Raw genomic sequence first — 72,089 nt, forward strand, 5'->3', positions numbered from 1 at the left:
CACATTTCGACATTCCAAGTTTGAGCTTATGGTGTTCGATATTTTGGGATTTCGATTATGTGATATACACCCAATTTCTTAGGTGGCCACAAATTTACACCAGGATTGACCAGTATGGCTGTCCTGTAGAAAGGAGGTGTTGCTTGAGGGATGTTACTAGTAAAGCATAAAAGGTCATGAAACTCAATGGTCTTGGAATATTTATGACTCGATCTGTGAATGAATGTCACCTAACAGAATGAAATAACATTTTCAGGGGTTGTAATGGATTCAGCATTTGAGACACTGGAAGCCTGACTATTTTTTTTATTATTGCCCAGACTTTTTACATTCCATGAATTACATATCAAATTTAGATTTTTTTTTTAAAATGTATTTTTGTTTGCTAGGTAAGTGAACTGTCCTTCTTGGACCTTTTTCAGTCATGACTCACAGCAAAAATGCATATACATGGACAACTTAGTGCGGCCAGCCAATCATATTTTCTTGTAAGATGGAAGTAAGCCAAAGTTCTGGGGAAAAAACTCACAGAGGTATAGTAATAATATGCAAAACATGACAAATGACCCAAGAGCAGGATTGAACCCTGGACCCTAGAGGTGGGAGCCAGAGTTCTTACCAGTGAATTAAACTACACTGAGTGTATGCTAACCTCCTATGCGACTATTTTGACTCTGCCATAATTTATTTTATTTTACATACACTTCTGAGGAACCCATTCACTTTTTAAACTTTATTAATGTGGCATTAACCGAGTGCAATATATAGTGTGTATCCACTTTAGGAGATGTCCAGCTTCTGTATTTTGTCATAATACTTGAGCAGCTATTTAGGATTTAATGCTGTCAATGTGTAAAAAGCATTTGAAGTACATGGATTTAGAGGGCTGAAGATTTACTTTTATGAAACAGGCAGCTTAGTGATGGTTGTGCTAACAGAATTTATACTGTGTTTTGTATTTGAAGAGGGTAAAGGTAGTTGATATTCACAAATGAGATGAGAATGACTACAAAATGAAAAGTATAGTTGTAAAAAGCCAAAGCCATCTGAAATCAATGGGGAAAATGTAGAAAAAATGCTGGTGAATGGAATATGTGAGATCCGTTGTTAGAAATTTAAAATGCCTTGCACTGTACAATTAGAGAATGCATTTTATAAGCTATAGTCTTCCCAAAATAACTTGTCTTAAAAAAGTACATATATAGAGAGATGTTCATATATATATATATATATATATATATATATATATATATATATATATATATATATATATATATATATATATATATATATATATATATATATATATATACATGTATATATATATATGTGTGTGTGTGTGTATGTGTATGTGTGAGTGTGGGTATATGAAATACATATACACATTCACACTCATACCTAACTACTTATACAATGGGCCAGATTCATGAAGGCTTGCATGGAGTCTAAGAGTAGAGTAAGACTCCATGCAGCCAACATGTCTGCTGAGCGATCCAGGAACAGCTGGCAGGGGCGTGCAAGAGAGCTCCTAAAATGACTCTTACACAGACAGGGTTAATTTATGCAAATTACCTCATTTGCTGCTGAAAGCTATGCAAATGAGGTAAATTTGCGATCCAGGAAACCCTAACCTGTCCGAGTAAGAGTAGTGTTATTTGCAGAAATGTACTCCATTGTCAACTGAGTACCGTTCTGCAAATAGCAAAATGGAGCCGTGACAGCTCCAAATAAAGGATGTAGACAGTTGAGGAAGCATGCCAATGGCCAAATATACGGCCATTGGCAATTTTTCCCATTGCAAAATAAAAAAAAATAATAATTTTTTTTACCTCTATCTCAGACGTTTAAGCGTAGTGCAGAGCCGCGCAAAAGTGCTGCACTCTAAAAACCATGAAAAAAAAAAAAGCCACAAATAGGGATTTTATTCAAAATATTCAACTGCCATGCAAGTGAATGGCAGGCTGAAGACAACATGGCTACTGAGTAGAGGTTGCTAAGGGGGTAAGCTCAGTCTAAGAGATGTAACCAAGCATTAGTAGGCAATCCTATGCAGATGAGGGTATGGATAGTGAATCCCAATTTTATATGGCATATGAGTAAAGTCTGTGGAGTGTAAGAGTAGGATAACTGGAGTATCAGAGTAGAAGATAGGTGACATGATGAGGGGGGTATGTATGAAAGAATGCAAGCTCATTGGAGCAGAGTGGCATGTGTTTGCTGTCAGTTACTCATCACTGGAAGAGGCGTGTCAACAGGTATCCTAGCTAAAGCCAAGAAATTGAAGGTGTATGCCGTGGATAAAACTAAAATTTCTTGTTGAAGTGCCTGCAACGTGTTTGCGAGCAGGTGCGTGCCTGTAAATCCGAGTAAGACTGTGTGTGCGCCTGTGTGCAAGCATTTAAGCCGGAGTAAGCATGTGTAAGGTTGTTGAAATCTGTGTAAGCTCATTTGCGCCTGTGTGCGTGCGTTCAAGCAGGAGTCAGCAAGTGTTAGGCCATGTAAACATGTGTGCGTGCGTGTGAGCTGGTGTGCGCGTGTTTGCGCTTGTTTGTGCGGTGCTGCCCCCTGTGGAAACAGAAAGGGAAAAGGAAGCACAACAAATAGTAGGAAGTTAACCAAGGAGAACTAGCAGAGCTAGCAGGTGAAAACAATCAGAATCAGGCAATTACACAGGCAGTACACTAGCCCAGCCCAGCCCAGCACTTAAAACTCTGCAAACAACTTTCCACCATGTTTTCCTCAGAGACACTGCAACACTGCAGTAAACTAAGAGAAGTGAAAACTTAAAAAGCTTTACTGAGACAAAGAAATGTTAGGGGCTGCCATTGCTGTTATAAGGCGACATATGCAACATGCTGAGGGTGGTGACAATGCAAATGCTGCTGAGCAACCCACAGTGAGGAGATGGAGAAGAGTGTACAGGCCCAGGATAACCTAGCAGGGGCTACATGAGCTGGATATAGTGGAGCGCTATAGAGTGGACAGAGACCTCATGCAGCAAATTGTTGAGCTGTGCGGGCCACTCCTCACACACAGAACCAACAGAAGGGGAACCCATCCCAGTGGAAACCAAGGTATGTGTTGGCCTAAGAATACTAGCAACAGATACCTTCCAGAAACCAACTGGTAATATGATGGGGATTTCACAGGCATCAGCATCCAGGGTACTGCACCAGCTCCTGAATGCCATGTCAGCACATGTCGGTGATCATGTATATTTCCCCAATTCCAATGAGGTATTGGCCAACAGTATGCGTCTTTTCCAGCAAATAGCGGAATACCCTGAGGTAGTGGGTGCAATAGACTGCAATCACATATGCATCAAAACACCAGCTGGTGAGCGGGGTAGAGTCTACTTTAACCGCAAGGGCTTCCCCTCCATCAACTGCCAGATCATGTGTGATGCCCAGGGCATAATACTGAATGTGTGTACTGGCTGCCCTGGAAGCTACCATGATTCCCATACCTGGCATCTGACACAGCTGTACCAGACATTTGCCAATGGGGACATCCCTCATGCTCACCTAGTGGGGGATGCTGGATATGCACTGGAGCTGTGGCTGATGACACCCATCACAAATGCACACACACCTAAACAGGAACGCCATAATGAGGCACACGCACAAACACAAAATGTAATCGACCGTGTGTTTGGGCTGCTCAAGTCATGTTTCCGGTGCCTGGACACATCTGGTGGAGCCTTGCAGTACTCACCAGCTACATGTACCCAAATTGCCATGATATGTGCTATGCTACATAATATGATCCTGCGAAAACAGCTGCAGCAGGAGCAGCATAGGGCCGGGCCAAACAGCCCCCACCATTGCCAAGGCCCTCACAGGCAGAGCGTGACTCAGAGGAGGAACAACCTGAGCCTGCCCCAGTAGGCAGAACGAGGTGTGCCCAGTGTGATTTGGCCTTGGCAAAGAGGCAACGCATAGCACATACACTGGCTCAGTAGGAACCCTGGAAATGATACCTCTCTCTGACTCGCACATATAGTAAATGGGATGCCCAACTTGACACTACCTGTTTTCAAACATGTATAGGGAGTGTACTATGTGCATCCGGCATAGGCAGCCCTGCAGCACCACCTGAGGCATGATTGCCATGTTTTAAGCAATATAAAGCAGTGCTAAACAGCTTTTACCACTATTTAGTATATGTAAACAAAATTGCACACACTAACTAGCACAACTTTGGGCAATGTTGAGCAATATTGGGCAACGTTCAGCAATGTTGGTTAACATTGAACAATGTTGGGTAAGTTCGGTCAAAGTTGGGCAAAAGCAGGTAAACATGCTCATATTTGCTTTATTGGTCCTTAAGCAGTCTGGTCTGCCCAGTATGAAAATATAAAGCAATGACAGTCCTCGAATCCAGGACACTGTGCACTATAGTCACAGTACTGAACCACTAAACCATGCCAGTATTTCACTGGTCAGCCTGTATGAAGAAATGTTGATAAGTCTATGCAAAGTGTCTCATGGAAACCCTGCAGGCACAGCATAATCCCTGTAGAGTTGTGACACAAAGGTGAGCCCTGCAGTAAAAATACAACTTGATTTTCAACACACATATAGTATAAATGTTAATATTGGGCATGTTCACACATGTCAACAAATGTAGTGGACTTCAGACAGCAACATACTGAAAGGTCACACTGGGCATGCTCACACACTTGAATAAATGAGGCAAATGTCAGACAACAACATACTGAAAGGCCAAACTAGGCATGCTCACACACGTAGGCCATGTCTGAGTACAGCAGTGGGCCACACATATCTGGTAGTTGCATGTGTTAACCCAGGAACCTCTCACTATTCACCAATCCTGCCTTGTGCACACAGTTATATGACAACAGACACATATATAATGTATTGGAACCCTGTCATAATCAAATATGTACTACAGATACTTAGGTTGTTCATAGAAAGTGGAAAAGCAAAGAAGATATAAAAACCTGCAATCAGTATCATCAATAAACAATGTGCACTCCAAACATTATCCAATCCAAGTTATGGAAAGATTATCTGTGAAGTAGTCCAGACAGAACCATGACATTTCTTTCAGCTATGTCATAATTAGCAATGTACACTCATATATGTCCTGAGTCAGGGCCAACTGTAAATGACTGACAAAGCCAACATCATGTCAGATAGGCCCATACACACATACCCACCTCCCACTGACAAAAGGCCCTATCATCATACCAGGAGATATCACATGTAGAATGGGTAAACAGCTCCTTCCAAAGCTGAAAACATGGCATCAGTTGGATTACATTATTTCCCTATATGTGTCATAAGTGAACTGCAGAAAAAACAGACCCTGCACCTGAACAGTCTGTTGAGCCTCACCCTCTCTACAGAATATGAAACTGTTGAATGGGTTACAGCAACATATGGCACACTCCACAAGTGTTGGTGCACAACAAACCATGGGAACTATAGTCGTATAAGCCTATGAAGTCTGATCTGCAAGGCCATGGAGTCCATCATGATTGAAGTCATAAACAGAGCTATTGGAAGCCTACAAACACACAACCCTACCCACTTTGGTTTGGTCATGGGAAGATCATGGTTCCCAAACCTGCTAGACTGTTTGCAAGGCAGCCACCCAGGACATACATCACTGAAATGAGCTACACACGTCCCGCATAGACTTTGAATAGGCCTTTTCCAACATCCCAGACACATGTCATATCCACAAAATCAACAACCTGTGCATAAATATGTATTGCCATCTGATAGATTGGCAACTGGGCCACAGATAGATCACACAAGGTAAGAATTGTGGAGTCCTGTTCAAGCTGGTAACACCTGCTGTCCCCCATGGCTCAGTCCTGGGATTGCATAAAACAAAGTGCACACACATTACCATGTCTAGTCTGATGATGTCAGCATCCTACAAATATAGCAGGAGAAATTAAAACACCGAGTAAAGCATACAGCGCATCATGTTGATGCGTATTTTTCTAGTATCATAACATAGTTAGGTAGGGGTTTGAATCCTGCAATTGCTGTGTGTGTGGAGGGGGGTGCATGTTTGTGTGTGATTTCCTTTGAGAGGAGTGCCCTTTTTGGAGACTAGGAAAACACCTTAAAAGTGGTATATTCCTCTTTGGCAAGTCTGATGATGTCAGCATCCCACAAATATAGCAGTGGAAGTGAAAACTCCCAGTAAAGCATATAGCACTTCGTGTTTATACATATCTCTCAAGTAACATAATATAGTTAAGTAGGGGGTTTGAATCCCGCAATCGATGAGTGTGTGTGTGATACTGTTGGTCAATGTGTTGTGGGTTTTGCTTTTACTACTGTATGACATATCAGTAAAACAACAGCATGTGCATTGCACACTTCAGGTATCTGTGTGGCAAATACATATATGTACATGTGACCTCAATTAGTTCATAGGTGTGAAGCCTGCTTTCTACATGAATAAATCTGTTACCTTTGTCAGATTGTGCTGCTACTTCTCAGACCTTAGGTCACATATGTATGTTTGTGACAAGGACAGCCACTGTAGTGATCTGTGGCCTAGGTCATCTGTGTCATACACACCCATGACAGTTTCTATAGAATAGTCTGAGTGAGGGTTCATGCCTGGGGTATATTTCAGACATGTTCAAACACAACAAAGTCTGTCAATAATGGACATTCATTATAGGTGTACAACAACTTTGTGGATATTCATAAAGACCCCTTATTGCTTCTGAGATACACCGAGGGACTTCAGAATACCTTTGGAAATGTGAATACTAAAGGACAGATGACATAACACTTGGCTGTATGTACACATCGGTACCCGTTCTACATGTTGGGGGCTACTACCTATGTGGTACTGTCTGGATACTATGTTTAGTAAATGTGGATGACTATGCTATAGTTGGCTTATAGTTTTACAGCATGGGTTGGACAAGAGGTATCTGTCTGTATGATACCCTTGGGGAGGATAAGTGTCTCATCCGGAGAATGCATTGCAGGCAACTGTATGCATTTCCAGATGTGGATGGACATATCCCTAGTGTGTTTGCTTGTACCTAAGAGGGCTACATGCCAAACAGGAGTGGTCCCAGGAATGGGTGGCGGTCAATACCAGTGGTTACTGGTATAGTACAGTACCAAAGGATCCGAATGCTACTGAGTTTCCTACATCTGTGTGTCAGTTGTCAAGACATCATCTAACGATTGGTTATAGTCAGGCTGTTGAGGTTGTGTATACTACCAGAATGCAAACCAATGACAGATAGTAACAGTATCACCCACAGCATAGTGTCAAACCATGTCATACACACATGTGTATCCAAGTTAAAACATATGTGTAGTAAAATGCATACTGGCCACCAATAGAAACTATGAGGTGTTAACACTGTGTAATACAGGGAATGTCACCCTTCCCATGTGTCCACTATGCACGTACATGCAGACAGTGCACCTCCACCATGTTCACAAATGTACACCTGCAAATCTGTACTGCACACATCACACACGTACTGTCCACTCACCAACACATGCTGCCAGAACTACACACATCAGCCAAGTGGCACATGGGCAGACAATACATTTTTGGAATTAACACTGGTGTAAACAATACTACATTGATAATCGTAGCTTTAATGCATCATGCCTGCTCAGATAAACCTACATGCACACATGCACACATAAACACATGCACACATGCACACATGAACACATGCGCACATGCACACATGAACACATGCACACATGCACACATGAACACATGCACACATGAACACATGCACATATGCACACATGCATACATGAACACAAATACACTACTCACTAAGGTAGACACACACACACACACACACACACACACATGCACACAAACACACCAACAGCAATACAGAACATACTCATTAGTAGTTGATGGTGGAGTACTGTATCACAAGCCAAAGAGTCCTATCACACATGTCAGCATGCAGGATGTGTGTTGCTCAACAGCATGCAGTGCGAGTGTAGAGAGGCCTTTTTAATAACAGTATACATGTCTTTGATGCATGTGTGTTGTTCAATGATTGGCCTCACCCTGGAACACAATGTGTACATGGACACAACATTGCTGTGCAAGTATTAAATGTTTTTCAATGTCTTGTGCACCATCACTCACAGGTATACATACCATGGCTGGATGCACACAACTATCAGGTGTATAGCAATGAATGCTATGTGTAGTACTGTAGTTACTGTAACTGGATGTAGTGTAGTACCATAAGCCATCATCAGGCAGCATCATGTGGTCACTCAAGGCCACTAATGTGTGCCACACTGGCAACTATCTTGGTGTACCTGAACTGCAGCACTGTGGCTACATTAACCATTTCATAGGCAGTTGTTACATGGGTATGTAAGGCGTTCAACAGGGAGCATTGCCTAACATGAATGTGTTGTGTGTTGAGGAGTTTTGCACCACCCCATGATAGGCCTCTACCCATCAGGTATAGTATGTGTGCTGTGTGGATGACATTTGGGATACTGGAGTCTGACCTTACAGCAGGTGTCTAAATATGCCATGTGTATCATATTAACACGTATTGCATATGACAAAGTGGTGTATGTTGTGTGCATGTGTATTGACTCTGCCTATACAATGTCCACTACAGTGTACCAGAATTGTTTGGGATGCTCTGTGTATGGCATGTGTTTGAGGCAGCTACTTGTGTTACTAGGATGTGCATAGTCCCACAGAAAACATGCAGAGCATGCATTATGTGTAGGTGTTTTACACATATATATGGCCTAAAACTCACCTATGACATGCACATGTTATTTGCTATATTAAATGTAGAACACTCACCAGCATGGGTCTGCTGTCTTGCTGTCACACCAGAGGGACCTACAAGGATATGAGACAGTTTGTCTGTGTCAACAACTATGGCATTGCTGCTGTGAGTTTGCAATTTTACAGTAGTACAACGGTTGACAGTCACAGGCATACAGATTATGTTTCAAATTATCAGTATTGCACAACACCAGGCTCCACATCTTCTAAATACACAGTACACATCTGACATATGCATGTTCTCACAATCGAGCTAACAGTAGTCTACAGATATGCCATGTTACCCGCATGCTCCGAGTCAACTTGCTGGCCTCCATGATGACACATGTCTGTTGTAGTGGTTGGCCAGGAGCCACCACACTGAGGAGCAGCTCTTCCACTCTAGTGAGGAGTGGATGTAATGCTGCACCACCTCCTGTGGCAAGCTGTTGTCTGCGGACATCGGAGGCATGCTGCCGGACATGCCTAATTAAATCACTGCAGTGATGATGTACCTGCTCATAAGTCCGGTCATGCATGCCTATGTTATTAACCCGATGGACAACATCTTGCCACGTGCAGTACATTCATGCTGGTCCTGGCTGGTTCTGGAGAACAGCAGGGTATGATAGGTTATAGGTTCAGAGGTTGGTACTGAGCTATCTGCCCAAAGGCATATATTAGCCCAGCCACGTTGTGCAGTATTCACCGCCCCTTTAGTAGTTCCCTAGACCCTTGTACTAGCAGCTAGTACCCTTGGCCCCTATCTAGCAGTGCTGTTGGTGTGATCCCTGGTGTGAACTTTCTGTTACCCATCCACTCATCAAGGTTCCTCTTGAAGAGTGATAGTGAGGAGCTCTGTCTTATGTAGATAGGAACCCTGTTCCATAGTAAGGGAAGTCTCTGCGAAGGGAATCTATCCCTCCAGCATGTTCTATTCATTGTTGTGTTGAGGTTTATATCCCTAGAACGTGTAGCTCGAGTAGATTTGGTTTTGCTAAGATGGAGCATGTTCAACAATTCTGGGTTGGACATGGCTCTGTACGTTAGACAGAGATCGCCTCTGAGAAAGTGGTATGCAACAGAGAACAGTCTTAGCTTTTTCAATCGTGCTACATAGGGCAACTGTTTGAGGCCAGTAATTCTCTTATTTAGGTACCTCTGTAGTCACTCCAGCTGCTGGAGATGTCTAGCCAGGTACATTCCAATTGGTGCATTGTACTCAATAATGGGTCTGATGAGGGAAGAGTAGAGGGGCACCATTACATCCTTAGATCTTGATGCGAACCCTTTCATGATCAGATGGGTCACATAGAAGGATTTTCTAACCACTTTGGCAACATGGTTATCAAAGGAAAGCTGGCTATCTACTTGGGTCCCTAGATCCCTTATTTCTTCTTCAGATTTCAGGGGATTACCTCCTATGTTGTAGTTTGCGGGTACTCTGTTTTTTTCCAAAGGGGATTACTATGCATTTTTTTGCATTTAGCTTGAGACCATGGCTTTGACACCATGCATCAGTCTCATTTAGGCCCTTCTGGAGGATCTCCTTGTCGGCCGGAGACTCTATTATAGCACCCAGTTTGCAGTCGTCCGCAAACTTAGTCAGCCACAGCCCTTCCATGCTTGACTGTACTTCTGAGAAGTATATGCCAAGCAGGAGGGGCCCAGGACAGAGCCCTGAGGCTCACCACTCATTACTGGTCTGGATTCAGACATAGATCCCACTACTCTTACTTTATGGGATCTGTCTGAGAGCCAGTTTGCAATCCATCTTGTGACATAAGGGTTTATGCCCAGGCTGGTGAGCTTATCAATAATACCCGAATGGGGAATGGTGTCAAATGCTTTAGCAAAGTCAAGGTAAGTTGTGTGTACCTCCTTTCCCTTATCTATAGCATAAGTAACTGTCTCAAAGAAATCCACCAGGTTCAGGAGGCATGATCTGCCCTTGACGAAGCTGAACTGTGTGGGGTCCAGCAACTGGAGGTTCCCAATCTCTCCATTTATGAGTTCCATAATGATTCACTCCATAGCCTTACAGATCAGACTGGTCAGGCTTATTGGTCAGTAGTTCCCAGGGTCAGTTGTGGCCCCATCCTTGTGTAGCGGGACCACCATTGCCATGCGCCATTCTCTGGGCACATATCCTGTGGAGAGGCTGAGACTGAGCAGGGTATTAAGATGCAGGGTTAATTCCTTTTGGAGCTCGCGTATAACACAGTCTGGGACACCATCTGGTCCCATGGAGGCAGTGTTTTTAGCTTTAGATAGAGCCTTGTTAACCAACGTATCAGTAATAATTGGACTTACACAATCCCCTGGAATGGTAATAGGCCCTGGAGGTGGTGAGGGGGGTGGAATTTGCACTGAATCTGTCATCCAAGATGTTGGCAATGTCAGAAGGGTCAGTGTATTTTGTTCCATTTTGTACTAGCTCAGAACAGACCTGAGCATTGCCATTTAGGTTTTTGATGTAGCCATAGAAGGCCTTATGGTTATCCTTGGCATCCTTGGCAACTTTCATTTCAAAATTAGCTTTAGTTGACTTGATGAGGGCCCTCAATTTCTTACTAATGCTGATCAGGGATGATTTTTCTACTTGAGATTTGGACTTTTTTTGTATAAGTCTCCTCCTTTTATTGTAAAGTTTGCTTATGGCTGGGGTCCACCAGACTGGATTCTTCTTGCTTAAGGAAGGAGTCTTGGTTTTATTTGGGATAGCATGGTCCATGCAATCCTGAAGATGCATATAGAGTGCCTTGGTGCAGGATTCCGCATCCTGGATATCATTATCCTTCTGCAAGGGAATAGTGAAGCTTTCCACTTCAGATGCAAGTAGTTTGAAGTTAGCTTAGGAAAGGTTTTTGACTATGGTTTTTTTGACTGGGGAGGTGGAGGGGTGAGGCTGTCCAGATTTATCAGTTTGTGGTCGGATCTGACCAAGGAGGGAGTGATAACGGGTGTGGTAAAGTGGGCGCCCATATTTGTTGTTGTACTAGGGTGGATATTATGATTTCCTCCTCTTCAGGGGAATACGTAGGGTTGTGATGGTGAGACATGTCCCTGGAAGACAATAAAACAATACTTTTGAGCAAGTCGTGGCACACGTAACATTCTAAAGTACAGATATCAGTGAAATGCCATATATAGCAACCTGTTGGATGTCAGTAGATACACACTTTTAATACCACATATCAGTGTTCAGCCCACAAATGCCTGACAGTGCCTGGCACGTTCTATATATTAAACCATGTTCTGCACAGCAACAAAGTGAAACCAGTATGTAAGACTATACAACAGTACATGGCACATGTGACACAATGCACCACCTAGCCCAGGAGGTATATATGAAGCTAATGCATACAGAAATATGTCATCCATTGAAATGATTGTAAAGTACAGTTACAGTACTACCAGTACACCACACTTCTTGTTGATAGCAAACCCCTAAGTAACATATGTGCACATTCATCAATATAGGTGGCAAACTGCTGTACTACACTATACATGTTGCTAGATATGCACTTATATCCTGTAACACAAATATGACCGAGGCCATGTTACAGGCATATCCACACACACATCAGACATACCTACAAGACACAAAGGTATGGCAACCCAGATGAGCTTTACCTGTGTGCCATACAGTACTGTGTGTCAGCACTTACAAAACCTTATGCCTGAGGTATGTAATGTGTGAGAACTACAGGTAACAAACAAAACAGTGTTTCCAAGCAATGTGGATATATACCATACTGTGCTGTGTAGGCCTACAGCTTCAGGTAGTACTACAGTTCATACGGGATTTGTATTCACTAGTGTTAACAATCAATAAGCATACATGTACTGCTTTAGTCTACAATGGCACACTCCAGTCAACACTATGGGACTACGTCACATCGTATGCCACACTGCTTTTCCTGCCTAGTAATAGCATACATATCTTTTGTGGGGATCAGAGCTAGAACACTACATACCATGATATAAACAATTTCCCACTAATCTATCACACATATACACAACGTTGACACATTCACCTACACATTCACCATCCCACTCAGTCAACCTCACATAGCAATTAATGCAACAAGTACATGCGTGTGTGTATCGGGTCCTAGGTAGCTAATAGGCTATTAGCCGTAGGGCCTGTAAAAGCCTAGCCATATGGTACCCTGCCCTTCAACACCCATGTAATTTAAGTTCATGTGCCCCTATCATGCAGAGCCACAGAGGTGATTCCCAGGTTGTATTTCCTATCTCACATCCATTCATCATGATTATTCATGACGACTGCTAATGAGGACCTTTCTTTGCTATTGATAGGTAGTTAGTTCCAGAGTATGGTATGTGTCTGAGATGGGAATGTACCACCCCAGCATGTTCTGCTTTTTGACATTACAAGGTTTAGATCAGCACAGTGTGTAGCTTGTAGGGATTTTGATCTGTTTACATGGAACATGTCCAACACCTGTGGGTTTGGCATAGCTTTGTATGTTAGGCAGAGGTTGCATCTGGGTAGGCGGCATGCGACACAGTGTAGCTGTGGTTTTGTAAGACAGTCTGCATAGGGCATCTGTTTGAGTTTGGTAATACTCTTTGTGAGGTATGTGCCTGGTGTCTACAGTTGCTGTAGATGTCTTCTGAGGTACATACCAAAAGGGCCATTGTACTCTATGATGGGTTTTATGACTGATGAGTAGAGTGGAACACTGACCTCTTTTTCCATGGATGACACACCTTTTGTGATGACATGTGGACCGTACACAGTTTACATAACTAGTGTGGCACTGTGATTATCAAAAGGGATACTACTGTCCACCTGTGTCCCATGGTCTTTTATCACACTTTTGGTGCTGAGTAGACTACCACCTATGTGGTAGTTCATGGGTACAGGGTTTTTAACAAAAGGGATGGCAATACATTTACAGCATTGTGGTTGAGCATATATATAAACATCCATTGGTGTACATATAGGTTTACATATAGGCACATATACAGTCCACCATTCATGGTGGGAATATCAATTATGCAAAGGTTGAGAGGGATACAGTTATGTAATAATATTGCACAGTCTTGTGCAGAATGCATTGAAGGTATTCTCAGCCCATGTATCTTTAGCAGGACTCCCTGTCTGGAAGACTAAAAACCTAAAAATTCATACCCACAGTGTTTAAACACCACATGTCATATACCAGCACTGTATGCTGTCTTGTTTGCCACACACTACAACCTACAAAAATATGCACATAACAACCTTTACCAACATATATATGTCCACCCTTCACAAACAGTTGCAGTATGTCCCTTGCTCTATGCACATGTTAAGATGCTAATATATCTGACACATAAATATCTCTCCATATGTGTGTGCCATACACACACAAGGTCCACATTATTGTATGTCCGTAGACCTCACGGATGACCTGTTCGGCCTTGCTACAACATGAACAGTTGTCACATGTGTGCATAACAGTAATATTACAGGGAGCATTTATAGCTGCTAATGCTACATTACTATACTAGCCTGGTACAGCAGTTGCCAATGCTAAGCTACACATTATATGACTATCATGCATGTGTTACTCTGTCACATCCAGGTTTATATAGCTGTTTGCACTACTCCACCAAACAGCCATTATACACAGTACTGTACAGAACATAGATAACATGATCAGATGTTTGACATTTAATGCTGAGCTACATATGTCACAGTTATGTCCCACTGCACACAGCTACACACTAATTTGTCCATGGCAGTAGTTGCATGACATCAGTGCATACATACCTACTGCTGCCACGTATGCATGTTTCAAAGTATTTGCAGTACTCTTCATAAACATCTACTACTTGCCGGTAACCACATATCTGTTACATACCTGTTTGTCACTTTCAGGTCCGTCTGTGTATGTTTTGACAATTTTTTTTGGTATTAATTAAGTAAAGTTTGCTTTTAGTTAAATTTTTTTGGGTTATTAATTAATGTAATGTAAAATAATGTAAAATAAATAAATAAATAAATAAAATTAATTAAGTTTTTTCTTTACTTAATTAATATTTTTGGTTAGTAATTCAGTAAATTTGTTTTACTTAATTACATTTTTGTTTTATTAAGTAATATATATTTTTTTACTCCTCCCCAGGTTTACAGATGCTAAAACACATGCAATGTAATGATTGCATGTGGGGATAGCAAGTACAGTCTGCTTTTATAGCTATCTGCACATGTGCATGTGATGCCCTCTGCACCAATTGGTGCCCAGCATTTGGTAAATGCATACAGCCTGCTGTGTGGTAATTGCAGTACTCACTGTCATAGCAACCCAGTGCTATAAATTGCTAAGTTAAGGCGTAGCCCTTTCAGATTTCCAGAGTGTGGCCCATGCTTATTTGCTGTGGAGACTGTTGTTTAAGTCAGAAGGTTGGTATACTTCTTATATCTGAAGCCAGAGGAGTAGACAGTGATGTACATGTTGTACTCAGACCTGACTGTTGCCACTTCCAGTACAGAGCTATCAGTGTAGAGTTTAACTCACCCCTACAAATGCTTACACAAGATATATATGAGTATGTAGTTTCTTTTCTACTTATATAATTAACTGCCATACAAAAGTAGTTATTGAAAAGTATTCTTTTGGCACATGAACTGTTTGTGAACTGTTATACTGTGCATATTAATGTACTCACTTCTGCAGGGTTTGTGTTTTTTATTGTTGACATTAGCACAGGATTCTCAGGAAAACTGGACAATTCCAGTACTGAGTATGCCTACCTACATCCTTGGTAGACCCTAAACACACATGTATATTTAAAATTTGGAGGGATGCAGACATACAGAGAGCATTATGTATTATTGTGTGAATGTTATCTTACTGGACTTAAAGGATTGGTGTGTACCTGTTAGGTTATCAAGGCAGGTGGTCTGTCCACCTTTCTGACTAACGTCAGTACTTTTCAGAGGGATTCAGAGGGACACAGCTAAAATATGTTTCACATTCAGGGACATCCCTGAAAAGTAGTCACAGTTAGGAAGTATGGCCTCTGCCCTAATCAGATATGTCAGTGTTTGTCCTGCTATGATACTGTGTGGGGGTTGTAAAGTGCCTCTATAACATTATTTGCTGCTAGAATGGCTGCTTCTCTTATCACAGTCATGAAATGCAATTCCACAACAATTGCTGGTAAAGATCCATAGAACAAGCTATGTGTTATGGCCTTCCTATTTTTCCTTTACATTCACTCATTGTATTGCATGATATATTTATTTCAGCACCAAGTTATTGTATATCTGCTGTGGCTTAGTGGTACTTCATGCAGTCTAGTGTGTCCAAGGTCTGGGGTTTGAGACTGACATAGGTGTTTTATTTTGCTGCTGAGCAGAACAAGGGCCCTGACATACAGACTGACTAAGGCACTTTTAAACAGTTGTAAGTGGGTTTGCGTGGGTTTGTGCGACCCTTAGCAATACTTAGCTAAGCGCACACATGCACACACTCACTTAAACCCGCTAACTACTGCTTAAAAGTGCTTACTCCTGCTAACCCCCGCGCTAATTTCTTTGGAAAAAAAAGAAAATGGGGAGATAGGAAAGTGGTGAAAAGGGGGGCACATAGTGGGAAAGACAGTAGGGAAACCAGCTCGGAATGTGCAGGGTGTAGGGAAGGTCCATAGCTGCCCATTTCTTTACCAGCAACAGCTGTGCATATGCAATAAATTTGGAGTGAAATTTGAAACCTTCCACCCCTGAGAGAGGGGTGAGGACAACAAAGTATGTTGTACTGCCAAGTATAATTATCAGTTTACATGTCCAGCCGACATGTGTGCGAAATGGGCAGCTATGTATGGGGCGTAATTTTTCTGTGGGAACAGATAGCCCTTTTTTTTTCAGGTGAGAGTGGAATGTGAGGTAGAGGAAGTAGGTATATTTGGGGAGGTAGGTTGTGGAGGTAAACAGACAAGACAAACAAGACGCATACAGGGCGGAGTATGAGACATGGGTTGGATGAACACAATTGACAGGGACGGATGTTTGGAAATCGCAAGCCCATGAGCCCACAGATGGTAACAGTGGAACTGAGATCCCCACCCATGGGCCGTTACCACTGCACCTTCACAGCCCCGAGGGTGGCTGTGCTGGGGGCTGTGCAGGAGGGGCAGGCTCACCCGTAAGTCACGCCACTCTTGCCTCGAACTGGCGTAGGGGATCAGCGACTGAACTCTGGATCTCCCTACGAACCACAGCCTGGACTCTTCTGAGGGTGACAGGTGGCCCTTCTCCGCCCACGCTTGCACAGGGGGGATGAGCCCCATCCCCTGCAGTGCTTCCACCCAAAGGTGGCACAGGACTGATGGAGGAGGGGAGCCCAGGCTGAGCACCGGACCTGCTGGTGCCAGGTGCAATCGCCAGCTGAGGAGGGACAGGTGGGTCCACTGGGACCGGCCTTCCCATACGTTCTGTGATTAGGTGTGTTTAATTACAACATAGACAACAGCATTCCAAATTAGTTGTAACAGCATGAAGTAATATTCCCATTAACCCAACACATCAGGGTTCCAACAGTTGAACAGCAAGCATAACACATGCATATATTGAACGACAGTGGACATTACAACAGCATGCAGGGATGATTGGTGGCAACAGGCCACCAAGATTGTGGTGTTTGAACAGGGCACATTCATCAAAGTAAATGCAGATATTTATAGAACAATAGGACATATGTCCCAACAAATGTTTTGAGATTAGACATACCCATTGAGGTGTGGAATTGCATTGTTTATGCACATACAGTAGGGTGTAAAAATAAACCTCCATTAACATCTTATAAGTACTTTTAGTCTACACTACATTCCCATTGACTGCGGCAACACGCATTAGGTTGTGTAATTGGTTTGGCTAGTTCATTATATACCTGACCTATATCTGACATACTAACTGTCCAAGATGCAGATGTTACTGCTACATAGTTATATATTTTATTTATATTTATATATCTACATATCTGGATGTGTTTAAGTGACATTTTCAGTTAAATTTCTACAGAACCCTACATTTCATGTAGCACACTCACATTTCTGGGGAACACATTAACAAGCTACTCGTGTGCCAGATTTACCTACGCATGCCAGCCATTAACTGACTGTTGAGGACTATATATATGCTTCACAGCTACTGGCACTTCTTCATCCTCTTTATGTGGGACTGCCCAACTGCGGGTTGACAGCACTTAATACAACAGTACTATTTATATAATGCAAGGGTACAACAACATTTCAAAGTAAGTGACACAGACACACTCCAAGTATTATACCTTTATTAATTACATTACACACTTTTCTACAGGCTCTCTCCTTTATTTGATATTACAGTGCATACGGAAGACATATTCAAGACATATTATACCTTTATTAATAGGTTACAACACTCTTTTTTAGGCTTGCTCACTTATTTTATATGACAGTACATGCAGAGATATTATTCCAGACTTATTTTACCTTTATTAATGGGTTACTACACTCTTTTTCTGGCTCTCTGACTTATTTTATATAACAGTGCATGCAGAGGAATTATTCAGGGCATTTTATGGCTGTATTATTGGGCTACAACTCTTTTTTTCAGGCTCTCTCACCTATTTTATATAACAATACATGCAGAATAATTACTAACCTGCCTGGTGGCACAGCCTTAGCAGCCTATCTGCATAGGCTTGCTGATTCGCAGCACGGACACCAGCAGCTGTGAAGTAAATGAAGGGATATTGAGACATGCCTATCCATTATATAGACTAAATTAGCATGTCTTACATACTGCATTCCATGGCTACCTACTCAGTAGTGAGGCATCTTGCATGTCACGGGCATCCTGTATCCATTGGTTCAGTAGATCCTGCTTCCATCTCTTCAGGTCTGCATGGTGGTGATGGACCTGCTCACCAGTTCGAGGGACACCTGTGGCACTGGTGAGATCATGAGCTAACCGGTTCCAATCCTCTGCTTTGTACTCCGTCCCTTGGAACTGGCCCTGCAGGAGTCTTAACTCATGATGGTGGACAAGTATGTATTTTCACTCCTCGATGCCCCAGCGTTGTGCTCAAAAGCAAGTACCCTCTCCAGCACCAGCCATTCTAACTGCAGATGGGAGCTACAATCAGTTATGGTGAGTATTCCCACCAATGGAGCTTAAATATGCCGTATTTCCCGCACGTTGTTGGGATTGGCCGTTTTTGAAAATTCTTGGCTGACTGCAGATCTGCTGAGCAATGGTTAATCTACCATAGATCTACCATACAATTGTATTTATTACTGCTTGGTGTAACTTATTCTAAGCCTTTTGGTTTAAACACTTGGGCTTCGGACCAGTTGTTTTGCACTGAGAGGGTTTGTGGTCTGCACTGCTGTAGCAGAACAGGTAGCTTACATCCTTCTAGGTTGGGAACTGCTGATTGAGGGCTCAGTGTCTGTTATACTAAAAGTGTATTAATTCTGGTTTAAGCACTTGGGCTTTCAGGCCAGTTATTTTACATTAAGAGGGTTAGTGGTCTGCAGTCTTGTGGGAGGAGAGGCTGGACTCTGCCCTTCTGAGCTGGGAATTTCTGGTTAAAGGCTTATAGTGCATGCATATCTGAACTGCTTCTTACTGAAGTTGGTGCACCTTGTTTGCTGTGGCATAGACTGGATTCGGGCCTGCTGGATCTAGCTTTGTTTGTGTAACTTGAGCACTAATCCAGACATTCTCTAAAGTATTCAATTGTATTTATTACTGCTTGGTTGTAACTTGATTAAAGTGTAGCTATCATTCTAAGTCTTTTGGATTAAGCACTTGGGCTTCAGACCAGTTGTTTTACATTAGGAAGGTTTGTGGCAAGCACTGTGGTGGCAGGACAGGTAGCTTTCATCCTTCTAAGTTGGGAACTGCTGATTGAGAGCCCAGTGTCCAAGTGTATTAGTTCTGGTTTAGGCACTTGGGCTTCAGGCCAGTTATTTTACATTAAGAAGGTTCGTGGTCTGCACTCTTGTGGGAGAAAAGGCTGGACTCTGCCCTTCTGAGCTGGGAATTTCTGGTTAAAGGTTTATAGTGCCTGAATATTTGAACTGTATCTTACTGAAATTGGTACACCTTGTTTGCTGTAGCAAAGACTAGATCCAGGCCTGCTGAATCTAGCTTTGTTTATATGCTTGTTGTTTGTTTGCTTGTTATTTCCCTGGAAGCTAATTCCACCTAATATGCTTCTCAGTGCTTCTGTGGATCACTAGTGATATCTGCATTGCTTACTGTACTAGTTCCTTGTTTCACTTGAAAGAAAGTTACTGTTTGTCGTTTTTGCATTTAGTTACTTGTAACACATTGCACTCAAGTTACCTGGCACTTGCTCACTAAAGCAATTATATAAGTCAGCACTAAAATTAAAAGCACTACACCCTCACTCCCCACTGGCCCTTGTTTTCAATTATTAAGGAATTCCCAATATTATTCTAGCATGTCCAAAGGTCAGTTGTCAATCTCCTCTCGGTCCAGCTGGTGAATCTGGGAATCTTGAGGCAATGTTATAACTGCCTCATGTACACAGACAACCCTCTCCTCCTCCCACATAACACAAATACTTGCGAGAGATGCAGCTATTTATCCAAACTGGAGGCTGAGTTCTCTCAACTCAGGACTGGCAAGACCAGACAGGAGGAGAAGGCAACTACACACACCACAAAACCAGCCTCACATAATGCTACCACACCACTGAATCAAACACATAAACACACAAAGACATACTCAGAGGCTCTGAGTAAAAATTTACCTAAACAGCAGAGGCCTCCAAAGCAGACACCCAAACAACTGCTACCTCAAGACACCCCACAAGCAACACATAAACCACAAAAGCAGTGTGCAAAGCAGTCACAGCCCTTAAGGCCAAATACAACACCGAACATACTTGTCATAGGTGACTCCATAGTCAGACACACTGACGTCCCACTCACCAGGCTGAACAAGGAGAGGGTCACAGTAAGCTGCCTATCGGGCGCTAGAATCTGCCACATAACACAAGCACTCGGGTCACTCCACGGCAAGTACAAATATGACACAGTCATTGTCCATGCTGGTGTGAACGACCTGAGCCATACCTCCCTGGACTACATGAAAAGAGACATAGAGGAGCTCTCTGATTATGTAGCCCAGGCAGGTATGACCCTGACCCTGAGCAGTATCCTTCCTTCACCAAGAATGATGCCACAATATAGAGACAAGATGATCAGCTTTAACAATTGGCTTAATGTCTGGTGTCATTCAAAGGGGATCCAGTGTCTGTCTGCCTGGGATGACATGCTTGACAAGCCACTCTGCTTCACGAGGGACGGCTTGCACCTGTCACCCCTGGGATTCCGGATATTGGCTAAGGCTCTTGCCACCCCCCATAGTGCCTTTTTTAGGCAAGGCTCAAATTCTAAACCTACCACCCTAGAAAACAAAAATGGGAAGAAACTGAGGGTAATGCTGCTCAATGCCAGAAGTCTAAATCTCAAAATGCATGCACTCGAGGCCCTTCTCAGTATGGAGAACATCGATGTCTGTGCTGTAACTGAATCCTGGTTCAAGGCTCCTGAGAGTACCCCAACACTATTAGGTTTTACCTCATATCATGCGTTCCGGCCCCAAAACCCGGACCACACCACAAAAGGAGGGGGTGTATCCATATTCATAAAGGATACCCACACCTCCAGGTTGGTGGCAACGCACGAAGCTTCGGAAACCATCCAGGTGCAACTAACCATAGGCAAAACTGCTCTACAAATTGTAGCATGCTACAGGCCACCCTCTCAAACTCAGGAACCCCACACAGCCTTCCTGAAGACACTGGAGGGTATAAATGTATCTCCAAACACCATCATATTGGGTGACTTCAACTACCCGAATATAGACTGGGAACATTACTCAAGCCCTAACTTTCTAGCCCAACGGTTCCTGGAGTTCATAAATTCAAATGCCATGGAACAGCTAGTCACTGTTCCCATGAGAGGAGAAAATATACTAGATCTCATTATCACAAACATGGGGACAAAATGCTCCACACCGGAAGTATATCCTCATTGGTGAGATCTGATCATAAACTAATCTCACTGGAAATCCACCTTCCTCCCCCACCCCAAACAAAAAGACCACAGTGAAGAACTTCTCTAAAGCAAACTTCACACTACTCAAGACTGGTGTGGTATCCTTCAAGGCCCCTGAGCCAGTGGAAACCACAACCCAAGCTGCGGAAGCCCTTACAAATGCCTTCTATGAACACCTCCAGGACTGCATGGATCAGGCAATCCCAAATAAAACCAAGACTCTTTCCACAAAGGGCAAACGTCCAGTCTGGTGGACCCCAGCCATTAACAAACTTTACAATAAGAGGAGAAAGCTATTACATGATAGAACAAAATCCATAAAAGGGAAGTCACCCCTGATCATTATTAGTAAAAAAATATGAGCACTCATAAAATCAACTAAGGCCAGTTTTGAGAGAAAAATTGCCATGGATTCAAAGGACAATCATAAGGCCTTTTTCAGCTATGTTAGGAACCTGGGTGGAAACTCCCAGATATGCTCAGAATTAGTCCAAAATGATACAAAAATCACTGAACCCACAGACATTGCCAACATACTGGCAGACAGGTTCAGTGCAAACTTCACCCCCCCCCCTAAAGGAGAGATAACTATCCCAGCGGAGTGTAGCCTCCCAGACATCTCAAATGTGCAGGTGAAAGCTGCTCTCTCTAAAGCTAAAACACAGCATCAATGGGACTGGATGGTGTCCCGGCTGTGTGCTACATGAGCTAAATGAGGAATTAAACCTGCACATAAGACAGCTGTTTAATCTCAGCCTTACCACAGGATACGTGCCCAAGGAGTGGCGTACGGCAACTGTGGTCCCACTCCACAGGCGGTGCCTCTATGGACCCTGGTAATTACCACCCCATAAGCTTAACAAGCCTAGTCTGCAAAGCTATGGAGAGGATCATAATGGAGCTCATAAACAAAGATATAGGGGACTTGCAGACATTGGACCTGACCCAGTTTGGCTTCGTCAAGGGAAGATCATGCCTTTTGAACTTGGTCGACTTCTTCGAAACAGTCACCAAGGCCATTGATGAGGGAAAGGCAGTCCATACAGCCTACCTTGACCTTGCAAAGGCTTTCGACACAATACCCCACTCGGGTATTGTAGAAAAACTTACCAGCTTAAATGTAAACCCATATGTCACAAGATGGGTTGCAAACTGGCTTAAGGACAGAACCCACAGGGTTAGAGTTGCTGGCGCTATGTCAGACTCCAAGCCAGTCACAAGTGGTGTCCCACAGGGCTCGGTCCTTGGCCCCCTATTGTTCGGCATCTACGTCTCAGAAGTACAGGCCAACATGGAAGGACTTTGGCTGACAAAATTTGCAGCCGACTGCAAACTGGGCGCCATAGTGGAAATTGCATCGGACACGGATATCCTTCAGAAGGGACTCACGGAAACAGATAGCTGGTTCCAGAGCCATGGCCTGAAGTTAAATGCCAAAAAATGTATAGTCATACCCTTCGCGAAAAACAAGGTAACCCCAAGCTACCATATAGGTGGCAATCCACTAAGCACAGAAGAGGTTATCAGGGACCTGGGGACCCAGGTTGACAGTGGCCTTTCTTTTGACACTCACGTTGCTAAAGTGGTTAGAAAGACCTTCTACATTGCCCACCTGATCATGAAGGGATTCACATCCAGATCTAGTGAGGTCATTGTTCCCTGTACTCTTCACTTATCAGACCAATGATCGAGTACAATGCCCCATTCGGGATGTATCTCACCCGACATCTGCAGCAATTGGAGAGACCCCAAAAGTTCCTCACCAAAAGGATAAAGGGACTCCAAAATCTGTCATATGCTGCCAGATTGAAGAAACTCCAGCTCTATTCAGTCGCATACCATCTGCTCAGAGGTGACATGTGCCTGACATACAAGGCCATGTCCAACCCGGAATTAATGGACATGCTCCACCTCAAAAATCCAAATCCACCAAAACCACTAGAGCAAGCGACTTAAACCTTACACGGATATAAATAGGACGTGCTGGAGGGATAGATTTATCACTCAGAGACTCCCTATGCTGTGGAATAAAATCCCGGTCCATGTGAGGCAGAGCACCTCGCTGGCTCTGTTCAAGAGAAATCTTGACCTGTGGATGGGAGATCGTAGGTTTACCCCAGGAATCATCTCTGTGTCACTGCTGGACAGAGGCACAACAAACTAATGGGCACAGTATTTTTTCATATAAGGGGTGGCGTAAGCCACAAAAATTTGGGCTAGGCTTATAAATTCCTTAGGGCAGATAGCCTAGTATAAACCTATGAACCTATGAACCTATTTATAAGTATATGTATGTTAACAGTGACTGTTTATCCTAAGCTGTCATGGCTTAGTGGCTCAGTACTTTGATTATGGTGCACAGTGTCCTGGGTTCGAACCTTGTCATTGCTTTTTATTTTACTACTGTCCAGACAGACTGAGGGTGTGGCTGTGTTTAAGAAACCTTGCTCTACGTTGCTCCACGTTGCCCTACAGTGCACTGGTAAGCGCGGTGTGCACCTCCGTGCAAACCTACTGCGCTGGGTAAAGCGCTGCATAGCTATGGGCAACTATATTGCACTGGGTAAAGTGCTGCTTAACTATGGGCAACTATATTGCGCTGGGTAAAGTGCTGCTTAACTACGGGCAACTGTATTGTGCTGGGTAAAGTGCTGCTTAGCTACGGGCAATTATATGTCAAGATCCTTCTTATATTTATATATATACATTTTGTTCACTGATACATAGGCCATTTCAATGTTTTTTATTAAAATTTTATTCATATATGTCAGGAATTACTTCATTTACTAATTTAAAACATAAAATAGAAAGGGGAGTGGTGGGACTCAAACCGTGAATGCCTCCTCTTTGTGTGAAGGCTCTATCACTACGCTATTGCTATTTGGCTTAATTTGCATAAACATTTCTTATTATGCTCTTCAATGTCAAAACTGCTAACTGCAGCTAAGCAATGGGCACAGCCGCGCAAACATGCGCAAATATGGGCAGCTATATCGGGAATTATAATAAAAAAAAATTAAAAGTTTTACATTTTATAACTGTACTGGGGGTTTACAATGTGAGGGAGTGTAGTGTTGGGTATGTAGACATTTGAGCGGACTCGCTCATGTGTGTTGACATTTCACAATTCAGATACTTGCAGGGGCATGGACCTTTGGACTGCTCGGCAGTCAGACACGCCCCCTGCCTTCCTGCATGGTCCATGTTAGACTTGGAGTGGAGTCAGCATGCCCTCATGAATATGCATGGCACGCTGATGTCATACCGTTCAACTGCAGTTTCCGAGTAAGACTTATTTAGTCTTACACGAGGATTCGTGAATCCTGGGGAATGCATATACATACATATAAATGTGTGTTGTTTGTGCAAATCTGTTTATGGGATTCAACTTTCTGAGCATTTCTTTTTTTTTTTTTATAGGGGACGTAAATGTTGTTTTATCGAGTGCTTATTTCATGTCATACTCTGTTATGCAAAGCACATTTATCGGGAACAGGATATAAAACTAGATTACTTGAAATCACAGTCAAAGCATTTTCACAACAGCAATGATTCTGTGTGCCGGGCTTTTGCCAAGTATTTGAAATTAATGTGCTGTTGTGAGGTGACCAGAATCACTGCTGGTAAATTGTCTTAAACCCCATTGGTAGGTGTAGTTGAAACTCTGAAACTGTTGCATTTATTTATTTTCCTTATTGACCTTCTCCTCATTCCACAGTCAAACCTTCTATAGACCCACTTCTCTTTCATCTTGCTTGCTAACATCTTTATTTATCTCATGTGTGGCCTACCACATTTTTCTCCTTTTTCTCATCTCTGCACCAGTGGTGGCTGGTGACTTCAAATTAAAGGGGGGGCTGCAAAAGACAGCTGAATGGGTGGGGCCAGTGGGATGGGGGTGTGACCAACTAGAAAGGGGTGGAGCTATGTTCAAAACCACAACAACTGGAACTTTAATTAAATACGCTGCCCTGGGTGCCAAACCATCATTATGAGAGTCCAATCAAGACATAATTAAGTGTAGAAGAAAAACAATTAAATGCATTGGCTACATGACAGCTTACTTAATATCTAGATGGAAACACAAAGGTTGTGAGGCATGAAAAAATAAATTACTTTTTAAATACATTACTGGAATGCCAGTCAAAATCAAGTATAAAAAAAACAAGCAGCACTAAACTCAAACCACTTCTCCTTGCACTGCATTTCTAATTATAATTTATATTCATCTTTATAAAATTACCAAATAACATGCTGAAAGTAGCAATCTCTGTGATTCCCCCACTTGTAAAAATATTTCTTATACAATAAAGACATGCTACCTGACAACTATCTACTTGTTTCATGGGGAAGACATGATCAAACTAAAAAATGAACAACAAACAAGAAACAAGCGCAAGATTAATTGCTTAAAGGATTACTGCACGTTATGGACCACACACGATAGATTGGCATTCTGTTTAGTTTACGGGTAAAGCCTGCAAAGATGACTGCAAGTCTACAACAAATGTAATGAGCTTCTGAAAATACTGTAATCCTGTCCTTTATTACAAATACTGTCATATGCATTTCAATACCTAAGGCTTATACGTTATCTAGTTATGTAAATATTCTCTGCATGGCAACAACAAAAAAGGCTTTCAATGTTGGTAATTCTTTAACAATATGCTTATTAAAGCTTACTTGCATCTTACAATCTCTAAAATCTTACCTGATTGTCATACGCATTGCTACTTAAACACAGAGCAACAGGACACTGCGATAGCATGCATTTTCCGAATAATAAGAAGCATAAATCAACAGTATAAAAATATGACAGAAAATCAGAACATTATGCAAAATCAAGGACAGATGAAAATCCACTGCCGTACTTTTGTCTACCTTGGATGGGGGAATGCTCTGCAAACTTACACAGCATAACTGTTCCTTGCCTTGCTTGGACACATCAAGAGTCACTACATGGGGGAGTGGGGTGCAATAAGTATGTCACAATTTGAAATGTCTCTGGCTGACAGTGATGGCTGTGACACTCATACCACTCTACCTCAGAGCAAGAAATCTGGACAAAGCCATACATAGAAGTGGGACACAGGCCCAAAAATAAGGACAAATTTTAAATATTGCTCTTATAAACTTAGAAAGATAATAGAATAGTAGTAGGTCTTGCATTAGCATGAATTTTCTGAAGGGTATGAAATCTGAAACTCAAATGTCTGCCATTATTTTCTAACTTCAGTCTTTAATGATTTGCCACTAATTTGCCAAGAAAACCACAATTTTATGAAAAGCGGACCAAAAATGTGATGCAGAAATATAAAATTGCCACACAATACAGCTGAGAACCTGTCAAAGAAGGGACATCTTTTTAATATTAGTACTGTTAACTGGAGCAGCTGACAAAATTAGAGAATCTACATGCATTTATGAAATAAAAGTAATCTATAACTCTGATCATTGCAGTTATTTATAATTGTAAACCCTCCATGTTTTCTTTCAAAATTGCTATTTTGCGGAGGAATTATTAGGGGGAGAGCAACATTTTGTGCCAAAATTGGGAACAGTTGAGAGGTTTGGATATTCCTAATTCTATAAAGCAATTTATTTGCATGGACCTCTCAACCTCTTAATGCAGGAAAAATGGACAAGGCCAAATATATTGGGGGAACATGCAAACAGTACTAAAAATTGCTCTTATATAAACTTAAGACAGTTGATAGAATAACAGGTCTTGCCTTTTGCATGCATTTTTTCTGAAGGTTATGACGTCTGTAACTTCATGTCTGTCATTATTTAGTGACTTCATTCCTAAATGATTTGCCAAAAAAACACAAATTTTATGAGGCACAAACCAAAAATAAGGAGCAAAAATCTATTCATTCTTTAAAAATCTGGACAGTTGAGAGGTATAGTTCAGCCGAGGCTGTCTGAGTTTAATGCCCTTCCCCCCCTCACAAAACTCATGGTCGAATGGAACCTCCCCACTGCAGCCATTTCAATGTCCCATTCCTTGGTTATTTCACCCCATTTACCATAAACACTGTAATGTGCATACTGCTTTACTTCTGCAATGATTTGGATTTCATTTGAAAGCTTTATTTTGCATGTTACAGCACAAACACTAATAAATATCTGCTAAAACAAAGCAATGCAGTCTCACAATGAAAATAGACTTAGCATACAAACTTCTCTGTCCTTGAAATTCACGTTCATTGAAATAACATTGAAACCCACATTCAAAGAAAATACATTTTGCCACTGGCAGATAAAGGTTAAATGTGGGCTGTTTTCAAATAATAGGCCCCTTGCACACAAGACATACACGTGCTCTTTGATACACCTTCCTGATTGTATTAAATTATATTCCTTGTACAATATAGTATAGTTGTTAGAGGGTGTTTTAAATGTATTGTTTTGAACATTTTTCCAGTAAACAATGAAACAAAATGCATGCACCAATAATGACAAAACTGCCCAGTTCAGAACATTTCCATCATAAAAGTCTACTTAAACTTCTACAGTCTACCAGTATCAGTAAATATGCACAATCTTTGAAGTAGTAAAAGCCATCTAAATAATTTCACATTAAAGAAATATATAACTAATGAAGAGGTTGCTGCTAGAAAACCACTTTATATTTAATTGTTTCAGCTACAAATAAAGTGCCTGTTGCCCTTGAGGAATAAATTGCCTATGTTGCATTAAAAAATGATAAGCTAGTAATATTGCAATAGGGAATGGATGGCAAACTGATAACAGGTTCATAGTTACTAGGTATCTTTGCCGAAAGTGACTGCAGCATCCACCCCCTTTTACAACACTGTACCATATCAGCAATGCATCTAACTACTGTGGGAGTAGAACCCACAGCCTTCTGCATCAAAAGCAAGTAACACTACCTGTTGTGCTATTAACAATGCAAGCCCACTCAGCATAAGCAGCACTAAACTTTTGTTTCCCCTGCAGCTCTCAGCTCCTTGTAAAGTCTACTTGACACTCAGCTGTATCTCTGAACTTTGCAGCACAAGAAATATGGAAAAAATTGGGAGAGGGGGCAAAAGCCGAAAAACCAGGAACACATTTTAAACATCCCTTGTATAATGTTGGAAAGTTGTTAGAATAAAATACTGTGTTGCTACCATACATTTCACTAAGTTTGAACCCAGGACCCTGTGCAAAAGAGTCAAAGCAACATACCACTATGCCAAATCAACTGTTTTGTGAAAGAGAGGAAGGCAAACTTAAAGGGCTACCATTTAGTATATTTAACATTTGTTGACCAGGAAAGTCTGACTAGGTTCCATAGAGCCTATTTTCAGTGGAGGCCCAGGAGAAATGCTCCAATCACATGTTTTTGGAATGTGGGAGGAAACCAGTGTACCTGGAGGAAACCCACACAAACACAGGGAGAAACATGCAACCTCCACACAGAAGGCACCCCAGCCAAGAATTGAACTGGAGAACTTCTTGCTGGTGAAACAACAACATTAACTGCTGCACCACTGCACCTAGTAAATTCAGTTCTCATCATAGTTCTCAAACTCTTAACAAAAAGCACCTGGACAAAGCCAGTAATGGGGGAATACAGCCCCCAAACATATTCAGTGAATTCAGTTTTCACCATAGCTCTCAAGCTTTGCACAAAAAACCTGGACGATGCCAATAATGGGGGAATACAGTCCAAAAATAGGGACAAATTTCAAATATCCATCTTATAAACTTAGAAAATTGCTAGAAGAAAAGGTTTTGTGTTACCGTGTACTTTCTGAAGAATATGAAGTCTGCAATTCAAATGTCTTGTCATTTTTATTTATTTATCATTTGTTAACCAGGAAAGTCCAACTTGGAACAAAAGCCAATTTTTAGCACAGGCCCAGGGAGAAACACTCCAGATGCATGTCTTTGTAAGATGAGAGGACATGCAGACTCCACACAGAAGTCACCCTAGCCAAAAATCAAACCAAAGAAGCTTTAATTATCAGTCAACAATGCTACCACTGCACCACTGACTGTAAGGAAACAAAAAAAACAGAAACCACAGACTTTGTGAGGAACAGAAGCAGACTCCACACAGAAAGCACCCCAACCAAGAATCAAACCAGACAGTCTGTAGCTATCAGGTCACAATGCTACCCCTGCATCACTAACTGCACCACTGTGTAACAAAAATACAGAAACCACAGATTTTATGAGGAACAGAACAGAACAAATATGAGGCAAAAATCTGCAAAATGTTTACAAATGGTGGTGGGTAGAGAATTCAGGCCCCTTGCCACCTGCATCCAAGGTACAGGGTTCAAGCCAGAGGCATTCTCTACCCACCACCATGAGTTCTCTCTAGCCACCAGTATATAGCAACTAGGGCATCTCACACACACACACACACACACACACACACACACACACACACACACACACACACACACACACACACACACACACACACACATACACACACACTCCAACGCTCCACTCACGAAACACACACTCCAACGCTCCATTCAAGAAACACAGACTCCAACACTCTGCTCATGAAACACACACTCCAATGCTCCACTCATGAAACACACACTCCAACGCTCCACTCACAAAACACACACTCCAACACTCATGAAACAAAAGTCCCCAGATACACACTCTTACCTGCAGAATGACAGTATATCCAACAAGAACAAAAGTCATGAAGCAAAAGTCTCCCCAGATACATAAATCCAATGTGAAATTAAAATAAATCCAACCCTCATGAAACACAAGTCCCCAGATACATAACTCCAATGCGAAGCACATGTGTAGCCTCAAAGTGCAAGTACCCGGTACTGTGTGCACACACAGTACAGTCCTAGTCCTGCCTCTGAGAGCCTGATTGGTCCAGCCTGCAGAAACATACCTCCTGACTGGTTCAGCCAGCAGATGATGCAGTCCAAAGTTGCTCTGTTCTGTGTGGTCTTCACTGCACAGACTTCTGGGCATCTGAGGGTCATCTCTGCCTTCCCTTCTATCCAGACTGCTGTCAAAGCAGTCTGTGCGCATGCACAGAGTTCTGATGTGTACTTTTGTTTTTTATTTTACAGATGTTTTCTTTTTCAATTTTTATGTTTAGCTTTTTGTTTTTTGTTTTTCTACAGAGGTGGGAAGGCTGCAGTCCTGCAGTCCTATAGCACGAGCCACCCCTGCTCTTCACCCATCTGTGTAGTAGTCATTCCTCTTGACAAAACATCTGCTAATCCACAAAGCCTCCCCTTCTGATACATTAACTGATATATTGTAATATCCCCTCTCACTCATCACTGTTACCCACGTGCTATTAAGTGTCTTGTGGCAAAAAATGTGGGCAAAAATAATGAGGGAGACAAAAGAAAAAAATCATGGACAAAATGTATTACTTTTATAAGCATAGAACATTGCTAGATTAACAGGTTTTGCATTAGCGTGCATTTACTAAAGGATATGAAGCCTGAAACTCAAATGTTTGTCATTATTTAGAATCTTCAGTACGCAATGATTTGCCAGAAAACCATACATTTTATGATGACTAGTCTGAAAACATTACCAAAAATCTGGGCATTCTGCAAAATTATTCCTCTGTACCCATGCCAGCTGCCTTTACCAACCACTCATCTTTAAGCTCATGCCTCACAACATCCCTGGGCTTGCAGTAACATCAGTACCATGTATTCCCCTCTTGCCTAATTGCATACTTATGATCAGGTATACAATGATGAACAAGGTGTTTGTATGTTTAGGAAGTAGGCTCAAGAATTTCACTTGAAAGGTGAACTTCTTTAACGCATTTCAAGAACACATCAAGAGACAGCTACGACTGATGACCTGATCATAAATCTTTGTAATACACAGTGGGGTTTAGCTTCCCTGATTTACTACTAGTATAAATGAAGTGTGAGAGTATGAAATATGTTAACAACTTCAAAAGCTGTTGCACACTTTGTATTGTTACATAAACAATGACTGGAAGGGAATTGATTCTCAAATTAAGAGCAGTTTGAAGAGTTGTTTGATACTTTGCTCTTCTGCTCTTTTATAGTTTGTGTATCAGCTTGAATTATCTAATAGCTTTGAATGATGCCTGTAAGTTGTTGATGCAGTTTTGTACAATTCTGTGATGCTGCCATGCATGTACATCAGAGAGGTAAGAACACTGAGGTTTTATATATGAACCTAGCTATAACAGTAATATTTGTATTAATTTCAGAGCACAGTCAGCATTTTCCATGCATTAACTAATAGCTATGCAGGGGGTCAGATTCCAAAAACATGGCATAGCAACAGCAGGCAACCTCTGTCATGTCAATCTCATTACATTGAGTTGTGAAATCCACCCTATCACTCTAGAATGACATCATCCAGGAGGACTACTGTCTACCCAGTTCAGTACCTTTTAATGACAGTGTTTATTGGAATAGAGCCATGCTTTACCAGGAACAGGTCATGAGACTCTAAAATATTTAATGTTAATGGATCTCATTGCTTATTTTGAGAAAAGCCCAAACTTACTCAAAGACTTGAAGGTGCCACCAAGCCTGGCAAAAGTTCTCCAGTGCAGCAAGTCTATCTGTATGTCAGTTATGGTTTTGCAGACAGGGAACTGTCTGCAGTACCATCTCTGTCATGCAGATGGAGCTTCCAGGGCATGAGTCTGACCACTGGAGGAGTTCCTTCTATAGGGCAGACTGGTGAATGCAGGCATGATGTTAAGCATAGCCTTCATGCCTGCATTCTTTCTATCTAAGATGAGAGATTGTCATGCAGGACTACTAGTCTCCCAGGTAATAGACTCTGTTTTTGAAAGCAGGACACTGTGAGCTGTCCTCACAGAAGATCAGGTGATGGCTAGTACTGCACCAAACTGTGCATGCAGGTCCCAGGCTCCCTACCTGACTCCTAAAATCCACAGTATGACTGCACCTGGGTGTGCTATTCAGTATTGCATGCAGTCTGGCTTCCAACCAGGCCTTACTTGAAGTACCTTGTCCTTTATACAGCTGGAGTTTCTATCTCACTGAGAAGCTCAGGGTTCCTATTAGAACTCTGAATGCTTGAAATGTCGAATGTCATGGTCGACACCATATGATCGACATTTCAAGAGTTCGATGGTTAAACGTGGAATGGGAGAATTTCCTTTTCTGCATTGCAGTGCGCTCTCAGAGTTTGCATATTTAAGTAGGGGGGTGTGGGGGGTGCAGGGAGGCTTGTCCCCCTTTCTGCACTGTTAAGGTAAGATTATTTTTTTGTTTGTTTTATTATATATTCAAACTTTTAGACTTTGATCATATGTTGTCGAACATAAATTATTCGAAGTTTAGAAAGTTCGAATATATAATATAGCCCCAAAGTTCATTAAGTGCAATGTTGTTTTCCTATAATGTGCTCTTGTACATTAGTAAGCCTTGCAAATTTGGAATGCCAGATTATTTCAGCAGGGTGAGACTGATTTGCTTTTTGAAATTGGGCATAGGGATCTGGTAATCACCATTAGCATTCACTGAATAGGTATTAGCAGAATATCTTTTGAACTCAGCAGTGGAGTAACTGCTCAGCTTGACATGTTACTCCATGCCCAAGTCCTTTTGGAATAGAGCCCACTAAGTAAGTTCTTAAGATAGGCCAGTAAATGGAAGGTTTGTTCAATGACAAAATCATTTGGGTTTGAGATGTCATCAAAACAGATTAATTAATTATGAATATTTTAAAGTACAAAACAAAAAAAGTTATAAATTTGCAGTATTATTATTATTATTATTAGTAGTAGTAGTAGTAGTATAAAGTGAAGGACCAGAGTGGTGCAGTGTGAACACACTATGCAGTGTAAGTGAAATGTATGTTTGTGTCTGGCTTTTTCAGCATTAATGGGTAGACTGCTATGGTGTGACTGCTGTTTCAGTAATTATCAATGTGTCATTTCACTGGTCATGTGCAGCAGACCAGAGCAGGTAGGCAACCTACAAGCTACATTGGTCATCATTCTTAGGGATTTTCATTCCATCCACATATGCAAAGAATGGCCAAAAATGGTCAGCGGTCAGCAGTTAAAAAAATAAAATACACTGAAGAAAGCAGAAATAGCTTGCCATGTCTTAACTAAAATGTATTTTCTTTCTTTTTGTTTAATTGCCTCCACATTTTCCATGCGACTGCAGTGACTCAAAGACATTTGCATATTCAGAGTTAATGATCAATGCCTTTCTATGTTTAACAAATCATCAGCAAAGCACAAGAACATGTTGGGCACATTAATCTTAGGTCATGTCACCACTCAAATCAATGTTTTTTTTTCCAGGTTCTGGATTTCTTTTATTACTGGTCCAATTAAAATAAAAGCAAACAAAAACAAAACTGGGAAGACCTGTGTCTTGTATTATAATCTCCCACTGTTTTTTTTTTTTACCTTCCAGTCAACAAGACTTTGGCACACATATCAGAATAGTCCTTACTTAGTTCCTCTATTCCTCAGATACATAAAATGTACTTTAGTTTGTGAGGTTATACAATGTATACAAGACAGACAAACACACACACACACACACACACACACACACACACACACACACACACACACACACCACTGAGATTTAGACGTATGTGAGACAGAGATTTTTACTTTTGCCTACTTTCACATAATGTGGCAAAAAATGGGTAATTTTTATGCAAAAACAAAAGTTAAAAAACATATCTGAGACAAAAATCTAGCTACATTCCTTGACAGTAGACAAACATTAGTCATTTGATGAATGCCCCTCATACACTTGCGGTGCAATGCTTATATGTGAAGTCAGGTTACAGGAGTCTAATATGGATGCACATCCCAGAGAAAAGGAAGGAGAATGGAGATAGGATGAATTATTTTATTTAAGGTACTTCTCTGTAGAAAAAGTACATTATAATAATTGAACATACATCACTTTAGGCAATTTTTTAATCGATGACAGAGCCTGCCATTTTGTTCTAGGAGAGTAACTTGCCTGATGAAAACTGAAACAATATAACTCTAATACGGTGTTAGATGAAATGTGGTTGTCAAGTTCAAATTTTGAGAAAGGTTTATTAGATGTTGGTCCACTGTCATTAATACCAAGATATTTCTTGGAAAGAAAATTTGTTTGGCACAAATAAATATCAAATAATGAAGCATGACATGCCTTCTGGAGAATTCTGACAATTTTTCTATCTTCTCAAAGCAGGACTTGCTAATTAACAACCCATTGTACAAACTGTACTGTGATTTAATTGTGCTGGCATTAGAAAATAAGGGAATATGTAAACTCATAAACTGAAGTTTTAAGAACATGACTAAAAGAAAACTGTAAACCCTGAACAAAAAAAAAAAAAAAAGAAAAGAAAAACAGCTGATTTAGGACTGTGACATGTAACTAAGAGACTAGATCTATTGATTTTCTTCCGAAGTGATCACAGAAATCAGTGTACTTTTAGTACAGTTCCAAATAAAACAAAAAGCCTACAAACCTAACTGATTGTAACTCACAGCTTTTGTCTATAGAGCAGTACCATGCCCCTGTCACAGATGGAGCTATTGCTGCACAGAGCTAACTCACTGAATGGGCTATTTCATTGTTTTGTAGTTGTACATCGTCAGCCTTTTCCAATATACAACTTCAAATACTGGCACAGTACAAGTCTGAAATGTCTTAGCACTGTCAGCCTGACTACCTTTTGGAATCCACTGTAGTGTTTCATCAATTCCCATTGACATAAGCTAAATGGGAACTGTCTGAGACCTTGGGCTTGTACATAAGCATAGGGTAACTGCTCAGGATAGCATATTACTCCACCCCCAAATCATTGAGAAATGAGGCCGATGATCTGCAGGTTCTTCTCCCATATTGTTTTTCAATTAGCAATACTTTTTAGGGAATCATATTTGCTGCAGTATCATTTGTCATATTTGCTGAAGTATCATTGGGTATAATAGTTTACTGCATTGTTATAGGTACTAACTTGTTATATTAAAAACAATGAAGAGCTGTAATGTAAATGAATATTTGTATGAGTGCTTGCATACATAGGTGTGTGTGTGTGTGTGTGTGTGTGTGTGTGTGTGTGTGTGTGTGTGTGTGTGTGTGTGTGTGTGTGTGTGTGTGTGTGTGTGTGTGTGTGTGTGTGTGTGTGTGTGTGTGTGTGTCTATAGTACCCTTACTAAGATACAAATTTCAACATGGGTGCTAAAAAAATCTGAAATTTTTGAAGATATGCATGCCTTAATGTATATACACGTACATGTGAGGACACAAACACAGTCTTGCACACATACTTTGACTAACTATGTCTGCAGACTGCGGCTATCATTTGCATTGAAATACTCCCACAAGATATTAATACACTGGGCCAGATTCTAAAAGACTTGCTCCCAGTTTTAAGCAACTTAATCTACTGGAAGATTTATGTAAAAAGTAGGTTTGCACCAGAGTAAGTCACTTACACCAAGACCAATATAATCAGGCCCATTGTCTGTAGAAAAATATTTACTGTTTAAAAAAAATTGCTTTCATCTTGACCTCATGTCACTAAAATTATCTATACTACTTTTCAATATGGACAAGTAAAATTGAGTTGACTTGGTATAAACATCCCACTAGACCTAAGAGGTTTCAAGAATTCTTATGTGCAATAAGCTACAAAGGTTTTGCTGAAGAAAGTATAATATTGAACTTGGTGCCAAGATATTTTGAGATGTGTCATACTATGGCTGCTGTTTAGTTATTTATTTAACATTTAACATTGTCTGGCTATTATGTGTGCTATGTTATTGTGTTTTTTTGCTTATAACAAAAACAAAAAAAAAAACAGAATATGAAACATGGCAAAGTCAGCTTATCAATACGCTGTAAAGTAAATGTTATATATCAGAAAAAAAGCATTGAAGGAAAAATGCCTCCACTCCTTCTGCTGAGAAGGTTTTAAAAAAAGGGAAAATAAATCTTCCAAAAAGTAGGAACTTCAGAGGATTCCATAAATAAGCTTCATCACTGCATCCTGTGTGAGGGAATGTATCTGATTACAAAGGACTAAGTAAAAAGTTGCATGTTGTATAGTGACCTGGCAGGGACCATCAGCAGGGTAGAAGTCCTATGACAGGAATGGGAGATGACAGTTAACATCCTCACTGTGGAATTTTGCACTATCTGCAGCTACACCAGTGCTCATTCTGATAGCCAACAGCAATAAAAGGCATTGCAATAATCTACTCAACATTACAAGTGCATGAATAATTGTAGCCATGTCTGATGATGGTAACGTTGTAGATCAAGGAAGCATTCTTTTCATGGAAATAAGATGCTGTAACAACAACTGATACTTGGCCTGCAGGCTAAGCATTTTGCGAAGAATTGTACCAAAAGCTTGAAAACGAAAGTCAAATAATAATATTTTTTTTCAAAGTACACTGTAACTTGGAAAGGGAAGAACAATGTAATGGACAATAGACTGGCCTGAGCCAGTGATGCCATGGTCTTTGCCAAGCTGACCTTAAGTTGAGTATTTATTATCCATTGTAATACTGACTACAGTCTTCATGTGAAGTTAAGTGGGATACAGGTTCCCGTGTCAAGGGCAGGTAAAACTGAGTTTCCTCAGCATATGACTGATAGGATATACCTGTCCTTTCTTAGTGGCAGCATAGGAACTCTAAACAACAATGACATCAAGATCTAGCTCTGACACACTTTTGAAGGTGGTCCATGTAGCAATTAACTGCAGAGACCACCCTCATTAAGCAGCCCAAAAAGTAAAAGGAAAACCAGTAGGACACAATGTTAGTGAAGACTCAGTAACTTGCTCAGTCATGATCCACTGGCCTACAGTGCCCTATGCTTCCAAGAGGTCAGAAAGGATCAGAATGTAATATTGCCAATATAGCTCTAGCTAAGATGAGAGTATTACCAATGCAAGCTAGTGTTGCCTTAGTACTGTACCTATTTCTAGAACCTAGACTTTCATGGGTCAAAGAGGTCATGAAATATAAGACAGGAAAAACTTCAAGAAAAACCTAGGCAAGCTGGAGTTTTCACTGTGTGATACTTTAAACCTCCTTTGGTTTGGATGATAGTTGGGATATTTTGTAGGCACATTAATTTATATGGGCATCAGCTGAGTTTAAAGACCCTGTGTTATTGAAATGTAACCAACATATCCACTTTTGCTGCACTGATGAGGGCAATAGAAAGGTTGAAATATGCAAGCATATCCACAGCCATTGCGGCTTGGCTTTATTGGCCTGAATATTATCATAAAGAGTTACACAGTTGTTAGAAAAATGTGTATTTGAATACATGAGAAGTGCTAGCTTAAAAGCAAAGTAGTATATAATGCATTTTATTCTATTAATCATATAGTAGTAAAATTAATTCATGTCTAAATGTGAAGTAGTTTTGAAACTGCAGTGTGGCTTGAACCAAAAGCTGATCTCTGACCCTGGCAGAATGCTAGCTTAGCAAGTTTTAATGTTTATGCTTTTCATAAGTGATTATCTGCTGGGTCAGGAAATTAAATGTGTGAAATAATGAAATCTTCTGCTTTTTCCTGTTGGGATGATCTGGCCTTGTATATGTGTTACTTAGATAGCACGCAGCTGTGTGAGAAAGTATAACAGAGAACAAAGACATACATTAAAAGACTGAAGCTGCCATTGTATTCGAACTGATATGAAACCTTGAACAAGTAGCTTTACAGAAAGACATTATGACTGACCAGCTGGATAGCAAGGCCATATTGTATCTAAAGGAAAAGTTTTTTAAAACATACTGCATCAGCAGATTAAAAGAATAGAGGCTTGTAAGCTAAAGTGATGTAGATGCCCTGTAACATGTCACGTCAGTAAGGTGGGCATAGCTTGAATGTTAAACCTATATAAAATTGTGTGCTTCCTGTTTCATGTTAGACAAAATTCTGTACTTCTATGTTTTTTTGCCTCCTGGTGTACACTAGTAAAACTTTTGAATCTGAACCTCCTGTGTATTGAATTCTGAATTTTATTTAACAACAGTAAAAAAAAAAAAAACGTCATAGGTTCGTAAGTAGGCACTAGGCTATTGGCCCTAGGGCCTGTATAAGCCAAGCCAAATGGTACCCTGGCTTTTGCCACCCAAGAAAATAATTTTCCTGTGCCCCTGTCAAACAGAGCCACAGAAGTGATCCCTGGGGTGAATTTCCTATCTCCCATCCAATCATCAAGATTTTTCTTGAAGAGAGCTAATGAGGAGCTTTGTTTGATATAGATAGGTAATTTGTTCCAGAGTATGGAAAGTCTCTGGAACAGGAATCTATCCCTCCAGGATGTTCTGTTTATTGTGGTGACAAGGTTTAGGACCCCAGAGCATGTAGCTCAGAGGGATTGGGATTTCTTTATGTGGAGCAAGTCCAACAGCTCTGGGTTTGACATAGCTTTGTATGTTAGGCAGAGATTGCCTCTGAGTAGGCGATATGCGACAGAGTAAAGTTGGAGTTTTTTGAGACGGTCTGCGTAGGGCATCTGTTTGAGGCTGGTAATCCTCTTTGTGAGGTATGTCTGTGGCATTTCCAGTTGTTGTAGATATCTTGTGAGGTACATACCAAAAGGGGCATTGTACTCTATAATGGGTCTAATGAGTGATGAGGTGTGCCATGTAGAAGGATTTCCTGACTACTGGGCAATGTTATTATCAAAGGAGAGACTACTGTCCACCTGTATCCCAAGGTCTCTTATCACACTTTCAGTGTTAAGCAGACTACCGCCTATGTGGTAGTTCATTGGTACAGAGATTTTATCAAAAGGGATGACAATGCACTTTTTGGAATTGAGCTTGTGGTCATAGCTTTGACACCAGGCATCTGTCTCAGTGAGGCCCTTTTGTAGCATGTCCACATCGTTAGGAGTTTTGATTATGGCTCCTAGTTTGTAGTCATCTGCGAACTTTGTTAGCCAAATACCTTCAGTGTTAGCCTGTACTTCAGAGAAGTAGATACCAAACAGGAGAGGACCTAGGACTGAACCATGTGGTACTCCACATTTAGAGTCTGCTACTTTCACAGTGTGGGTTTTGTCAGTGAGCCAGTTGGCAACCCATCTTGTGACATAGGAATTTAAACCTAGTTTAGTGAGCTTATCTATAATTCCAGAGTGGGGAATGGTGTCGAAAGCCTTGGCAAGATCTAGATAGGCTGTGTGAACCACCTTACCCTCATCTACGGCTTTTGTGACTGCTTCAAAGAAGTCTATTAGGTTTAGGAGACATGATCTGCCTTTTACAAACCCAAACTGGGTAGGGTCCAAAGTTTGGAGATTACCAATGTCATTGTTTATAAGTTCCATGATGATACGTTCCATAGCCTTGCAGACCAGCCTTGTCAGGCTAATGGGGCAGTAGTTCCCAGGGTCCATGGTGACTCACCCTCTGTGAAGTGGGATAACCATTGCTGTGCACCATTCAATGGGCACAAAGCCTGAGGTGAGGCTATGATTGAACATGGTACTTAGGTGAAGTGCCAGTTCATTCTGTAGTTCATGTAGAACGCAGCCTGGGATGTTGTCAGGTCCCATGGATGCTGTGTTCTTGGCTTTGGAGAGTGTGTTTTTTACCTGTGCAGCCATGATTATAGGAACCTTGCATTTTTCTGGTATAGAGATGGGCCCTTTAGGGGATGAGAGAGAGGTAAAGTTAGCACTGAATCTATCTGCCAGGATGTTGGCAATATCAGTTGGTTCTGTATATTTAGTGCCATTGTGCTGTAACTCAGAGCAGATGTGAGTGTTGCCATTGAGATTCTTGACATAGCTATAGAATGCTTTGTGGTTGTCTTTAGAATCAGTGGCAATTTTGTTTTCGTAACTAGCTTTGGAGGATTTTATGAGGGATCTCAGCTTCTTACTGAGGCTGACCAAGGAGTTGCTCCAATCATGGGATTTTACTCTTTTTTGCAACAGTTTCTTCCTTCTGTTGTAGAGTTTGTTTATAGCAGGGGACCACCAGATTTGCTTCCTTTTTTTGGAGGATAGCATCTTGGTACTGTTAGGGATGGCATGATCCATACACTCGTGTAAGTGTTTATAAAGTGCAATTGTATAGGATTCAGCAGTCATACCTCTATTGTCCATCAGCATGGGTGTTGTGAAGTTTGCCACTTCTGTCTTAAGAAGCGTGAAGTTGGCTTTGGAGACATTTTTTACAGTGGTTTCCCCTAATGGGGGGTGGGGGTGGGATGTGGATGTCTAGGGTGATTTGCTTGTGGTTGGATCTCACCAATGAGGAATTGACCTCTTGTGTGGAACACTGGTTGCCCATGTTGGTAATGACCAGGTCTATGATATTGCTGCCCCTGGTGGGAGTGTGTATAAGCTGATCCAAGGTGTTGGAATTTTTGAATTCCAGAAAACATTGAGCACAAGAGTTGGTACAGGAGTAGTTTTCCCAGTTAATGGTGGGGTAGTTGAAATCGCCCATTATTAGGGTGCTAGGTTGTACCCTAATATTTTCCAGTGTATTATGAAATGAGGAGTGGGAATCCTGGGGTATGGTGGGAGATCTGTAGAAAGCTACAGTTTGGATTGCGGTCTTGCCCAGAATTAATTGCACTTGGATAATCTCGGATGCATTATGCTGAGCAACTAGCCTGGAGGTGTGGATATCCTTAATGAATATGGACACGCCTCCGCCTTTAGTGCTTTGGTCCAGGTTAGGTGGCCAAAAGGTGTGGTATGAATTATAGCCTGGTAATGCAGGGGTGCTCTCTGGAGCCTTGAACCAGGTCTCTGTCACTGCAGAGATATCGATGTTCACCATTTTAAAGAGTGCCTTGAGTGAGTGCATTTTGAGGTTTAGACTTCTAGCATTAAGTAGCATTACCCTCAGATTTTGCTTGCTTGTACCTGTTCTGATGGTGAATTTGCCATTTGAATCTTGCCTAAAAAAGGCACTATAGGGGTGGCAAGAGCCTTAGCCAGTATCCGGAATCCCAAGGGCGACAGGTGCAGGCCATCTCTGGCAAAGCATCGTGGTTTGTCGATCATGTCATCCCAGGCAGACAGATACTGGATCCCCTTAGAATGACATCAGAAGCTTAGCCAATTGTTGAAGTCAATCATTTTGTCCTTGTACTGTGGTATCATTCTGGGTGATGGCAGGATGCTACTCAGGGCTAAGGTCATACCTGCTTGGGCTACAAGGTTGGACAGCTCCTCCATGTCTCTTTCCATGTAATCCAGGGAGGTATGTCTCAGGTCATTCACACTAACATGGACAATGACAGAGTCATATTTGTACTTGTTATGGAGTGAACTGAGTGCAGGCTTTATGTGGCGGATCCTGGCACCTGACAGTAACTTTCTCCTTGTTTAGCCCGGTGAGTGGAACATCAGTGTGCCTCACTATAGAGTCACGTATGACTTGAGTGTTGGGTACGTTGTTATGCCTTATGGGCTGTGGTTGAGTGGCACACTGAGTTTGTGGGCTATGTGTCATTTGGGTTGTGTTGGGGGGTGGAGGTTGCTTGGGTTTCTGCTTTGGAGGTTCCTGTTGCTTGGGTAGATATTTTTGAGAGCCTCCACGAATGTGGATGTGTTTTTTGTTTTTCTATGTGTGTGTTTTGGTGGTGTAGGTTTTGAGGGACTATGTGATGAGTGTGGTGTGATGCAAGTGTTTACCTTCTCCTCTTGACTGTGTAGTCCAGTTTTGGGTGAAGAGAGCTTTGCTTCCAGTTTGGCTATATAAGTGCATCTCTCACAGGTTGTAGTGTTGGGTGATAGGAGGAGAGGGTTGTCTGTGTACATGAGGCAATTGCAGCATTGCCCCAATACGCCCAGATTCATCAGGTAGACAGGAGAAAACACTGGGAGCTGACCCTTAGACATGCCTCGATAGGTGCTTATTTATTAAGTACTAAAAACTATTTTCCTCTAGACAAGTGAGGAAAGTTGAGTGCTGTAGTAATTTGTAGCTTATTTAGTGCTTACAATGAGTTCTGAACAAGTGCTGAGCTCAAAGAAACAGATTTGAGTGCTGAAACTAGAAAACTGGCTAGTTCTAAAAAAAACTAAATTAAGCTAGAAGGCTTCCCTCCAACACAGAAAGGCTTGGGGGCTCAGAAGCTTACAAACAGTCCTGGAAAAAGCAAATCTGTATCTGGACTAGACGACTTAGAGGAAAGGCAGGAAACAAGCTTAGAATTTTTTTTTTTAAGTGGAACGGGGAAAGGAGGAGCAGAAGCTAACTGGGTTGGCCTTCTCAAATGTTCTCTCTGGATTATGTAGAATGAGCTAATGCCACTAGACTAGGAGGAGTGTCCCAGATCAAATTTACAGTAGGGGCGGGCAACTGCAAAGCCACCAAGCATAAAAACAGGATACCAATAGGGAGGGAGGGTGGAAAACAAAAATCAGAACAAACAATCCCAACCAGATGCTTAACAATTGTAGAAAATTCTAGTTAATACCTCATACACAGTGCGTAAAATAAAAGTGCTATAAATAACTCAGAAATAAGCAAAAAAGAGGATACTTAATGTTATATATCACAGATTGGTTAGCTCAGAGCCCTTCCTCCGACTTCCTCCGATTAGCTCAATGTGAAAATGAATATTTAGAAGCTATGTAGCTGAAACACTTGATGTCCTTAAAGGGTCATTTGCATATATTTCATGGGCCTCCATTACAAGATGTTTAAGGTATCGCAAAGTGAAAACTCCAGCTTGGTTGAGTTTTTCTTGCAGGTTTTATGGAAATATAAGAGAATAATATCTCTATACACAAACCACCTTCTCATGAAGTAAACTCAAAAGGGGTGGTTAGAGATAGGGCAATCATTCTCCTGAAGGTTCAAGTTTAAAGATGGCCTTCTTTGAATAAAGTACACAAAGTCCTCTTTTAGTACAGGTGGAAAGATCCACTACCTCAAAACAAACTGGACAGTCTAGAGAATAACTGGTATAATGGAACTTGGAGTGGGATACAATTGGCAAGTGTTAGAGTGCAAAAATCTATGAATCGAATTGCACCATCAAAAGCAACATTACAAATCCAAATATCTGACTAGGTCACCAGGAGCACACCAATTCACAAACTTTTTATTAAATAATAAATAGTCACCAAAGTGGATCATTGTTTATATGTGGAGAAATTGATGGAACATTTAAACACTCCCAATTACACTCAGGTAACAATCAATGAGGTTAATGTAGCCTACAAGAAGGTAAGGTCAACCTTGGATGACTTGTTTGTGGAAGGTTCCATAGACATTGACCTTTACCAATATTTAAATATGATAGCTCCCAAAACACCAGTACTGTTTGGGTGTCCGAAGATCCATAAGGACATAAAGTCCCCTCCTTTCCGACCAATAGTCGGCCGTGGTTCAATCACATACGCTTTTGCCAAATATGTTGACAGTTTGTTGAAGCCTTTTATTGAAACCAAACCACATATTTGCAAAGACTCGTGGAGTTTTCTTACAAACATTAATTCCTTAGAATACCAACCTGAGGTGTATTTCTTAACCATAGATGTTAAAGATCTATACACAATGATCCCTCAGGATTTAGGCACACAATGGGTAAGGGAATTTTTGCATAGTAAGAAAGCAAATGATAATATCATTTATATAATTGAGACCTTGCTTGAAATGGTCTTGAAGAATAATTTTATGTTGTTTGAGGGTATGTTTTACCTGCAGAAAACTGGTGTGCCATGGGTTCTCCATGTGGCGCTAGTTTCACCAATGCCACTATGGCTTATTGGGAAAACAACTTGTTGTTTAAAGACCAACTATTTCAAAACAATGTCTCCTGGTATACTAGATACCAGGACGACATGTTTTGTATTTGGAATGGAGAACTGCCCATGATACCAGTCTTTATCGACAACATTAACAGGACAACAAGTTTTCTAAAGTTTACTTATAACATAGGTATAACCGCGATCAACTATTTGGACATTTGGCTAGTTAATGACAAGGCTAATAGTAGATACAAAAGTTCTATATATAGGAAACTGACGTATTCAAACTGTTTCCTTCATTTTACTAGCAACCACCCATACCAACAAAAGAAAGCGGTGGTCAAAGGCCAGATGGTGAGGGCTGCCCGTTTGATTTCGGATGAATTAGACTTTGAGACTGAATGTGACCATCTGTGCAACATGTTTATTAAAAGAGGCTATCCTAGTCAACTTGTTAACAACACAAAAAAAGAAGTAGTTTTCAAGTGTAATGTTGGTTATTTTATTCCTTTATTAAAAGGACAATCAAGCTCATCTTCTCACTCAGTCCTTAATGGATTGACTAGTCTATCTGATGAATTGCCAAATAAAAAAGCTGGTAATGTAAGTTATCAAGCCAGCTTTTTGTATACATTCTCTTTAGAGTTTTGGTCCATTAGAGAGGTAATAAATAAAAATTGGGACCTCATTAAAAATGATGATTCCCTTTCTAGAATTCTTGGTTCTAGCCCTAGAATAGTATACAGACGTGGTCAAACTCTTAAAGCCCTCTTAGAGAGCAACATTAATAGCAGGAATTCTTATGGGAGAATTAATGGGACGTTTAAATGTGGTTCATGTTCACAATGTAAACACATTCTGGTTGGTAACCAGGTGGTTTTGAACCACAACACATACAAAATAAAAGGAAAATTCAACTGTGAATCTAAGGGTGTGATTTATGCTGCTCGTTGTAATTCATGTAACGTGTTTTACATTGGGAAAACGGAGAGACATTTTAGGCAGCGAATATATGAGCATTGTTATGCAATAAAGAAGAAAGATTTTAACAATGCTTTAGCCAAACACTGCTATGAATTTCCCGCACACACCTTTAGGTTCACAGTTTTACAACAGAGAATTAAAAACATTCGGGGGGGGGGGGGGTCCTTGGCAAATTTTGCTCGAAATAGATGAACTGAAGTGGCAAGTGAGAATGAGGGCTCATATGCCCCCAGGGATTAATGACAGTATTTCCATTAAAAGTCTGTTGAAACTCCTAACTTTGAATAGATAAAAATTGAATACAAAGCAAATATACAAAGTTCTTGCATATGACAGTTTAACCAGGGATTAAAGGTTGGTTAGTGCAGCGTTTGTTTAATTAGGTACTTTTTAGTCCTTATATTCACATAAAGAAGAACCAGGGAATTCATAAGTATTTTTATGAATTTGACTTACTTAGTATGAATTAGATTTAGTGTTTTAAGTAGAGTATGTTGTTATTAAATTTGTATAGTTCAGTTTTTAACATATATATACATATGTGTGTTTTTAAACATAAGATGAGATAGGCATATATATGGTTTTGTTAATTTCTTGTATTATAAGTTAATGAGTTATAACTTGTTACATAAAAGTAGGCTGCGATAATATGTTGTTATGGTTACTAACAACATTGCTTAATTGATGACATCACTGACTTGATTGGATAAAAGGCATTGGTTTACCATATTTTAACTGTTTGTCTGAAGAAGGCTAGGCACTGTCCTAGCTGAAAGTGTAATTTATAATAAATAGAACTAACTCTTTTTGGCCGACTTTTATTGTGTTCCGTTTCAGTTTAACAGTCCAAAGTAAAACACATTAAGTGATTTTGTCCCAGTCAATGGGACTTCTTCAGAATAACACAGTTTTACTCATCATTCCTTTTATAATATTAAATATAATATTAAACTTTCCACTCTCATTTGATTGAAAGCTCTTCCTGTTAATAACATCCAGCGATAATTTATTTTGTTCGAGTTCCTTTCCAAATTCATTCATAGATCTGAAAAATACATACACTAAAATACCTTAATTGTAAATGTTGTTTCATCTAGTTAAAATATTTAAATGTAAGAAGGAAAGTATATAAAAAACATATTAAAAACACTTCTTGTTAAGAACTAAACAAAAACCAAATAATTAAGACCTATATAAACATCCTAAATGCCAGAGAGGTACCCTTGTAAAAATATTAGTATTAAAAATATTTGACCCTTGCATCATATTATGATGCTGCCTTCCACCTAAAAATACTACTAATGGAAACCATTTCATTCAAAATTAGTTTTCAGTTACCATTTAAGCTCTTTCACTTCTAAACAATCTTTCCATGGTCCACCCTTTTCATCCAAATTAATATTGTTCACTATATAAAATTGAAAAGTATGACCATTGTTAGCCTTAATATGTCTAAACAATGCATTGAGTTCATCTTTCTTTTTAATATAATAAAAGTATGGGCAAATCCTTACTTTTAATGCTTTCTTCTGTTTTACCCATGTAGAAACTGGGACATTCATTATACTGAGCCACATATACCACTCGGCTACTCAAACAGTGACATTTAAATCCAGTATGTACATCTCCAATATGGTGGTGCTGCGGTAGCGCTGTCGCCTCACAATAAGAGGTTGTCCTGTTCAATTCTCAGCTAAAGCGTCTTCTGTGTGGAAACATGCATGAATGGGTGTACCTTCATTGAAGGTTGTGCATCAGAGCTGGCAACTCGGCACATAAAAATCTACTGCCAATCATTAGTGGACCGGAGTTCCACTGTGGCAACCCCTAACCAGGAAAAGCCAAAAGACACAACATGTACATCTCCAATAACCTTCAATAAAAATGTATCTCCCTCCATAACCCTGTGACACTGACTACAATGTCCATGTCCTCGTACCCAGGGAGATATTGACCTCCTTATATCTCTCCAGGAGGTTTTTAATACACACATCCTTTATGTAAACAACTCTAGGTATCTTTCCTAATTCCTGGTATAAACTATTGTCTGTGGAAAAATGTCACAGTTTTTAAAAATTTCCTTCTTAATAGCTTGAAAGTCTTGGGTAAAAGTCAAAATCATACCTATGCTTAAATCAGACTGATCACCCCATTGATCCTCCTTTTGAAAAACAAAATCTTTTTTTTTTTTACCTAACAGGGGTAATACATTTCTTCCCTTTTTTTAGTCCAAATCTCTTGGCTAAATCCATAACAAATGTCCTAGAATAACTCCTCCTCTTAAACATCTCCCTTAACTTATCCCATTCCTCATAAAAAAAAAATAAAATCATCTTCATCTTGAGACACCATCCTGGATTAGTGGACCATCTGCCCCTTAACCAAGGCTCTCTTTTGGCAAAGGAAGTGCCAACTAGTAAAGTGCAAAAGTGCATTCTATAGGTGGATTTTTTGAAAACAGTAGATTCAGATTTATTAAGGTCCTTGTACTTAATCATCAGCACATCTAAGTAATTCATCTCTTCACCAGAAAAAATTCTGGTAAATTTAAGAAAATCTGTTGTACCATTAATATCTGAAAATAATTTCTTTAATGTGTTCACTGATCATTCCAAAATATAATGATGTCATTCAGGAACTGGCCATAAAGGGACCAGGATGTATTAAAAGAAGAACTGAAAACATGGTCCTGTTCCCAAAAGGCCACCACAAAATTAGCAAAGATGGAGGCACAGGCCACTCCAATGGTGACACCTGTTTTTTGAGGTAATACCTGTCACTCAAAGAATATCAGATTGTTAGTAAATATGATTTCCATCACGCTTTTAAACAAACTTATGCCAGTGTGATCCATTTGGCTGTTCTTACATAAGTATTCTTAGAACCAGTCAAGACCTAATTTGTGTGGGATAACTGAATACAGATCTTTAATGTCTATGGTCATAAAAATCAACTGATTATTGTATAATGTATCTGTGTTTCTGGTTAAAAAATCCCATGAATCCTTGAAAAGGTGGCAGATGTTCATCATCTCCAAGTCTGATAGTGATACATATGGCTAAATAACTTGTTTCTGAAGATTTAGCATATACTATTGGATGTAAAGGTGAATCATTCAAACCTTTATGTATTTTAGGGATTCCAAAAGTGGAGCGAGTCCTAGGTGCATAAACTCTTAAAACTCATTTTCCTGTTTAGAAATTTTTTTGTGCCAAAAAAATCATACAACATAGTATTGATTTTCTGTCGTTAATAGAGACTTCTTCATAAGTATCACTATATAAAATAGTAAATATTTTGTCTATATAATCATTTGAATTTGTATTCATGAGACCACAACCCTTATCCAGTTTCATTAATTGAATTTGCTTATCCTAAAGAATGTGTTGTAACTGTCTTTTCTTCAAAAGGAAGATTCACTTTCCCCTGTCGATTATTGCATCCTGTAATCTTCCTTATACCGGGGAAGGGTGATTCAAAGGGATATTGTGACCAGACTGTTCACCTCCCATATCCATGTTCTCCTCCTCTATAAGGCTATAATTGCATTCTAGAGTGGATTAACCTGTCTGATCTTGTTGAGGGAGGGTATGCTTGACCTTTTTCATATCCCATTTTATCCCTGCCTCGTTAACATGGATATAAGATGTGAACAGTCTAGTCATGATAACCCTTTGAATCACACTTCCCTCATGAGATCTGAGAGGATAAGGAACAGAAATATCCAGAGGGTGAAGATTCATTTCCAGAGGGGGCTACAATGGAGAGGAACCCAAAACTGTAATTATCAGCAATACAACTGGAGGGTTGGGAGAGATGAGCAATCCAGCTGATGTGTCCATTATCATTAATGATCAAGGTGACTCTAAGCTTCTTAATGATAGTAATGCAGTAGTTAACAACTAATGGTCACTAGTCTGTTCTGTTGTCACAGACAAGTGGAAACCTCCCCTACCTCCTTGCTATTGCCTGTTTTATGTTTCTAACAGTCATAAACGTCTGCTGATTGCTGAGAACTGTTTATTGCTAGATATTTTTCAATTTCTCCACCATTCACTCCATGAAGTAACTTTTTTATGTCTGCATTCTTGTTGTAATACATTTAATTATGTCTGTGTATTATCCTGTTTCAACATTTCTCTCATAAGTGCTTCCAGTTGCTTAGTGTGCCAATCCTCCTTCCCTCGACATCTGGAGAGTATAGTTTTATACTGTTAATTATCTGCTCACATGTCACTCCTTCGTCCTACTAACTACCTTGTAAGATTTTCTCTGCGCCACCTTCTCCTTGTAAGGCTTCAGTACTAGAAATCTTACCCCACCTAGGATATCTGTGGGATGGTAGAATCATGTCCTTGTTCTTATTATAGACTAGGGTACAATAGGGTTGGCATAATGATTAAGGTGTTTGCTTCACAGACATAATGTGCAGGGTTTGACTCTCACCTTTGAGGCAAGCTGACTAAGCTTATAATGTCCCACAAGAGAAGCTAGCTTATTATATACTTATATACCCCATCTGTCTACTTGGCTTCTCTTGAGATTTCTCTTTTACTGATAATTAACACTAGCTGATACTGTCAATAATAATAAAATACTTTTCTTGACCTTTCCATTTGAAATGGACATCCCCCAACTCAAACGTTTCCTCTGGGTTGCTGATCCTTGATAGAGTATTTTGTACATTTCAACATCAAACCTTTGCTTTATATTTTGACTCAAACAAATAACCACGTCAGATCCCATGTCAGAGTGAACTTCGTATCCTAAATTTTTGTCACTATTTTGGAGTAACAAAATCATTTACTCCATTCTGCCTTTTCAATATTATATCACACAAATCTTGGACTGTGAAGCTCATTACTGTCTACAGGGGCAAACACTGGCATTTGGGCATTTGGGTACCAACAAAATAGTGCCAAATCATCTGTAGTCATATCCCCCCAAACCACTGAATGCCAATCATTGTCAGCATGTCCATCAGGCAGACAATGTATGCTTTTCAAGCTTTGAAATCAGCATTCAGATGGTGACACAAGTGTGGTCACAGAGCATCAGCTATACCTCTTTTTAATACTCAAGCTTTTTCTAGCTATGAAAAGGCATTTCCTGGCCACTCCTAGCTGCTGATATCATTAAAGTAATACCAGTATAATATAATTCTCCCTCTAAGATAAATGCACCTTACCATTTCCTTTCTCAGGATTAAAACCTTTACTTTTTAGCATATTTTTATTGAAAATTTCAGAACAACATAACTGTACAGTTATTACAATCACTGCAAAACAATCAATACATATAAATAAAAAAAAACCACATTCTAAAATCAGGAAGAGGACATTTGAGATGGCTTGTGAGAGGTACACAGAGGGGGATCATAAAGGAGATTATCAAATGTCATGTGTTTACAGCAACTATAATCCAGATTATGTAGACCCATATTCTTCACTTTGGAAAATAAAACTCCTTAAAAACAAGTACTCCCTAAACAGCTGTATAATGCATACATAACATCTGTCTCCATCACATGGTTAAGTTGCTATTCCCTCATAGAGAATGGGTGACCTGTATATCTCCACTCCAAATGGAGAGCAAATATTCTCCAGCAGGGTGTCAATGTAGAGGTAATGCCCACTGAAAAATGAGACTGCTATTTCAAGGCAGCATATTAAGCTACTGTAGACCTCAGACTGTAATAAAGGTAATGGTTGCTATTATTTTATGCTCACTAAGCAGCAACTTTGCTGTTTAGCAAGTTTAAAATTTTAAAAAAGGAAAGTAAAAAAATAAAATTAAAGTGTGAGTACATGTTTATGTCTGTGTGCGTGAGTGTATGCATGCATGAAACTGAGTGAGAATGACAGAGCCATTATTTTAAGCTTGCTAAGCAGCACTTTTTGTTGTGTTAGTGATTATAAAATTAAAACAAATGGATAATTATAAAAAATATAAAAATGTGTGTGTGTGTGTGTGTGTGTGTGTGTGTGTGTGTGTGTGTGTGTGTGTGTGTGTGTGTGTGTGTGTGTCTGTGAAAAGAGAGTGCAGTGGATGCAACTTTTAAAATTAAGTAATATGCGGACCATTTCAACCCCTTAGCTCAAGAAATTTGGATAAAGCCTAAAATAATGGGTGGCAAAGACTCAAAAATAGGGACAGACTTTAAATACTGCTCTTATAAAATTAGAAATCTGCATCACATGTGTTTACTAGGCTAATGATCACAAGGGCCTTTTTTGTCATGCATTTTCTAAAGGATTTTCTGTACCTCTCATATGTCCCTGATTTTCAGGGTCACCTCGGGTTTTGACTCAAATTTTAGCTCTGCCTACCTTAATCCCTCACAAAACTAGTGACTGTTGCAGAAAAGATAGTAATTACACTTAATAAACAATGACAATAAACAGTGTTATAGAGTTTTTTACTTCAGAAAAAGTATATTAATTCACATTCTCCTAATTCTGTCAATGTTTCAAATTAATAGTAATAATATTTTAAACGTGTCTCTGATTCTGTTGAGATCTGACCCTGATTAGTTGAGAGTTATGATAAAGTCTGAAACTCAAATGTAACTCATTATTTAGTGACTCCAGTCTCCAATGATTTGCTAGCATATACTACACCAAGTTTGAAACAGTTGACAGAAGAACTATTTTACATCAAAATTATTAAAAAATATATATGTATAGTAATTAAAAGACAAAACAAAAACAAACAAATACTAAACAATTTAATGGATAGGCTATTCTATAAGTGCAATAATGCCCTACAGGGTGTGCATTATTCTGCAAATAATGCCCTTCCAGGGTGTAGAAGCCCAATACTGTAGAACACCCCAGGGCAGGTGTTATTTACATAATAACGGATGCCCTGTTGGGCATTATTGCTTGCTTAGACAAATTCTTAATAGTAATAGTAATTAACTTGCAAACAACAGGACATAATTGGGAAAGTGTGAAAAACATGGAGGTGTGTAGCAGGATGTTCCAGAGACAAATAGAAAATAGATAAAATCACTAGGAGAGACAGGAAAAAAAAGATTTAGCATAATTATTCCTTTTTAGAGGGTTTAGACTATCTGGGAGAAAGCAAAGGAGAGGATTATAATAAGGAAAATAATGGTAATGCCCTATATGATAACACTGAGGGTAAAAACAAAATGGTAAAAAACAGCTAAATCCCAGTGACAGATCTGGAGTCTAAGCAACCTGTCCCTATTGGAATATCACCTTTTAAAAAGAAGCCCTTTACTTTATGATTTTACACTATGAAAGGTGCATCTAACTTACTCACTTCCACCTGTGTTTTCGTCTAGCAAGATGACTTTCTACAATGTGTTACTGTCTTCATTCATGGTATAAAAAAATCACCCCACCCAAAATGTGCCCTCTCTCAGGCTTACGTTAAAATCTGTTTAGAGATTAAGAATATATACCTGAAATGCAAAACTGGTACCCACAGATATCCTGACAATTCTGTTCAGTACAAGATTATACATTTAAAATGCAGACTATCATCACTTTGGCTAACAACTGTAGAAAAATAGTCATTCACAGATTGAGTCTAATGAATGGCTTACTGATTCTGCCAACTTGGTAACTTTTAAGTCTGTTTTCAGGTCTTGATTGTGTTACAAACTCAGAATTGGCAGAATATTTTCTTGTGTAGTCACATTGCTTGGTAGAATGCTGTTAGGTACACTCAGTGGTGGCTGGTAACTTCATATCAAAGAGGGGCTGCAGGAGACAGCTGAATAGGTGGGGCCAAAGGGGGAGGGGTGTGGCCAATTAGAAAATGGTGGAGCTATGCTCAAAAACACAAAAACTGGGACTTTGATTAAATACGCTGCCATGTGTGCCAAACCGTCATTATGAGAGTCCAATCAAGACAAAATGAAGTGGAGAAAAAATACTTCAATGTATTAGCTACAGGACAGCTTTCATAATATCTAGATGGAAACAAAAAGGCTGTGAGGCATGAAAAAATAAATTACTTTTTAAATATAATACTGAAATTCCAGTCAAAATCAATTATAAAAAAAAACAAGCAGCTCTCAACTTAAACCACTTCTCCTTGCACTGCAGTTCTAATAATAATTTATATTCAGCTTTATAAAAGTACCAAGTAACATGCTGAAAGTAACAATTTCTGTGATACCCCCACTTGTAAAAATGTTTCTTATCCAACAATGACCTGCTGCCTGACAACTATATACTGATTTCATGGGGGGAACATGATCAAAGTAAAAAATGAACAGCAAACAAGAAACAAGCTCAAGATAAATTGCTTAAAAGATTACTGCACAGGTTATGGACCACAAAAGATAGACTGGCATTCTATTTAATTTACAGGTAAAGCCTGCAAAGATGACTGCAAGTCTCCAACAAATGTAATAAGCTTCTGAAAACACTGTAATCCTGTCCTTTATTACAAATACTGTCATATGCATTTCAAAACCTAAGACTTATATGTTATCTAGTTATGTAAATATTGCAACAACAAAAAGCTTTCAATGTTGATAATTCTTTAACAGTATGCTTATTAAAACTTAGTTACATCTTAAAATCTCAAATAAGCTTACCTGATGGCCATTAAAACATTGCTACTTAAACACAGAGCAACAGGCACTGCAACAACATGCATTTTCTGAATAATAAGAAGCATAAATCAACAGTATAAAAATATGACAGAAAATCAGAACATTCTGCAAAATCAAGGACAGATGAAAAGCCGCTGTAGTACTTGTATCTACCTTGGATGGGGGATACTCTGCACAGTTACACTGCATAACTGTGCCTTGCTTGGACACATCCAGAGACACTACATGGGGGAGTGGGGTATAACAAGTGTGTCACAATTTGAAATGTCTCTGGCTGACGGTGATGACCCTGACACATTTGTCATACCTCTCAATCTCAGAGCAAGAAATCTGCAAAAAGTCATAAATAGAAGTGGGACAAAAGCCCCAAAATAAGGGCGATTTTTAAATATTGCTGTTATAAACTTAGAGAGATAATAATAATATAGTAGGTCTTGCATTAGTATCAATTTTCTGAAGGATATGAAATCTGAAACTTAAATGTCTGTCATTATTTTCTAACTTCAGTCTTTAATGATTTGTACTAATTTGGCAGAAAACCACAATTTTATGAAAAACGGACCAAAACTGTGATGCAAAAATATAAAACAGCCACGCAATACAGCTGGGAACTTGTCAAAGAAGGGAAGCTTTTCTAATATTAGTACTGTTAATTTGAGCAGCTAACAAAATAAGATAATCTACATGCATTTCTGATATAAAAGTAATCTGTAACTCTGATCATTACAATTATTTATTAATTGTAAACCCTCTACGTTTCTTCCAAAAGTGCCATTTTGCAGAGAGATTATTAGGGCGAGAGCAACATTTTTAGCCAAAATCAGGGACAGTTGAGAGGTTTGGATATACCTAATTCTATAAAACAATTTATTTGCGCATACCTCTCAACCTCATAATGCAGGAAATCTGGAGAAGGCCAAATATTCTGGGATAACAAACACTACTAAAAATTGCTCTTGTATAAACTTAGATAGTTGATCGAATAACAAGTCATGCTTTAGCATGCATTTTTCTGAAGGGTATGAGGTCTGAAACTCAATGTCTGTCATTATTTAGTGACTTCATTCCTAAATGATTTGCCAGAAAACCACAAAATTTATGAGGAACAATCCAACAATAAGAAGCAACCATCTATTCATTCTGTAAAAATCTGGACAGTTGAGAGGTGTAGTACAGCTGGGAGAATTGTGTGGCAGAAATCCTATCGATGGACTTAGCTCCCTAGGTGTGGACAATAAGTACCCCCCCCCCCAAAAAAAAGAAGCTCTAAGAGAAGTGATTGCTTCAATCTGTCTTCATCACTTTCAGTAGCATTCAGACTCCATCAGTGAAAATATTCAGTAACAAAAAAATGTTTGTGCTTATAGACAGTTGATTTAACTGGTTCCTAATCGAACACATCCAACCAAGAACTGGGAGGTGGCATATCTGAGCTGATCAGATAATCAATAAACACCTTGCTGATTGCAATAAATGATATTCCTTGTATAATACAGTACAGTTGTAAGAGGGCATTTTAAATGTATTGTTTTGAACATTGTTTTCAGTAAACAATGAAACAAAATACATGCACCAATAATGACAAAACTGCCCGATTCAGAAAATTTTCATCGTAATAGTCTACTCAAACTTCTACAATCTACCAGTATCAGTAAATATGCACACTTGCTGCAGAAGAAAAAGTCATCTAAATAATTACTCATTAAAGAGATATGTAACTAATGAAGAGGTTGCTGCTTGCAAACAACTTTATATTTCATTGTTTCATCAACAAATAAAGTGCTTGTTGCCCTTGAGGAATAAATTGTCTATGTTACATTAATAAAATGATAAGCTAGTAATATTGCAATAGGGAATGGATGACAAACTGATAACAGGTTCATAGTTACTAGGTATCTCCATAAAAGAGGACATTTTCAGTACTGCAGCATCTACCCCCTTTAAAAGTACAACACAGTAAAGTATCAGCAATAAGAGAGTAGAAGCCACAGCCTTCTGCATCAAAAGCAAGCATTCAACTTGTTATGCTATTAACAATGCAACCAGACTCAGCACAAGCAGCACTAAACTTCTATTTCCCTGAAGCTCTCAGTTTCTTGTAAAATCCACTCAACATTCAACTGTATCTCTCAACTTTACAGCACAAGAAGTCTGGAAAAAGCCAAAACGTATGGGGGGGGGGCAAAAGCCCCCAAATCAGGGACACATTTAAACACTGCTTGTATAATCTTGGAAAGTTGCTAAAATAAAAGACTGTGTTACCACCATGCATTTCACTGCCAACAAGTCTTGAACCTAAGGACCCTGTGTACTGCAGTCAGAGCATTACACCACTATGCCAAATGAAATGTTGCTTGAAAGACAAGAAGACTGAAACTTAAATGGCTAACATTTAGTGAATTCAGTTCTCACCATGGCACTCAACCTCTTAGCACAAAAAACCTGGACAAAGCCAATAATGGGGGAATGCAGCCCCTCAAATAGGGACAAATTTCAAATATTGATCTTAAAAACTTAGACAATTGCTAGAATACAAGGTTTTGTGTTGCCATGTATTTTCTGAAGAATATGAAGTCTGAAATTCAAATGTCTGTCATTATTTAGTGAATTCAATCTTTCACTGATTACAAAAATCCAGAAAAACACAGATTTTATGAGGAACAGAACAGATCAAAAATATGAGGCAAAAATCTGGGCAGTTTTCACAAGTGGTGGTGGGTAGGGAATTCAGGCTCTTGCTATCTATACTCAAGGTACAGTGTTTGAGCCTGAGTGAGCCTGAGTAACTCTAGTCACCAGGTATATTTAACAGTGCCTGTGTATTCCTTGCAGCTTTGTTCCTAGAGACATCCCTTTGCTTGTAATAAATACAAACTCCTTTCCCTTGTACCAAGAGCCAATCAGTAGCTATCCACATTGTACGTGACTGCAGATGTGGCAGTCTGATCTCCTTCCACTCTATGCAGTTACAAACTGCATAGACTTCAGGGCCTGATGCCTTCTCTTTGTAATCCAGGTTTAACAGCAGTCCAGATTTACAAAAACCTGGAACTTGCTGAGCACACATTTGCAGTTTGAGTTCCAGGACTTTGCAGCGAATTATTTTATTTTTAAAATTCTTTATCTTTCATTTTACAGCTGGGGGGCTGCAATCCTGCAGTCTGCTAGCATGAGCCGCCCCTGGGTACACTGTCAGGAGGTACAGGCGCTATACTGTCTGTTGATGGAGGGGCTGACTACTATCTGAACATGATGCTGGTTGCTGTGCTGTACTGCCCCTGTGGCTTTTAACAAAGTAAGACCTCATAGTATTACTTTCACACTTAACAATGTCTTCTCATTGTCCCACTTGACAGTTTCCAGGAAGTGCACTCTGTAGCTGTCTTACGCCATAGTGTCTATACTAGTAATGAGCATCATCTGTGTTCTTAATTTTATTCTAGTAAACAGCTGTAAGCAGTATTAGTGGTGTAACAGGTAGTACACTTTCCTTTTTTGCAGAAGGCTGTAGGTTCTATTCCCCCACCAGGTAGATTGCTTGCTGACAGTGTAGTATAAGGGGGTGCTGTACTGGTGATGAAATATTGGACTCACACCCCCATCTGCTTCAATGGGTGGAAACTCAGGTGGATGTAAAAGATCCCACATGGCTTATTGAAAAGAGGAGGGGTCCTTTATTTATGTACAAAAATAACTCCAATTTACACAATATTTACAAGCGTACAAAAAGATATATATATATATATATATATATATATATATATATATATATATATATATATATACATACATATATATATATATATATATATATATATATATATATATATATATATATATATATATATATATATATATAGGTCCACTTTATAATTTAAACAATTCAAAACCTCGAACATCAGGATCCCGACATTCACATGTTTGAGTTTTTTGAAATCTTGAAATGCAAAAAAAAAAAAGAAAACTTAAAAAATGTTAGACATCATTTCCCCCATGCAGCCCCCAAGTGAGGGGGCTGCACCAGCCCACACCCCCTGCTACTTAAATATAGCAGCTCCAAGATCGCACTACAGTGAAGAGAATGGTGAAGTTACCATTCTGCACTGTTTGATGATCTGAATTGTTTAGCTTCGAGATTTCAAAACTTCGAACATTTGGACATTGGGATTCTGATGTTCGAGGTTTTGAGATTTTAAAATTAAAAAGTGGACCCATATATAAATATATATATATATATATATATATATATATATATATATATGTGTGTGTGTGTGTGTGTGTGTGTGTGTGTGTGCACCTATATGTGTGCATACAAATATGTTTATAGAAGCATATTGGTGTCGCGGTAGCGCTGTCGCCTGACAGTAAGACATTGTCCCGTTCGATTCTCAGCTAGAGCATCTTCTGTCTGGAGACATGCGTGAATGGGCATACCTTCATTGAAGGTTGTGTGTCAGGGCTGGCAACTCAAAACATAAAAATCTACTGCTAATCATTAGCAGTCCAGAGTTCCACTGTGGCGACCCCTAACCAGGAAAAGCCAAAAGACACAACAGAAGCATACTAAATTTTCATCTCTGTTAGACCCCATTCCTTTTCCATAGCCACCATTTGATTTTACTTAATATTGTTGCTAAAATCCAGTTAGCGTTGTCACCTCACTGCAAAAGGTTCTCCAGCTGGGGTGCCTTCTGTGCGGAGTCTGCATATCCTCCCTGTGATCGTGTCAGTTTCCTCCGGGTGGTCCGTTTTCCTCCCACTTCCCAAAGACATGCTGTAGGTAGATTGGACACTCTAAATTGGCCCTCGGTGTGAGTGCGTGCGTGTGTGTGCACCTTCTGTGGAAGGTTGGGCGCAGGGCTGGCAACTCGACACTGTAAAACTACACTGCCAATCACGAGCAGACAGGTGATCCACTGTGGTGACCCCTAACCGGGAAAAAGCCAAAAGAAGAAGAAGATTGTTGCTAAAATCCATTTACCATTAAACATAATTTAATTTATTCTTTCATTCCATATAACATAAAATTATGTTATCTCTTCTTTTAACATATCCTTTACTTCTGCTGTTATAATAATTTAATCAGTTGCATGTTTATTTTATAAACTTCTTTTATATCTTCAAAAAATCTTCTTCACATAGGTTTGCTCATAACATTTTTACTCTTTTACATTTCAAAACCACATGTTCTGTAGTTTCTTCTTCCTGACAATATAGACCTGGGGGGGGGGAATCAGTAATCCTCTGTGTAAGACTAAATAAGTCTTACACGGAAACAGCAGTGTAACAGGAAGATGTCAGAGTGCCATGCATATTCATGAGGTTGCGCTGACTCAACTGGAAGGCTAACATGGAGTGTGTAAGACTGCAGGGGGCATGTCGGACTGCCGAGCAGTCCAAATATCCACGCCCCTGCAACTATATAAATGTGAAAATGACAAGTGCAATGAGCGAGTCCGCTGAAATGTACACATAGCAAACACTACACATCCCCACATACTAAACCCCTTTGTAATTGTAAAATGTAAACCTTAAATTGTATTTTTTGTATTCCCGATATAGCTGCCCGTATTTGCTCGTGTTTGCGCAGGTGTGCCCATTGTTTAGCTACAGTTAGCAATTTCGACATCGAAGAGCATAATAAGAAATGTTTATGCAAATTAAGCCCAATAGCATAGTGGTAGAGCCTTAGCAGAAAGAGGAGGCATTCCTGGTTCTGGTCCCACCACTCCCCTTTCTATTTTATGTTTTAAATTAGTATATAAAATAATTCCTGACATATATGAATGAAATTTTATTAAAAAGCATTGAAATGGCCTATGTATTAGTAAACAAAATGTAAGTATATATAAATATAAGAAGGTGAGCAGCATTAAGGATATTGACATATAATTGCCCATAGCTAAGCAGCGTTGTACCCAGCGCAATATAGTTGCCCATAGCTAAGCAGTTATTTTACCTAGCGCAATATAGTTGCCCATAGCTAAGCAGTGCTTCACCTAGTGCAATATAGTTGCCCATAGCTAAGCAGTGCTTTACCTAGCAGAATAGGTTCGTGCAGAGCTGCGCACTGCACTAACCAGCGCACCATCCGGCAACATCGCGCAATGTGGAGCAACGTAGAGCAAAGTTGAGCAAAGTCACCTAAACACAGCCACACCCCCTAACCTGTCTGGACAGTAGTAAAATAAAAAGCAATGACAAGGCTCGAACTCTGGACACTGTGCACCATAATCAATGTACTGAACCACTAAGCCATGACAGCATAGCATAAACATGCACTGTTAACATACATATACTTATAAATGGAAGTATAACCATTGCTAAGCAGGTTTGCTGTTAGCTGAGAATTTTTAAAAATGGCCAATCACAAATAAGTGCTGGAAATGAGGCATATTTAAGCTCCATAGATGGGAATACTCTCCATAACTGATTGTAGCTCCCATCTGCAGTCAGAATGGCCAGTGCTGAAGAGGGTACTCCCTTTCGAGCGCAACGGTGGGGCATCGAGGAGTCAAAATACATGGTTTGGTTCCTTGTTCACCATCATGAGTCAAGACTCCTGCAGGGTCAGTTTCAAGGGATGGAGTACAAAGTGGAGGCTTGGAACCGGTTAGCTCATGATCTCACCAGTGCCACAGGCATCCCTCAGACTGGTGAGCAGGTCCGTCACCACCATGCAGACCTTAAGAGATGGAAGCAGGACCAACTGAACCGATGGATACAGGAGGCCCGTAGCATGCAAGATGCCCCACTACTAAGTAGGTATTCATGGAATGGAGTATGTAAGAATAGCTATTGTAGTCTATATAATGGACAGGTATGTCTCAATATCCCTTCATTTACTTCACAGCTGCAGGTGTCAGTGCTGCAAATCAGCAAGCCTATGCAGATAGGCTGCTAAGGCTGTGCCACCAGGCAGGTTAGTAAATATTCTGCATGCGTGGTCATATAAAAGAAGTGAGAGAGCTTGAAAAAGAGTGTTGTAACCCATTATTAAAGGTATAAAAAGTGTGGAATAACTTCTCTGCATGTACTGTCATATAAAATAAGTGAGACAGCATGAAAAGGTGTTGTAACCCATTAATAAAGGTATAAAAAGTGTGGAATAACTTCTCTGCATGTACTGTTATATAAAATAAGTGAGACAGCGTGAAAAGGTGTTGTAACCCATTAATAAAGGTATAAAACATATTGAATAAAAGACCTTTGCATGCACTGATATATCAAATAATTGAGAGAGCCACTAGAAAAGTGTGTAATGTAATTAACAAAGGTATAATTCCTGGAGTGTGTCCGTGTCACTTTCTGCGATATGTTGTTGTACCCTTGCATAATAGAAATAGTACTGCTGTATTAAGTGCAGTCAACCCACACATGAGTAGGCCCATATAAAGTGGGTGAAGGGAGTGCCAGTAGCTGTTAAGCATATATACAGTCCTCAACTGTCGGTTAATGGCCGGCATGTACAGGTTAATTTGGCACATGAGTAGCTTGTTAATGTGTTCCCCAGAAATGTCAGTATGCTGCCAGAAATGTAGGGGCTATTAACATATACCTGATAATGTCACCTGAACACATCCAGATATGTAGATACATAAATATAAATGAAAAATATAAATATGTAGCAGTAACATCTGCATCCAGCACAGTTTGTACATCAGATACAGGTCAGGTATATCAAGAACTAGCAAAACCCATTTCACAATTTAACGTACATTGCATAGTGTAATAATACATGTAGGGGATATTTAACTGCATTCAATATGAAGGTAGTATAAACTATAAGCATAGATAAGTTGTTAATGGAGGTATCTTTTTACACCCTACTGTATGTGCATAAACAATGCAATTCCACACTTCAATGGGTATGTCTAATCTCATAACATTTGTTGGGACACATGTCTTATTGTTATATAAATATCTGCATGTACTTCGATGCATGTGCCCTGTTCACATACCACAATCTTGGTGGCCTGTTGCCACCAATCAATCCTGCATGCTGTTGGAATGTCAACTGTTGTTCTATATATGCATGTGTTATGCTTGCTGTTCAACTGTTGGAACTCTGGTGTGATGGGTTAATGGGAATACTACTGTATGCTGTTACAACTAAACTGGAATGCTGTTGGCTATTTCTAACACATATTGTCATTAAATCCTCCTAAACATAGAATGTATAGGAAGGCCAGTCCCAGTGGACCCACCTGTCCCACCTCAGCTGGCGATGGCACCTGGCACCAGCAGTTCCATGCCCAGCCTGGGACCCCCTCCTCCATTGGTCCTGTGCCACCTTCAGGTGGAAGCTCTGCAGGGGATGGAGCTTGTCCCCCCATGCAAGTGTGGGTGGAGGAGGGCCACCTATCACCCTCCGAATGGTCCTGGCTGTGGTGCATAGGGAGATCGCGCGTTCAGTCACTGATCCTCTACGCCAGCTTGAGGAACGTGTGGCGTGACTCACGGGTGAGACTGCCCCTCCTATGCAGCCCCCAGCACAGCCACCCTCTGGACTGTGAAGGTGCAGTGGTGACTGCCCATGGGTGGGGATCTCAGTTCCACTGTTGCCATCTGTGGGCTCATGGTCTTGCGATTTCCAAACACCCTTCCCCGTCAATGGTGTTCACCCACCCCATGTGTCATACTCTGCCCCTGTATGCATCTTGTTTGTCTTGTCTGTTTACCTCCCCAGCCTACCTCCCAAAATATACCTACTTCCCCTACCCCACATTCCACTCTCACCTGAAAAAAAAAGGGCAATCTGCTCCCACAAAAATATTACGCCCCATACATAGCTGCCTATTCCACACACATGTCTGCTGGACACATAAACTGAAATTTAATTGGTAGTAAAACATACTTTGGTTGTCCTCACCCCTCCCTCAGGGGTGGAAGGTTTCAAAATTCCATTCAAATTACTAGTATATGCACAGCTGCTGCTGTTAAAGAAATGGGCAGCTATAGACCTTCCCTACACCCATCCTGCACATCCCGAGCTGTTTTCCCTACTGTCTTTCCCTCTTTGTGCCCCTTTTTTCACCACTTTCCTATCTCCCCATTTTCTTTTCATTAAAAGTAATGAGCGCGGGGGTTAGCAGGAGTAAGCACTTTTAAGCAGTAGTTAGCGGGTTTGCGAGAGTGTGAGCAACTGCGAGCTTGTGTGCGCTTAGCTAAGCTTGTTTGCGCTTAGCTAAGCATCGCATAAACCCTCTTACAACTGCTTAAAAGTGCCTTAGTCACTCTGTATGTAAGGGCCCTTGTTCTGCTCAGCAGCAAAATAAAATACCTCTGTCAGTCTCGAACCTTGTACACACAAGACTGCATGAAGTACCACTATGCCATGGTAAACATAAAACAAATTGGTGCAGAAATCAATATATCATGCATCAGAATGACTGAATGTAAAGGACAAATAGGAAAGCCATAACACAAATCCTGTTCTGTTGATCTTTACCAGCAGTTCTTGTGGAATTGCATTACATGACTGTGAAAAGAGAACCAGCCATTCTAGAAGGAAATAATTTTTCAGCAGCACTTTACAACCCCCACACAGTATTATAGCAGGACAAACACTAGCATATCTGATTAGGGCAGAGGCCATACTTCCCAACTGTGACTAGTTTTCAGGCATGTTCCTCATTCCAAAACAGGTTTTAGCTGTGTCCCTCTGAATCCCACTGAAAGCTACTGAAGTTAGGCAGAAAGGTGGTGAATTACACATAATGAATAATGATAAAAAGTAAGAGTTAGACACCACTTGTACTCCAGGAAATGTATATTAATCCATATGCTCTGGTTTTCTCAAAGTTTCAACCTAATGTTTCTAATATAGTAAAGGTGTACCTCACTTCGACCTACTTTACTGAGTCTGTTCAAATATGTACCTGAGTGTTTGAGAGGCCTGGCAGAGGCAGAGGCAGAAACACACAGGCATATCAGCTATTCTGCTGTTACACACTGTGCAAATAGCTTTGGAAGGAGTTCCACAAGCATACCCTTATGTAGGAGTACAACACTGAAATACCAAGGGATGTAGCCATGTACTGGTTAGCAACCAACTGTGACAATGCCATTATTCCAGTGCTGAAATGACTGGTGTGGTGCACAAAGAATAACAGGCTAACCTCTGGCTACCATCTGGATAGGTCCACAGTTGGGAGCTACACAGACAGACTACTTGCCTTGGTAAACTAACAGGTACACAGCAACCCTTTAAGTCCCAGCAAGATAAAGTTCACACATTAATACATAATACTCTCTGTCTTACTGCACCCCTACCCAAATGTACAATAAACCTGTGGGTTCAGGGTCTACCAAGGATGTAGGTAGGCATACTCAGTACAGAAATTTGTACAGTTTTCCTGAGCAGCCTGTGCTAATGTCAACACTAAAAAAGCACAAACTGTTCAAAAGTGAGTGAATAAATATTCACAGTATAGCAGTTCACAAATAGTTCATGTGCCAAATGAATACATCTCAGTAACTACTTTTGTATGGCAGGAAATTGTGGAAGTAGAAAAGAAACTACATACTCACATGTATCTTGTGTAAGCATATGTAGGGGTGAGTACAATTCTACACTGACAACTGTGTAGTGGAAGTGGCAACATTCAGGTCTGAGTACAACAATAATATCAGTGGCTACATCCCTAGCTTCAGATATAAGAACTATACTAACCTTCTGACTTACACAACAGTGTCCACAGCAAACAAGCATAAGCCCCACTCCAGAAAGCTGAAAGGGCTATGCCTACCTGACATAGCAATTTATAACACTGGGTTGCTATGACAGTGATTACTGCAATTACCACACAGCAGGCTACATGCAATTACCAAATGGTGGCCACCAATTGGTGCAGAGGCCATCACATGCAAATGTGCAGATACCTATAAAAGCAGGCTGTACCTGCTGGCCACACATGCAATCACCCCATTGTAGACGGTGAGAGAGAGAGAGAGACAGACACAGAGACAGAGAGAGTGAGAGAGGCTCACACCCCCACCCACAGCAGTGGGAAAAAATAATAATAATAAACTAATAAAAAAAATTAAAACATAAAAAAAATTACTACATTAAGCCAAAGATACTGCTAACTGAAAATTACGAACTTATATAAAGGAAAGGTATGTAACAGATATGTATTTACTGGCATGTAGTAGATGTATTTGAAGACCACTCTACATACGTTGAAACATCAATATGTGGCAGCAGTACATATCTATGCACAGATTCCCTGCATAACTACTGCCATGGACAAATCAGTGTGTAGCTGTGTGCAGTGGGACCTAACTGTAATATATGTAGCTCAGCATTAAATGTCAAACATCTGAACCACGTTATCTGTGCTCTGTACGATAGGGTGGACAATGGCTGTTTGGGAGAGTAGCGCATACAGCTATATAACCATGGATGTGACAGAGTAACACATGCATGATAGTCATGTAAACGTGTAGCTTAGCATTGGCAACTGCTGTACCAGGCTAGTATGCTAATCTAGCATTTGCAGCTATGTATACACCCTCTAATATTACTGTGTGCTCACAAGTGACACCTGTTCATGTTGCAGCAAGGCCCAACAGGTCAGCCGTGAGGTCCAGGGACTTACAACAGTGTGGACCTTGTGTGTGTATGGCACACACATACAGAGAGATGTATCAGTGTCAGATACATTAGCATCTGTACATGTGCATAGAGCAAGGGACATACTGCAACTGTTTCTGAAGGGAGGTCATATACATGTTGGTGAAGGTTGTTATGTGCATATTTGTATGTAGGTAGTAGTGTGTGGCAAACAAGCCAGCATACATTACTGGTATATGACATGTGGTGGTTAAACGCTGTGGGTGTGATTTGTAGGTTTGCAGTGTTGCAGCCAGTGAGGCTTGCTAAAGCCACATGGGCTGAGAACACCTTCAATGCATTTCGCACAAGACTGTGCATTATCATTACTTAACTGTATACCTCACATAGTTCGCATAATTGATATTCCCACCATGAAAGGTGGACTGTATATGTGCCTATATGTATATCTATATGTATACCAATGGATGTTTATATGTGTATATATATATATATATATATATATATCTATATACATATAGATATTGATATATATATATATATAGAGAGAGGTAGACACTGAGTAATATTTACTGTGACAGATGCCTAGTTACAAAGCCATGGCCTCAAGCTCAATGTCTGAAATTCATTGGCATCCCTTTTGCTAAATACTCTGTACCCATGAACTACCACATAGGTGGTAAGAGACTTAACACCGAAAGTGTGATAAGAGATCATGGGGCACAGGTGGACAGTAGTCTCCTCCTTGATAATCACAGTGCCACACTAGTCATGTAATCTGTCTACATGGCACACCTCATCACAAAAGCTGTGTCATCTAGGGAAAAAGAGGTCAGTGTTCCCCTCTACTCATCATTCACAAAACCCATTATAGTGTACAATGGCCCTTCTGGTGTGTACCTCACAAGACATCTACAGCAACTGGAAAGGCCACAGACATACCTCACAAGGAGTAATACTGTCCTCAAACAGATGCCCTATGCAGACCATCTCACAAAACCACAGCTAGACTATGTCGCATACTGGCAACCCAGAGGTGACCTCTGCCTAACATACAAAGCTATGTCAAACCCAGAGCTGTTGGACATGCTCCATGTAAACAGATCACAATCCCTATGAGCAACACTCTCTGGGACCTAAACCTTGTCACCTCAATAAACAGAACATGCTGGAGGGATAGATTCCTATCTCAGAGACATCCCATACTCTGGAACAAACTAACTATCAATAGCAAACAAAGCCGCTCAGTAGCACTCATCATGAATAGTCTTGATGATTGAATGGGAGATAGGAAATACACCCCGGGAATCACCTTTGTGGCTCTGCTTGACAGGGACACATGAAAGGAAATTACTTGGGTGTCAAAGGCCAGGGTACCATCTGGCTAGGTTTCTATAGGCCCTAGGGCCAATAGCCTATTACCTACCTATGAACCAATACACACCCACATGTACTTGTTGCAATAATTGCTATGTGAGGTTGACTGAATGTGATGGTGAATGTGTCGGTGAATGTGCCACAATTGTGTATATGTGGGATAGCTTAGTGGGAAACTGTTTCTGTCATGGTATTATGTGTCCTAGCTCTGATCCCAGCAAAAGATGTGTATGCTATTGCTAGCCAGAAAAAGCAGTATGGCATATGGTCTGACATAGTCCCTTTGTGTTAACTGGGGATTGCCATTGGAGGATAAAGCAGTACATGTATGCTCATTGATTGTTACTGCTGGTGAATCATACCTCTGTATGAACTGTAGTACTACTTGAAGCTGTAGGCCTAAACAGCACAGCATGGTGTATGCCCACATTGCTTGGAAACACTGTTTTGTGTGTTCTCTATAGTCCTCATAGATTACATACCTCAGGCATAATGGTTTGTAAGTACTGACACACAGTACTGTATGGTACACACGTAAAGCTCATCTGGGTTGCCATACCTCTGTGTCCTGTATGTATGTCTGATGTGTGTGTGGGTATGCCTGTAACATGCCCTCGGTCATATGTGTATTACAGGATATAAGTGCATATCTAGCAACATGTATAGTCTAGTACAGCAGTATGCCACCTATAGTCATGAATGTGCACATATTGTAGGCAGGGGTTTTCCATCAACAGCTAGTGTGGTATACTGGTAATACTGTAACTGGACTTTACAATCAGTGCAATGGATTACATATTTCGTTATGCATTAGCTTGATATATACCTCCTGTGGCTAGGTAGTTCATTGTGTCGCATACAGTGTGCCATGTACTGTTGCATAGTCTTACATAGTGGTTTCTCTTAGTTGCTGTGCAGAAAATGTTTTAATATATAGAGCGTGTCAGGCACTGTCAGGCAGTTGTGGGTTGGGCACTGATATGTGGTATTGAAAGTGTGGATCCTCTGACAGACAATAGTTTGCTATTGATGGCAGTTCAGTGATATCTGTATTGTAGAATGTTAAGTGTGCCACATGACTTGCTCACACATATTGTTTTATTGTCTTCCAGGGACATGTCCCACCATCGCAATCCAGCATATAGCCATGCAGAGGATGAGATATTACCAAACTGTCTCATCCAACAGTACACCCGGCTATTTTCAAGAACCAGCCAGGACCAGCATGAGCGGACTGCGCTGTGGCAAGATGTTGTCCATAGGATAAATGAAATAGGCATGCATAACTGGACTTATGAGTATGTACGACATCACTGCAGTGATTTACTTAGACATGTCCGGCAGCGTGCGTCTGATGTCCGTAGGCAACAACTTCCCACAGGTGGTGGAGTTGCCACCGATCCCCCTCTCACCAGAGTGGAGGAGCTGCTCTTGAGCCTGGGGGCTCCCAGCCACCAACAAGAACAGCACACATGCATCATCATGGAGGCTGGAGCCCCCAGCAAGTTCACATGAAGCGTGCAGGTGAGATGCCATATCTGTAGACTACTGTTACCTCTATTGTTAGATCATGCATATGTGAGATGTGTACTGTGTAGTTAGAAGATGTGGAGCCTGGTGTTGTTCAAGACTAATCATTTGGAACATGATGTGTAGGCCTGTGACTGTAAACCATTGTGCTACTGTAAGATTGCAAACCCACAGTAGCAATGCCACAGTTGTTGCCACAGACAAACTGTTTCATATCCTTGTAGGTCCCTCTGGTGTGACAACAAGGCAACAGACCCATGCTGGTAAGTGTGTTCTACATTCAATATTGCTAACAAAATGTGCATGTCATAGGTGAGGTGTAGGCTGTGTACACATGTAACACACCCACGCATAATGCATGCTGTGCATGTTTCCTGTGTGACTATGCACATCTCAGTAACATGAGTGGCTGCCTCAAACACATACAATACACTGAGTGTCCCAAACAATTGTGGCTACACTATAGTGGACATTGGATAGGCAGTTGATACACATGCACATGACATACACAACTCTGTCATATGCAGTACATGTTAATATGCTACACATGGCATACTCAGACACACGCTGTATGGTCACACTCCAGTATCCCAAATGTCATCCACACAGCACACATAATATACCTGAGGGGTAGAGGCCTATCATGGGGCAGTACGAAACTCTCCAACACACAACACATTCATGTCAAGCAATGCTCCCTATTGGGCACCTTACAAACCCATGTAACAACTGGCTGTGAAATGGTGAATGTAGCCATGGTACTACGGTTCAGGTACAGCATGATAGGTGCCATTCTGGCACACATAAGTAGCCTTGAGTGACCACATGATGCTGCATGATGATGGCTCATGGTAGAACATGCCATCCAGTTACAGTAACCACAGTACTACACATAACATTCATTGCTATACACCTCAATGTTGTGTGTGTGCAAACATATGCACCTATACACAATATGCATAGCAATCACCATTTGCACAAAGTGACACATATATGTCTTGTAATGCTATTGAGTGTATAGGTCACATGACACACATTGTGTATGTGTAATGCTTAATGTTGCAGTTGTGTTGTAACATGCCATGTCATGGCTGGCACTGGTAGGTCCACAATATGTTCTACACTCACCATAACTACTGTACAATGGCTATGTTGGCAATGGTATTCCATCAAGTATACATGCACCACTCATCCTGTGTGTATACATAGCATGCATGTGCTAAACCTGTGTCCACAATTATCTGCTAAAGACACAGATTCTCTAATCAGAAATAGATATCTATGTGACACACTGATACACGTCCAGCCATGGTATGTATACCTGTGAGTGATGGTGCACAGGACATTGAAGAGCTTTTAATACGTGCACAGCAATGTTGTGTCTATGTACACATTGCATTCAAGGGTGAAGCCAATCACTGAACAAAACACACATGCATCAAAGCCATGTATACTGTCTACACTCACACTGTATGCTATTGGGCAACACACGTCCTGCATGCTGTCACATTTGATATAAATGTTTGGCTTGTGATATTGTACCCCACCATCACATGCTATTGAGTATGTTCTGGATTGCTGGTGGTGTGTGTGTGTGTGTGTGTGTGTGTGTGTGTGTGTGTGTGTGTGTGTGTGTGTGTGTGTGTGTGTGTGTGTGTGTGTGTGTGTGTGTGTGTGTGTGTGTGTGTGTGTGTGTCTGTTGTAATGAAGAGTGTATTTGATTGCATGTGTGCTTGTGTGCATGTGTGCATGTGTTCTTGTGTTCATGTGTGAATGCGTACGTGTGTGCATGTGTGCATGTGTTCATGTGTGCATGTGTTCATGTGTACATGTGTTCATGTGTTCATGTGTGCATGTGTTCGTGTGTGCATGTGTTCATGTGTGCATGTGGGCATGTGTTCGTGTGTGCATGTGTACATGTGTTCATGTGTGCATGTGTGCAGACATCATGTACAGGTCATAAAGTGTGTTTCATGTCTCCCTCTCACAGGTGCTGATTATGGGCTGGTTCACTGCAGCAGGGAAACTGATGTCACTGAGCATGATAGTGATAATGATGATAGGTGTGTTGAGGCACAGGCATGTTTGCCAGGGTCTGTCGTTGGGCCAACAATCGACAGTACACAAGTGTCCACCCCATCCATGCACACAGTCATACTGCCAATACATCCATCACCAATGCCCTTAGCTGAGGGAAAGCGTACAGCTGGCATTGGCCAGGACAGTGTGATATCTATGGCACATGCATCCTAGCAAAGCAGCCATACCCAGATGTCTAGAAGGGTATCACATAGGCAGATGTCCAGGGGTTCTCATCGGAGCACTGCTGCTCATTATGCTACTGGCAGACATGCCACAGGTCTTACAACCTCACGCATGTTCCAGGCTGTCATGGAGACTTAGACATGTATGGAACGGTACACCAGACAGTGACTAAGGGCACAGAGGGCACATAACACTGCTTTAAATGACAGTATCCGTGACCTAGCAGGTGCCATCCGTAATTACACTGAGGTCATGGATAGATGTTAGGGTGAGACATTAGATGTCCTCCGCAATGTCATGACCATGTGTCAGGACAGTGCAGGACAGGTGTGACGTCGACGTGGACATATGCCAGCAACATCAGCAGCTGGCAGTCGCTGCGGACATCCCTCAAGTCACAGCCGCTCCCATAGTGACAGTACCAGCTCCAGCAATGTTGGGGGTGGGCTGTCCATAGACCGTCCTAGAAGACCATGTGCACGTGGCTCTGGACAGTCCCAGCAGAGACCTGGGTCCAGTGTACATCCATCTACCTTTGGGGATAGTACCCAGTCAGGCTTATTACCTGATAGTGTCAGTAGCACCGCTGCCAAGCACAGGTACCATATCCATGCCCAGAGACGGTGATCTGTAAAGCCTGGCAGGTACAGTCTGTGGCTGTCCCACAAATACCCATATATGGCAGCCACATGGTGGAGCTGTGTGCATGCAGACACACACACACACACACACACACACACACATAAACAAGACACCTAGAGCTACCACATACACGCACACATTACATCAACATTGGCCCATAGCAGTACTCTTGGCCCTCACACACACACACACACACACACACACACACACACACACACACACACACACACACACACACACACACACACACACACACACACACACATGTCAATTGTATGGCTCAATGTAGGCCTCTGGCAAACCAACAACACACCCTGTGCCACCTCCTGTCATCTGTAACATCGATGCAGGAACAAGCTACCATGGTGCTGATGCACAGGGTGACTTTATAGCAGTATAGCAATGTTAGCATGTTGTCAGCAGTAGAGTGTAATGATATGCTTGAAGGTGTAGCTAAGCAGGCATGATGCATGAAAACTATGATTGTCAAGGTAGTAATGTTCACACCAGGGTTAGTTCCA

The sequence above is a fragment of the Protopterus annectens genome, chromosome 10.part0, assembly GCF_019279795.1.
Source record: "Protopterus annectens isolate FY-2018-M chromosome 10.part0, PAN1.0, whole genome shotgun sequence".
Taxonomy (NCBI): domain Eukaryota; kingdom Metazoa; phylum Chordata; order Ceratodontiformes; family Protopteridae; genus Protopterus; species Protopterus annectens.